The 72,089-nt window shown below is 44.6% G+C and overlaps 2 protein-coding genes across 8 annotated transcripts in view; one reads left to right on the forward strand and one right to left on the reverse strand.

Annotated features, from left to right (window-relative positions):
• The window catches only part of CCDC57 (coiled-coil domain containing 57), a 151,593-nt gene extending 144,372 nt beyond the window's left edge, over positions 1-7,221 (reverse strand). For all 4 annotated transcript variants that reach the window (XM_075071947.1, XM_075071946.1, XM_075071948.1 and 1 more), the window contains exon 1: positions 7,141-7,221. The gene's annotated coding sequence lies outside the window, so the exon portion shown is untranslated. The remainder of the gene's footprint in view (positions 1-7,140) is intronic.
• An 8,427-nt stretch (positions 7,222-15,648) lies between these two features.
• Positions 15,649-56,754, forward strand: SLC16A3 (solute carrier family 16 member 3). Of its 4 annotated transcripts, XM_032791744.2 has the most exons (7): positions 15,649-16,490; positions 17,429-17,568; positions 19,948-20,092; positions 42,288-42,530; positions 42,956-43,099; positions 43,486-44,253; positions 48,182-50,470. In XM_032791744.2, exons 4-7 carry the CDS (start codon positions 42,308-42,310, stop codon positions 48,466-48,468), a joined length of 1,422 nt encoding a protein of 473 aa, XP_032647635.1. In that variant the 5' UTR covers positions 15,649-16,490; positions 17,429-17,568; positions 19,948-20,092; positions 42,288-42,307; the 3' UTR covers positions 48,469-50,470. The 4 variants fall into 4 exon arrangements, with proteins under 4 accessions (XP_032647635.1, XP_032647637.1, XP_032647634.1 ...); XM_032791746.2 differs by lacking the exon at positions 19,948-20,092; XM_032791743.2 differs by lacking the exons at positions 17,429-17,568; positions 19,948-20,092 and having other exon boundaries at positions 48,182-56,754.
• The last annotated feature ends 15,335 nt before the right edge of the window (positions 56,755-72,089 follow it).

A 72,089-nucleotide genomic window follows, 5' to 3' on the forward strand; every position in this document is an offset into this window, starting at 1 on the left:
CTACTGTTATCCTCAATCATTTATGTCATATCTTGTATATTATAAGTTCTTCAGGACAGGGACCATGACTTTCCATTTATTCTGTACAGTGCCATTCACACTTCTGGGTGCTGAAAAAATAATGATACTCTCTGCTCAGCCCCTTTTCCTAAATCTCTGGAGTCAGTACAAATGCTCTCACAGCACAGTATTATTCTGTATCAGTTATTACAGATAATCCGGCCTGTATAAGCATGGGGATACAGAGAATAATAAATCAGACAGGCATGTCTTTCCAATGGTGACTCTAATCTCTTAAAATGGAAGAGAGATTTTCAGATCAGCAAACGTGATACAATATCCCTGCTCTAAAAGGATGCCACATTTTAAATGATTTTTCCCCACAGACCTAACAAATCTCATTCTTCAGGGTTTAAAATTTAGTCTGTGAGGGTCAGGATGGAAAATAAGCAGCATAGTATTCTGAGGAAGCTTTGTTTCTCTGACAAATCACATAGTAACCATTGTTAGAGGAATCAGTGGTCTAGACAGATTTTAAAATTTGCTGTGGCTCAGTTTTGCCATTGTCATTATTGTTTCTATCAATGAAAGAAAAAAATAAATGGAATACTCTCCAACTTAAATTTGATAGTTGTGTATTTTATGGAGAAGGTGTTCACAATACTATAATACAATCTCTTTTTACTTTAGTAGGCAGAGATGGATATTTCCTACCAAAAGCAATATTATTGGGCATTTACGAGCAATGTTTCTTTTGTGCTGCTTGTACTTATCAGACAACATTTAAGGAAGGTCTGTTCTTTTTATACCTCCCTCTTACTCCTTTTAGCTGCTGCTGCTCCAAATGCATTTGGCTGTTAACACAGCCACAAATGTTAAGTAAAATATTTCTAATGCAAACGAACAAATGCCAAAATTTATACACAGAATGTAACAATTTTATCATTAGTTCAAAATCCATTAGTGGGCTGAATCATCTCAAAATATTTCAATCTGTTCTATTAAACAAGAGGCTTTTGTGCCAGCCAGTAAACAGAGTGGTATCAAAACAGTTTCATAAGTGCTTTTAAAATAAAACCTGACACATACTTCATTGGCTAAACTTGGCCACACAATCTTTAGACAAGACCTTTGTAACAGTCAGAAGGGAGCAAAAATTAGCTCTATCACCTCCCATTAAGTATTTATCAAACTGAAGTCACAATTTTTAAGAAGGAGGTTAAAAAGCATGAAGCTTTTACAAGATCTTCCATTTTACATTTAGAAGAAGTGTTAATATTTTGTGTGCATGTGATTTAACTGACAATTTTTTCTCTGTTAATTACTATTTTCATTTCTTTTTGGGTTTGTTCTATTCCCTCAGTATTTCCTTGGTTTTGGCGAGGATGAGGAAAACTTAAAAATACAGAACCTAATAATGGGAAGAAACCATTTGCTTCTGAGAGCAGCAGTATTCACAATAGGGAATTACTTAAAACTATGACAAGTATGTATATAGTATTGTGAAAACTGCTGCATTCTTTTATACAGCAGCTGGAACAACATCCTAGATGTCTCACAATCAAGCTTCAGAGTACAGTAAAGATACAGCCTAAGTGGCACCAAAAATTACTTCCTAATGGTCATGGATACAGGAAAGGATTTCCATGTTAATACTGCAGGATGTATCTGCAACTTTTAGTACAACAAACAAAGTACTGCTAAACTGTGTAACACAGCTGGTGTAAATCATATTACAATGGTTCCAATGACTTCTCTCTAACTGAACCCAAAGAATGATGATAGGTAAGAAAGCCTTTGGGGAAGAGTAATCATGAAGAATCTCACTAGGATCCATACTGAATATTTACATGAGACCACTTAGATCGTGAGATGCTCTAGGCTCAACTGCCAACAATATGCTGATGACATTCAAATGTCTCTCTCATTTTTCACTGATCCAATGACTCCTACTACTAAAAATATTACAATGCCTATAAAAGATCAGATGGCAGCTGGCTCAGACCAACCCAGACAAGACTAAGTGATACTGGCTAAAAGCAGGGAAAAGCACTTTGAAGAACTTGCTAAAACTCTGCACACCTCTACCTTTCTGTCAAAGACATACAGCCTCCTTTTGTCAGAATGGTTCAAAGTCTTGGGGTCTGTTTGAATCATTACTAAAAGTGGGTATTCACCCACAAAAGCTTATGCTCCAATACAGTGGTCCCCAACCTGTTGGTGGCCAGTAGCACATACATATTTTCAGAAGAGTGTGGCGGGCACCAACAATTTTTCAAGGCTTATTTTGTATTTGTACATTAAATAATACGAAAGTCATAATATTTAATATTCTTCCCACTCTGGGTTGAAATAATATGTACATTGTCTCTTATTTGAACCACTCATTTTGGAGCAAAATGTTCAAGTAATAAATTGCAAAGCACAACAAAACAGCAGTATCAGTGCAGGAAGAATACTCACATACAGGGCTGGCTCCAGGCACCAATGGAGCAAGCAGGTGCCTGTGTCAGCACATGCTATGGGGCAGCATTCAGTCCATTCGGCAGAGGTGGAGCATTGTGGGTTTTTGTTTTTTTTTTGTTTTTTTTTGTTTTTTAAGTGTGTGACGTTATTGATATAAACTGGGACAATTTAGAACATGGTTTGCAACCAAGGTTCTGTAGTGGCACCAAATCTTATGTAAAGGGGGTCATATAAGGTGTCTAAGACCAGGTTATGGGTTACTGGTTATAATTATGCTGTCTGTATGTCTGTATCATTTTGTAGTTGAAGTTATGAATATTGGCTGTATGCTGTCTGTATTTCAAACTTGTACTGTGTTACTGGGAAAGATCCCAGACAAGTTGGTGTTAGCTCTGCTTAGCCTGCTTGATGGCCCATTAAGGACCATCAGCTACACAATTGACCCATTGAGAGGAGGCAGATACGCCTTGTGACTCAGGAGGGTGTGCAGAAACTGGCCCATGTGACTGCAGACTCCATTGTGCTGTAACTTTCTACAGCAGGAACCAAAGACGTGTCCTCTACGACCTGGAAAAGCCTATACAAGGCTGACGCCTCATCTCCATCTTGTCTTCATCCTGCTTCTTACCTCTGGAGGACTTTGCTACAAAACTGAGCTCTGCACAAGGGACCTGATGACCCCCGTGGGGATGTATCCAGCGAGCCTCTGATTTTAACCTGCGTTGTCTCCATCCTGCTATAAGCCTAACTCAGAACTGCCAGTACTGTAAAAGCAGGCGAGAATCCTGTGGCACCTTATAGACTAACAGACGTTTTGGAGCGTGAGCTTTCGTGCGTGGAACCCACTTCGTCAGCGCAGGTAGTGGAAATTTCCACTCTGCGTCTGTCGAAGTGGGTATTCACCCACGAAAGCTCCACCTCCAAATCATGTCTGTTAATCTATAAGCTGCCACAGGATTCTCTGCTGCTTTTACAGATCCAGACTAACACAGAGACCCCTCTGATACTTTGCCATTACTGTATGTCATGATTCCATTTAACCAATTCTAGCTCTCATCTCTATCTTTCCTTTTATGAATTAATCCTTTAGACTTCTAAAGGATTGGCAACAGCGTGATTTGTCGGTAAGATCTGATGTGTATATGACCTGGTCTGGGCTTGGTCCTTTGGGATCAAGAGAACCCTTTTTCTTTTACTGGGTGTTGTTGGTTTCAAACCTTTCATCCCCAGGACGGGTGGCACTGGTGGTGATACTGGGAGACTGGAGTGTCTAAGGAAATTGCTTGTGTGACTTGTGGTTAGCCAGTGGGGTGAAACCAAAGTCATTTTTGTCTGGCTGGTTTGGTTTGCCTTAGAGGTGGAAAAACCCCAGCCTAGGGCTGTGACTGCCAATTTTGAGCAATTGGTCCTGAATTGGCACTCTCAGTTGGGTCCCGCCAGAACCACATTGTCACAGGGTGGCAGTGCAGTTCTGGGCAGTGCAGCGAGAAGCATGAGAGAAGCTGCACAGCCTGCAACTCCGGAGTACTCTGTCCCCAGCAGGCGGGGGGCCCTGGCATCTCTCCCCTGCTGGGCACTAGGCAGGTCCTGTGTCTGCTGGGGACAGAGAACACCAGCACCTGCAGCACTGGAGTTCTGTGCCCAGCAGGTGTGGGGCCACGGCTTCTCTGCAGCCCTGGAGTTCTGTGCCTAGCAGGCGCGGGGTCACGGCTTCTCTTCTTCAAGCCGAAGAGAAGCCGCAGCCCCGCGCCTGCCGGGGACAGAGAGCACCGGTGCCCGCAGCCCTGGAGTTCTCTGTCCCCGGCAACCACAGGGCCACGACTTCTTTCCCCTGCTGAGCAGCAGGCGGGCACACATAAATGCCCTGCTTTGGGGACCACTGCTCCAATACAACTGTTTGTCTATAAGGTGCCACAGAACTCTTTGCTGCTTTTTACAGATCCAGACTAACACAGCTACCTCTCTGATACTAGGTAGCACTTGTCACTTAAAACATCTTTTTTCATCTCCAATGCACTAGGATACTTAACCCCTACCTCCAGGATGAGAAGCTGGCCACAGTGATCAATGCATTTGTCACGTCATACACAAGATTACTGTACTTTGGTGTATCTGAAGCAGAATGTGAAAACAATACAAAGCTCTAGCTGATACAAAGAGTGACTGAGTCCTCCATTGTTTAGGCCAGGGGTCTCAAACAAGCAGCCTGTGCCCCACCCTCTCCCAGCGTTTACCTAGAGTGGCTCCAGCCTGACGCGCACTGGGGACAGGGCAGGCTCCCTGTCTGCCTGCCTGCCCGCCCTGCCCCCGCGTCGCTCTGGGAAGCGGATGGAACCTAGGGGAGGAGAGGCACAGGCAACATCAACACACGCACGCTTCAGACACCACCCCCAGCAGCTCCTATTGGGAGCTCCCTGTTCCTGCACCCTACACTCTGACCCTCTGCCACAACCCTCCTGCACCCCAACCCACTGCCCTGAGCCCCCTGCTGCACCCCGACCCCCTGCAGTACTCTGCACCTGACCCCCTGCCCTGAGCCCCCTCCTGCACCCCAACCCCCTTCTCTGAGCCACCTGCCACACCCTGCACCCAACCCCCTGCCCTCAACCCCCTGCCACACCCCTCCTGTACCCCAACCCACTGCCAAGCCCCCTGCTGCACCCTCCTGTACCCTGACCCCCTGCCCTGACCCCTGTCACACCCCTCCTTCACCCCAACCCCCTGCCACACCCCTCATCCCTCCTGTACCCCACATCCCAACTCCCTGCCCTGAGCCCCAGCCACATCCCACACCCCTCCTGCACCCACTGGGGGCATGGGAGGGGGCAGAGTTGGGGTGGGAATGTCAGGGAAGGGGTTGGAATGGGGGAGGGAAAGGGTGGGAAGAGGCAGGACGAGGTGGGGCTTCATGGAAGGGGTGGAGGTGTCAATAATGCACCCCTTGGGCCAATGTACTAGTCCTCATGTGGCCCTCAGTCATTTCAGTTTGAGACCCCTGGTTTAGGCTGTCATGAGCACATCAAGACTGTACTTCAGTCCTCCCCATTCATTTCCACTACCAGTTTAAGGGCTTTGTCTCAATCTCAAAACAATGAGTTAAATCATAGCTACATGCATTTCAAGAATGCATTTCACTCTATGAACTGCTAAAACAAATGTGCTTCTTTGGGTCATCATATACCACAAAGCCCAAAACAAAGCACATGAGAGCCCAGGATGAAGTATTCTCAGTTGAAAAGATTCAGCTATAGAACACAATAAGAGATAGCATTATCCAAAATCTGATCCTTTTTATGAAATACTACAAAAATTAGTAGATTACTTCAGGAAACTCAGCTGAAGAAGACTGTCCAAGGAATCTTCTGAGATTCTTCCTGTACCACAAGTAAAGGAAGACAGAAGGCAGAAGATTCTGGAATGGAATGGCAAGCTAGGTAAGTACTAAGGTAAAGGTTTTGTGGAACACTGCTCCAACTTCTGTGGAGGGAAGGGGCTATGTAGTTTGATTGGTTTCCAACTCAGCAGAAGGGAGAGCAGTCTCCTCCAGGACAAGTTGGCTAGAGTAGTCAGGAAGGGATTAAACTAATTGCAAATGGGGAGGTTAAATGAGGGAAGAAATGAGCACTTAACACTAAATTGAGATGCTGAGACCAAGGTTATCAAGAAACCAAAGAACATTATTTAAAAAAAATGTATTCTTTTAATCTACACACTAATGTTAGGAATTGGAATTGCTGATCTGTGAGCATAAATTCAATCTAGTCGATATTACTGAAACCCGATGGGATGATTCACACAATTGGAATAAGGAGAGAGAGAGAGACTGACACTCTACATCAAAAATGGCATTAGCTATTTCCAAGTCACTGATAACACAGAAGAAAATGATCTTAAATCCTTATGGATCAATGTCCTAAGAGATAAAGCACAAACTGGAGTACTAACTGTTTTGCTACAGGTTTCAGAGTAGCAGCCATGTTAGTCTGTATCAGCAAAAAGAACAGGAGTATTTCTGGCACCCAGACTACCAAACCATACTAGGGAACACAGTGACCACCCTCTTTATATACCTATCTGTAATGCAGAAAAAACTATGCTCATAGAGGTCTTCCATTCAAGTGACATATGATGCAGGTTTCATGCTGCCACTACTAACAGATCCTTGGAATTTCTAAATAGTATAGATGACCATTTCCTAACTCAAAAACTGTTGCAGATAACATGGTTGAATTTTCTGTTAGCCCTTGACCTAACAGATAAGGAGAAACTGATCAGAGAACTAAAAGTTAATGCTAGTAGGTACAAGGCAGACTCTCCATAACTGACAATGTTGAATCAAAATTGGATTTTTTCCCCCTTAAAATGCATGCTTTAGAAATTATTCTGGGTAAGTTCTATGGGCTGCTACACAGGAAATCAAACTAAATCATTAGGGTACCCTGTGACGGTTGTAATGGGATAGCAGGATGCACACCAGTGACAGGGCATCCTGGTAGGATGACAGGGAGCGGCAGATGGAGGACGCGTGGTGACTGAGCAGCCCGGTGGATACCGGGGACGGAAGGGCCACCGAGGCGCGGGTGACTGGGCGCCCCGACTCACTGGACGAGACGCGCGGGTGACGCGCAGGTGACTGGGCGCCCGACTCGATGGGGGCGAGGGGAGGGAACTCACGAGTTGCTTTCTAAGCGGCGGCGGGTCTCTGCCGAGCAGGCCCCGTCTCCATGGGAACCGTAGCTGCTGCTGGTGTTGCAGGAACACGCCTCCCCAGGGAACGTGGGCCCCAACCCCATCGGGACCGCTCCTAGGATCCGCTTCAAACCCCTTCCCTCGCGCCCTCATGAAGGCCCGCCCTTGGCCTCTGTCCGGGTCTGGCATCCTGCCAATGCCTTGAGACGCACCTTGGGTGTTGTGCCAGCTGCTGTGATGTAAACAATGGCAGGAACCGCACTGCTGTACCATCCACACACACCCTAGTCCACATATTCCATATGCCTCTGCAGCCTTACTCTCCTACCGACCTTCGGTAACTATCATCAACCTGAGCCCCTACTAAAACATAAGCCAAAACCTGCCCATTATTCCATGTCTCCATTGACCTGAGCTGTCCCCACTGAGGGAGCTGTACCCTATCACCACCCCACCAATGTACCATCCACCCTATTCAACCCTCTACCCCATAAACCCCTCAACCAAATCCCTAGCCATCCTAACCCAATCAACCCATGTCTGGTCACTCAGACCATTCCAATACTTCTATCAAACAACCCCCACTAGTGTCCCATTCACCTATCAACCTCTCACCAGTGCATTATCCACCAATGTCCCCACTGACAACTCATCCATCTATACCCCCCATTAACACCTATCATCTCACATTCACCATCAACCCATGCTCCAATCAAGTCCTCAAATCCCCAATCAACCTCACCAACCCCCTAGCTACCCATTGCCCCTACCAACCTGTGCTCCCAAAAATTTCCCACCAACGCCCTAGCCACTTATATCCCTCATCAACCCTCAGAATTTATCAGTCCTTTACCAATGTCTCGTTGATCTGTCCCTTATTCACCTACATCACCTAAGCCCCCATGAATATGCTCTGCCATAGGAGAAAGAGATTCATACAATTCTTTTCAGCCACGTTGTCATTATACCTCCCATTTGCCAGTACTGGCTGTCCCGCCCATTATTATCCAGTTTAAGCCCTTTACCTCCTACCAGCCATCTCTCCACACACAACTAGCTAGTATCAGTCCCTTTCCCCAAAATTGCCTAACTCTACCTTCATTGGGAAGTACTAAACATCACCATCACACCTCTGCTCATCTTCCCCAACAAACAGCTGTCAGCCCTGTTCTTTTAGCTTCTCCCCGATTATGCAGCATCATCCCCTTTACCTACATTTTCCACAAATTCTCCCTCCCCCTTGGCAGGTATCAGCCCCTCCACTCCATCATTGGTTCCCAAACTGGTTTAGTAAGGCAATGCACCAACTGCATCCTGTCTTTTTTGGTGACGTAACCAGGGTTCAGATTTGTGGGTGGGGGCCACTTGGCCAGGATTCTTCTCCTCCTTCACCACTGAGAAGTCACAGATCACTCACAACAGCACTCTTCATCCCAGCACCATAATCCTAATCCCAGCCTGGTCCAGAGGGGAAGCCCAGTTGGGGCAGGGTAGGGGTTAGAGTGTGAGCCTGCTCCACATTCATCCCACAGTGGCAACTGCTGTCCTGCAGGGCTGAGCCCAGCTCCCCATTCTGGGAGTTGCGATCTGGCATGAGTGGTCACACCACCACTCACGTTTAGCACAGTCACCCCTCTATCATGACAGTCATGACCCACTGTTGGGAAAACCACACTATATTACATGATCACTCATGTCCCGCTCCTAATATTATTCCTTATATACCCCCATCCCAATATCTAGTATCACCCTCTTCCTCAATTCTACCACTTTCTCCCCCTCACACACATACACTAGTTCAGTGGTTCTCAACCTGGGGTGCATGTACCCCTGGGGGTACACAGAGGTCTTACAGGGGTACTCAACTCTAGAGCAGTGTTACTCAATCTGGAGGTTGAAACCCCTGGGGGGGGGGGGGTCATGGGACAGGTGTGTGTGGGGTTCACAAGTGCAGGGCCAGCATTAGGGGTAGCAAGCAAGGCAATTGCCCAGGGCCTCGTGCAGCTAAGTTACATCCTGGTCTACACTACAAAGTTAGGTTGACATATGCCATGTTAGGTCAAGTTAATAATGTACGTGTCTACACTACTGAGTCTCTTCCACCAACCTAAAGGGCTTGTAAAGTCGACTTCTGTTCTCCACCTCCACGAGAGGCATAGTGCTTCAGTCAACATTCACACATCGACATGGGGATAGCGTTGATACTATGCTGTGTAATTCAAATGAATTAGCCTCTAGGAGGTGTCCCACAGTGCTCCACTGTGAGCGCTCTGGAAACCACTTTCAATTCCACTGAGCTTCAGCTAGTACACAGGAAACAGTCACCCCCCTAGCTAAAGACCTGGGAACTTTTGAATGTTCATTTCCTGTTTGATCAGCATGGAGAGCTCATCAGCACAGCTGATGGTGGATACTCAATGCCACAAATGCATGCCAGCATGGAGAGCACACAGGAGGTACTGGATTTTATTGCTGTGTGGGTAGAAGAGTCTATGCAGGCAGAGCTCCAAACGACCAGAAGAAATGTTAACATCTATGCCAAAATCACGCAGGGCATGGGGGAGAAGGGCTACACCAGGGACACACAGTAGTGCTGTGTGAAAATAAAGGAGCATTGGCAAGTATATCAGAAGACAAGGCAGACGAACAGTTGCTCTAGTTCTGAACCACTTCTATTAGGAGCTGCATTCGGTTCTAGGTGGTCACCCCACCACTTTCCCAAAACACTCCATGGATACCTCCTTCCCTGGGGCGACCTCGGGCAACAAGGATGACATTATTGACGAGGAACAGAAGGACGAGAAAGCGTGGCAGGCAAGTGGAGGATCTATTTTCCCTGACAGCCAAGACCATTTTTTTTAAACTCTGGAGCCCATCGCCTTACAGAGCCAATTATCGAAGGAGCATGAGGCTGGGGAAGGCACCTCTGGTAAGTACACATTTTCAATCAAACTATAGGAGTTACATGCTATTATTTTTAATGTTGAGTCTGAATAAAACAATTAGTATGGTGGTTATCAGCGGCCACTCCAGCTACACAGAGGGTGTTCTCTGAAAAAGACTGTTTTTACGCCCAGAGATGGCCTGGAAATCCTCCATGGAGATCTCTAGGAAGCTTTTATGAAGGTACTCTGCAGAAGGGCTGCCTTATTTCATCCACCACAGTAGGACACTTTCCCATGCCACTCCAACGTTAACTCTTCTGGCATCATTGCAGCACTCAGCATTGCAGGAGAAGGACCAGGCCTGTACCCAGATGCTTGCAGCATCTGCTCCCTTGTGTTTCTGACTGTGTTACCCTCAGGAGAGTGATATTGCATATGGTCACATAGGGGAAATGGGGGAAGTTTTAGATGCTAGCCCTTAAACCACAAGCAATTCAACAGGTAATCCACCCCTTTTGGTGAATTCTGGGTCACACAACCACACTTTCCTGAGCATGCCCTGGTTGTGGCTGAAATTAAAAGGGTGGGGTGGGTGTCACTTCCTGTTCATCTCTTTCCATCTCAACCTGGTGCTACTTTTATAGCAATCAAACTATTTGTTGGGCTTTACACTGGTGACTGTCCTCAAGCACCATCCAAGTTGCTATGGGAAAGGGGGCTGTGCTGAGGTCAGAACCATTGATCCAAGGATGTCTTAACAAGAACTCCAGCACAAGACCTCTTGCTTGTGTCTTGTGGCCTTACTCACCTTGGCTGAAGCAGCAAACAGACTCTTGCAGTAGCCAGCAGTTCTGCTTATGTTGTGACTTGCATGAAAGTGCATTGAGGGGTATTTCTTTTATAAAAAGATTTAACCTTGCACCAGAAACAATGTATGCACTGTCAATGCTACCCTTGTGCTTTGTATTTTTTGCAGCTGAAACCTTATTCATAGGCGCATCTTCTACACCAGAACAGAGACTTTCTCAGATTAAAAGGTGGTGTGGCAGCGCTTCAACCTTGTTTCAGTGGGTCCCACACTTCCAGGCGGATTATGCTAGACTCAGAGACTCACTGTGATCTTCCATGTAGCCCTTCTTTCTCAAAGGGCAACGGTCACAGCCTACTGAGCCATTTTCATCATAAGCCAGCAACAGAAGTGGGAAGAAGCAACGCTCCCTTGCACAGGTTATGTTGCTTCACAGTCTCTGTGAAGAATCAAGGAGAATGGGGTAACCCAGGCCCACCCTCTACTCCAGGTTCCAGCACAGGGACCCTAATAGCAGCAACCCTTGGTAGCTGACTTTGAAACAGGACAGGTACAATTCCCTGGGCCACTTCCCCACAGCAGCCCCCACTTCCTCACCATCTACTTCACCCTTACCTCAGGGCCACCTCCCCTGTGCCAGATAGGGTTTGTACTGCCTAATTTCTCCAGCAGTGTGGCTTGCTCCTGACACATACACCCACATGACTAACTGGGAGGCTTTTAACTAGTTTCAGCCAGCCCTGATTGGCTTCAGGTGTCCCAATCAACCTAGCTGTCTTCACTGGTGTCTGGAAGGATCTTAATTGACTCCAGGTGTCTTAACTGACCTGGAGCAACTGCCATTTGCTTACCCTGCTAACAGGGATCTGTTTAGCCTGGGGCTAATATATCTGTCTCCCACTACTTCCCTATAGGCATCTGGCCTTGCCCTGTCACAGTGGAAAAAGAAGACTTGGGAGGATATGTTCAGTGAATTAATGTGTGCCTCCAAGAATGACAAGACAGAGCTCAGCACATGGAGGAGTGCACTGTTGGAGAGCCTGCACAATGACTGTGAGGACACAAGAGCATGCAGGGAACACAAGTGTGACATGCAAGATGAGATGGTGTGGATTATGAGGAAGCAAACAGACATATTGAGGCATCTGGTTGAGATTCAAGAAAGGCATGTGGACCCTAGAGTCCCACTGCAGCCTATGCTGAACCTGCTGCCATTGTCGCCAGATTCCACACCCTCCTCTCCCAGACGTCCTAGGATGAGGTGTGTGGGTGTGTGTGTCCGGTCCCTTGCACTCAACTCCAGGGGAGGGTACAAGGACCAGAAGGCACCCGATCCCACTCCTTTGATTGTTATTGCAGTGCAATTGTAAGCAAGCTGTCCTTGTTTCCCCCGTCCCCCAGTGTTATCAGCCCTTTAGCCCCAGGTTATCTTACTTTTCTTTGCTGTCTCACAGTGTTTGTGAGCATAATAAAATTTGATGGATTGAGGAAAAAAGGCTCTTTATTCATTCAGCACATTGTGAGTAGTGTGGGTGTAGTTTACAGGGGAGTACATGCAATGAAGGGGACAGCTTGGCAAGGTACACTACACAAGTGTCAAATTACTGTGGGTCATTGATTAAACTAGTTTTCAAAGCCTCACAGAGACACAGCGTGCCTCAATATGCTCTTCTTATTGCCCTGGTGTCTGGCTGCTCAAAATTGGATGTCAGACAATCTGCCTTAAGCCCCCACCCCACCGGAAACTTTTCTCCCTTTGTTTCACAGATATTATGGAGTACACTGCATGCAGCAACAACAATGGGGGTATTGCTTTCACTGACGTCTAACCCAGTAAGCAAACTATTCCAGCCACCTTTTAAACATCCAAAGGGACTTTCCACTGCCATTCTGCACTTGCTCAGCCTATGGTTGAACTACTTCTTACTGCTGTCCAGGATGCCTGTGTACAGCTTCATGAGCCACGGGAGAAAGAGGTAGGCTAGATCTCCCAGGATCATGACTGGCATTTCAACATCATCAGTGGTTATTCTGTAGTCTGGAAAGAAAGTTCCTGCTTGCAGCTTTCTGAACAGATCAGAGTTCTTAAAGATGCGTGTATCATGCACCTTTCCCGACGATCCCACGTTGATGTCAGTGAAATGGCCCCTGTGATCCACTAGTGCTTGCAACACCAATGAGAAATACCCCTTGCAGTTTATGTACTCTTTGGCAAGGTGGTCTGGTGACAAGATAGGGATATGCGTTCCGTCTATCACCCCCTACAGTTAGGGAACCCCATAATGGCAAAACTATCCACTATGTTCTACACATTTCCCAGAGCCATTACCCTTCTTAGCAGAATTCTATTGATTGCCCTGGCAACTTGGATCACAGCATACCCCATGGTAGATTTACACACTCCAAATTGATTCCCCACTGACCGGTAGCAGCCTGACGTTGCAAGATTCCACAGAGGTATCACCACTTGCTTCTTAACTGTCAGAGCAGCTCTCATGTTACTATTGCTGTGCTTCAGGGCTGTGGAAAGCTCTTCACACAGTTCCATGAAAGTAGCCTTATACATCTGAAAGTTCTGCAGCCACTGCTCGTCATCCTATAGCTGCATAACTATGCAGTCCCACCAGTCAATGCTTGTTTCCTGGGCTCAGAAGCAGCACTCCACTGTGTCAAGGTGGTGCATGAGCACAACTGTCACCAGGATCTGCGAATTGCTCCGCTCCATGGCTTCCAGCAGGGCTGCTTATGTGGCATCACATTGTTCCGCTCAGCATCTCCTGCTTCGGCTGAGCAAATACTGCAGGATCAGGTGCAAGGTGTTTGTAATGATAACGACAACAGTGTACCGCTGATCTAGGTCCATGCTTGCCATGCTGTGGTCAGAGGTGGCTCTAGGGATTTTGCAGCCCCAAGCACGGCAGGCAGGCTGCCTCCTGCGGTTTGCCTGTGGAGGGTCCGCTGGTCCCGCAGCTTCGGCGGACCTGCTGCAGGTGTGCCTGCGGGAGGTCCTCCAAAGCCATGGGACCAGTGGACCCTCCGCAGGCACGCCTGCGGGAGGTCCTCCGAAGCCTTGGGACCGGCAGACCCTCCGCAGGGAAACCGCCGGAGGCAGCCTGCTTGCCACCCTTGTGGTGCCGGCAGAGCGCCCCCCGCGGCTGGCCACCCCAAGCACGCGCTTGGCGTGCTGGGGCCTGGAGCCGCCCCTGGCTATGGTGTCTGCATGGCTATGGTGTCTGCAACCCACCCTTAGGAAAAAAATCACAAAAAAGGCTTGGTTTGTTTGCCATTGATTTCAGAGAGGGAGGGAGGTAAGTGCATCATGGGAGGCTAATGCCATGTTTCCATAACCACCCATGCAAATGTTTTGATCCCATGCAAGTGCAACCCAACATTCCACTTGGCTCCATACACTGTGGGATAACTACCCACAGTGCAGCACTCTGTGAGTTGATGCAAGCTCTGGTAATGAGGAGGCCCTCCGCCAGCACAATGAGCGTAATGGGGACATGCAGAATTGACTTGCTTAAATCAGGAGCTTAATGTCGACTTAAATAAAATCAACCTAATTTTGTAGTGTAGACATACCCATAGTGGAAGAATATAGGTACAGTTGCCCTGCATGGCATAGTTCAGTTTTTATCAAACAAACAATAAATCAGCAATCCTCTCTTGCAACAATTTAGAAAGTACTGCATCACTGGTGACATCACTACATGCAGCTACACAGCGATATCTAGAAAGAAACCAAAGAATTTCCTGATTATGTAAGTATAAGAAATCTCTTTTCCTTTTAGTAGTTGTCACAGTTCAGGGCAACTGTGCCTATATTTCTCTACCAGCAAGCACACCCACACTTAGATTTCCAGCTCCCTGGCCATCACCTCTTTCAGGTGGAGACTGATGTCTCTGTCCCACTCCTGATCAGGGTTTTTCTAGGCTGCACAGTTCCCTGCCTACACGGAATTCCCCAGCAAGACAGACTTTCTCAGATGCTATAAACATCAAAATTTCTCACAGTTACGTTACCAGACAGTTCTTTCTAAGCAAGAACATTTATTCTTAAGGTGAAAGCATTGCCCAGACAATATTACAAACAATAAGGGAACATACACACATGCTAATCATGTGATCACCTGAACTCCAACAAGAGATCAAGCAGATAAACAGTCCTTCAAACCCCACCAAGGAGTTTTTCTGCTGCTAGAAATTTGTAACAAGCACACCCATGAATCTGTGAATCACTTCTTTATACAATTTGGGGCTTTAATCTATAATATGTAACAGGTGATCAGCAGACAAAATGTCCTCTCCTCCAGCTAAAGGTTCAAAAGGCTGAGTTCTTGCATAACCAATGGAATTATATTTGTATACACTTCCCCCTAGATATTTCCTGGGAAATCCACTTAACTTTTAAGTTTGTTTCAAGCTATCCTTTGAAGCACATAACCCTTCAAGGTTTATGTTAGTCACGTCTCCTCCACAGACACATTACATACCAAGGCCACCCACAGGATTCAGGGGGGCTGAGGTCTTCGGCAGCGGGGGCCCTTGTCGCCAAATTGCTGCCGAAGACCCGGAGCAGAAGCAGCTCTGGGGGCCCGGGCCCCGTGAGAGTTTTCCGGGGCCCCCTGAGTGAGTGAAGGACCCCACTCCTGGGGTCCCACAAAACTCGTGTGGGGGACCCTTCAGGGCTCGGGGCCTGGGCAAATTGCCCCTCTTGCCCCCCCCGAGTGGCCCTGTTACATACAATCCCACTAAACTACATAAAAATTTGTATTTTTATACAATGAACTCCTAAAATACTTAAACATAATTCAATAAGGTTTATACAGGATATTGCAGGAAGTTTCCATATCTGTATCTGTCACGTAGTAACAGACAGGAGTTAAGTAACAGACAGATTCTCTGTTCTAATTGAGCTATGCTTAGTGCAACAAGAGAGTGTATGGGGTAAAAGTGACTTAAAGCCATATTTCTGGCTCCTGTATTTTGGTCCTAACCCCTGGGGGAGGGGGATAATAGGATCCTATATAAGAAAAAGACACCAAACTCAGGACTGTCCCTATGAAACCAGGACATCTGGTCACCCTAGTGTCAGAGCCAGTCTGCAAACTCAGGAGTCCTGTACCCCAACTACCCAAAGCGGTGTGTCCCTGGAGCTTGGAAACTGTTAGGATGAGGGGGGAGACAGTGCCCTGAAACCCGAGGAGTTTAGGACTTTGACTTCTACATGGGAATTTAGGGTATTAAGACCCAAGGCTCTGGATCTGCTTGTACCCAGACCTTTGGCAGTGATCCTGTTGCCCAGATGGTTCTGGTTAGGTGGCCCGGGACGGGTTGGCTTTGATTCTGTAGGCCTGGATGTTATGATGATCTTTATGGCTAATCTGGCTGTGGGCTGGGTGAGCCCAGGTCCGGGGTTGGTTTGCTCTGAATTAACAAGGCGGTGGGAGGCGTTAGGACCCGCCAGGAGTCCGAACCCGGCTGCTCTGACGTTGGTCGGAAACTAGCGGCTGCCGCCCGCTACTGCTGAGTAACAGGCGCTAAATCGCTCCGGAAGCCGAGACGAAACCAGCTGGTCGGGTCGGTCTCGGAACCGGGATTGAGACCCGCATAAGTGGTCCGGCGCAGGCTCGTCCCAGGTATGTGAATCCCAGGGAGCCGGGCGCAGCCGTGCGGGATGCTGAGATGCTGACTGTCCGCTCCGGTGCGCAGGCGGCGGCTGCTTCCCCGAGCCCCCCTGCGGGTCGAAGCCTCCCCAGGAGGGATCCTGGCGCTGCAGCCTGCGCGTGGAGACGCAGGTGAAATCAGCAGCTCCAGAACCGGGACAGAGATCCCGGCCGACGCAGGCCAGAACCCAGGGGTTGGGGTTTCCAGATTAGCCTGGGCTGGGTCAGGAGGCCGGTGGGGTCCGGGTTGGGAGCGCACCGCGCATCCCCTTTCCCTCGGCGCTCCAGGACACCTGCGCCCGGGAAGGGGCGCGGAGGCTCCTGAGCGGAGCCTGGTAATTGGCAGGACTCGACCAGCCTGTCAGGAAAAGCCTCATCTGAGCTGAACCGGGGGAGACTGGCACCTTTGTGCAGCAGGAGGGGCCGGAGGACGATCGCCAGCTGGAGGCGCATCCTCTCTTCCGTCCTTTGTCCAGGTTCTGCGCTTCGGGTGCTTTGTAGAGCCGCTCAGCGGAGACAGTCTGGGCCTCCTGGGGAGCTCAGAGACACAGGGTGGGAGCTGGGTGTCCGCCTGCGGTGAGTGATGGGAACAGAATGTCTCTGTTGGCAGTGGCACAGACACGAAATGTTCCGGTGCCCAACCTGCGCAGCAGGTGTCCAATGGCCCCGCGCTCTGCGGCTCCCTCTTCTGGAGCTGGGATCATCCTCCCGCTCCTCCCGACGATCTGGTTCTGCCGGCGCCTGGGAAGGGCGCGTTTTCATATCAGCATGCATCGGTCTGAGTCAGAGACAATTAATATGCAAAATTAGCCTCAGAGGTTGATTTGTTCCGTTTTGGGTTGGACAAGGTAAGAAAGAGGCTTTTCTATCTAATTTCTTGTTTTAACTCTTTACATTATTCCTGAGAGTAGAACAATCCGAGGATTTCTCAGTGGTTATAATGTAAGCACCTCACCATGCAGCTGATAAGACTGAGGTCTTGGGAACGTTTATTCCCAGAGTTCTCCTTTTGAGGCTAGGACTATGTCCCTCACCAGCGAGTACTGAGGAGGTGTGTATAATATGATACTCAAATGCCTTTGCCATCGATTCCTTGCTGTTTTCTGCATTTCATGTGATGCCTCTGATAGTTTTATACCTTGATCTAGGAGCTGAGGATTTATTCCATCCAACCATCCCTTCTTAATTCCCTTTATCTCTCCTGTCTCCCCTGGCATTGGCCACTGTGGGAAGGCAGGATACTGGGCTAGATGGACCATTAGTCTGACCTAGTATGGCCATTCTTATGTTCTTATATTTTATTTTAGCATGATTTAAATTCTGAAACCCTCTTAAAATCAATGAAATGTAAAATCTGCAAAATAAGTTTAATAGAAGACTAAACAGAGTAAAGCACAATATGTAGGGCCCTACCACATTCATGGTCCATTTTGCTCAATTTCATGGTCATAAGATTTTAAAAATAAAAAGTTTTGTGATTTTAGATATCTATATGTGAAATGTCACAGTGTTGTGATTGTAGGGGTCCTGACCCAAAAAGGAGTTGTGGGGCGGGGAGAGGGGTTGCAAGGTTATTGTGTGTTTGGAGGGGGGGGTACAGTACTGCTGCTCTTACTTCTGCACTGCTGCTGGCAGCAGCTGCCTTCAGAGCTGCGCAGCTGGACAGCTGTAGCTGCTGTCTGGGAGCCCAGCTCTGAAGGCAGAGCTACTGCCGGCAGCAGCGCAGAAGTAAAGATGGCATGTTATGGTTTTGCCACTCTTACTTCTGTGCTGCTGCCTGCAGAGCTGGGCACTTGGCCAACAACTGACGCTCTCTGACTGCCCAGTTCTGAAGGCCGTGCAGAAGTAAGGATGGCAATACCATGATGCCCCTAGAATAACCTTGCAACACCCCCTCCCCCCAATTCCCTTTTGAGTCAGGACCCCCAGTTTGAGAAAAATGCTGGTCTCTCCCATGAAATCTGTATAGCATAGGGTAAAAGCACACAAAAGACCAGATTTCACGGGGGAAGACCAGATTTCATGGGTAGAGACCAGATTTCAGTCCGTGATGTGTTTTTCATGGCCGAGAATTTAGTAGGGCCCTATCAATATTCCCCTTTATAAAGAAGACAAATTATCTCAGCACAGCACATGAACACTATTAACTACTTAGGCCAACATTTTCAAAAGTAACAAGGAGTCCGGTGGCACCTTAAAGACTAACAGAAATGAGGTTTTTTTTACCCACGAAAGCTCATGCCCAAATAAAGCGGTTAGTTTTTAAGGTGCCACCAGACTCCTTGTTGTTTTTGTGGATACAGACTAACACAGCTACCCCCTGATATTTTCAAAAGTGGCTATTGATATTGGTGTTTAATTTTTTGGTGATCAGTGTGAGACAACTTCAACCTCTTCTGGTTGAGCCAGGATGTGTCTGTAGGTAGGTACACTCTCTCTCTCTCTCTCTCTCCTCCCGCCCCCATATATGTTCTCCTTTTTTGTACAGATTCAGGGCATTTGCTTTGCAACTTTCTTACTACACTGACCTTGCAAACAAATGGATTGGCTGTTCACACACTGAGTTATTGTTTTGCCTTATTTATTTTATTTGTTTTTTAAAAAAATCAAAAGCAAGAAACTGAAATTTTAACAGTTCCATTTCCTCATTTGACAAGATTATTAGCACGGGTACTGGAACACAGACAGACATTGAGTTTGACTGCATGAGTGCTGAATACAGATATCTTTTAATTTATGTTCCTCTTACAATTACATAGTGAGTTGTTTAAAGTTTTGCAATGTCTGTGTCTGATGGAGTGGTAGTTCAATTATTTTGTAATGGCAAGTTAGCAGTTTGAAAGAGAGTTTGGACCAGAAGTCTGTGTGTATGGGTTAGTGCAATATATTGGTGTTGTAATTAAGTTGGAAGTAGTAATTTAGGACAAGGATTCACATCAGTTTTATGCATTCTTAAATTGTGAATGAAGCATATATTCTTGAGGCATAAATTCACATAGACTTTAAATTGTGACACTGTAAAGTAGAGCTTTACTTCTATGCTGAAAAGTGACTGAGTAAAATGACAGTCCTACTCAACAGACCTCTTTCTGCGTATTCAGTCATATCTGCTTTTGATCCTACAAGCACTTATGCAAGCGAACAACTCTTTATACCTGAGTAGTCCCATGATGTTCAATATGACTAATCAAATGTGCAAAAGTGTTTGCAGGATTTGAGCCTTCATTAGTATTTATTTTTTGGCACTGATTTTTTTTTTTTTGTGCTTCAAAAAACACAGAATAAAGGCAGTCCCTGCTATGAAGAAGTTATGACTTTTTTTATATTATTTATTACTCTTAGCATTGCAGAGCCAGCATAGCTGTTAGACATGTACTTTAGTTCTAGTTCTTCTCATATACGATCAACACAATTCTGTACTGAACTCTAGTTTCAGGTCCAGTAATATCTACCTTTACAAACATACTGAAGGCAGTGGAGTTTCAGTGGGGCTATGCAGACATCTCTAATAAGTTAGCCTTCAGCTGATTATGAACAAAGACAGAAAGGGCATGGATTGACTATCAGTTTCCAAGGTGAGTTTGTGATTCTAACAGTAAGGCATTTAGATACAGTGGTGGTGGATGTGATGTAAAAACACAGGCATTAGGGAAAAATTCTGCTTACTTGTACATTAAGCACATTTGACATAAAAATTAGTGAAAGTGAGTAAGCTAAGAGATCCGTGACATTTTATTTACAGAATTACACTTTAAGGGTTCATAGGGTGATATCTGGACTTACGGGTCTTCTTTAACTATAAATGTTAAAGAAAATAATTGACACACTTGCTCTTTCTAGCTCTGTTGATATGAAGAAATTTACGTCAACACTTCTGAGTATATTGAGCCAGATTTATATTTGGGTCTCCAGATAGTTTTGTTTCTGGAGGAGCGTAGGCTGGACGTATTTGGTGGTAACATGCTCAGTGTTTAGAAAGAAGTACTTCCTGTAATTCCCATTAGTATCCCAGAAGATGTAATGATCAGCATTGCCTATCTTCAAAAGAAGCAGCATCCAGGTTCCTCTCTGTAGGGTGGATTTCAATATAGTTTAATATTGTATTGTTCAGATGAGTATCTCCATGTATATTCCTGTAGTTACACCAGTGGAAGTGTCACAATAAGATGGTGTGAAAGTAAATAGACATAGGAAATGGGCTGGTGATAGTAAGTACTGATGTGGAACATGATCAACAGCTAGACAGCATAGCATTGGTGCATGGGGTTTTATTAGATTGAGGGATGTTAAGAGACAGAAGGGGAATGATAGAAACTGGCAAACTGTTTAGAAGAGCAGAAGTGAAGAATTCACCTCTCATGGCGGAAAGGAAGCTAGGATTAGCAGGAAAAAAAGACTCAAGTTGACATGGGGGAGAGACAAAGTCACAGAGGTAGTTAGCAGGGGCTTGTGGATGGGATATCAGTGGTAGCCTTTGAGGATGTTTGTGTGGATGAGAAGACTGCTTTATAGACTGAATAGATTAGAGTTTGGATCTGGATAATTCTGGGAAACTATTGAAGAGTGAGTTATAGTAATTGAGATGTGACATTTAAAAATACATGAAAGTAATTAAGTTAGGTGTCAGAATAGAGGTGTATTCATGCTGTGTTGCGGGGCTGACTGCGCAGACTTGAAAAGTGTATCAGTAGGAGGAGGGCTGCTTTAAAGGGAGAGGTCTAATGAAAATTAATTGGAAATTATGACCCCTATAGAGATCAATGTGATTTTGGAGAAGTTAATATCTCAGTTTCCATTCCCCATCTGTAAACTGAGGATAATAATGCATTCTTTTTCTGTCTTGTCTGTTTAGATTAAGATTTTCAGGGTAGGTACCATCTCTTTTATCCACCTAGGTATTGTATGCCTGCTCCCATCATCATACTATTAAGCAATTTCCAATCTTTAATATACTAAACTTGGGTCTCCTAACTTTCAGGTTTGGACCATCTTTCCTTTGCATTTGTATAGCACCAAGAACCACAATGGGGTCCTGAACTCAACTGCTACTAATCAAAGATCTGCTTTCCTTTTGGTACCCATTGGGAATTGAGACTTAGGCTTTGGAACGCTGAGTGGCCCAATATCTAAATACATTTAAAAATCTGTGCACCATGTGATATTGCTACACAGGCAATAAAAGGTGTCAGGCTGACTCGCAAATCAGAAAACTGCTCTGTTTAAAAAAAATTATATTGCAAAGCTTCTCATTTTGGGTACAGTAAGCCAACACTTCTCATGCATACAGCATCCTGCATATTGCTGTAAACAATCAGCTAATGTTCCATCATATTTATTCCTTCATTGTTTTTTTTTTTTAAGGGAATAGACAAGACATAATTTGGAGAGCAGAAGCATATAAAACCTTCCCATTCTCTTTTGGTTATTTTATATATGATTAAACATGGATAATATTACTAAAGGCGGGAGGGATAGCTCAGTGATTTGAGCATTGGTCTGCTAAACCCAGGGTTGTGAATTCAATCCTTGGCGAGGGCAGGAGTTAGGGATCTGGAGCAAAAATCTGCCTGGGGATTGGTCCTGCTTTGAGCAGCGGGTTGGACTAGATGACCTCCTGAAGTCCCTTCTAACCCTGATATTCTATGATTATAAAGCATGCAGTTCTTTAATAGATGAAATTTTAGTGTAAACATAACACATAGGTATATAGGAATTGGTGGTCTGGATCAGACCAGCTTTCCTTGGAGATGGACATAAGCCTAGTTAGTCTGATATTCCCCGCCTCCCCTCCCCATCTCTGACTACAGCCAGAAGTCAACTGCTTTAGAGAAAGGTGCTTGAACTCCTGTAATGGACAATTTGAGTAACCTGCCAATAGAGGATGTTTCATCTCCAATCTATCAGTTAGTTTAGTTCTTGTCTGTACCAGATTTTTTTTCCCCTTAACATTTCACTGCCATTGCTACCACCAATACAGCTCCTCTGGTGCTAGCAACAATGGAAGAACTAGACAAGGAACCAATTACCATCGAGATCTTAACACTGAGTTGTGACTACTGTTGAAAGGACGTTTTGGGTGAGACTAGTAAATCTCCTTTGTAATACACACTGTCCCTGATGGAAGGTATTCATCTAGTAGGCCGCTCATTATCTGTTTTCTCTATAAGTTTAAAGAGATGGGACTCATAGTTTTTAGACTTCTCTTCTAACATCAATTCATATTTAATATGGAGAATTAGCAATGGGTTAAGATCAGACTGTCTCATAGCTCTATGTGTGAATCCATCATTAGGCCAGTTTTGGAAAAATGTAATCTTTAAAGTTAAGATTGCTTTTATTTTGAACTCTAGGCCTATATACTTTAATAATTTTGGGGCAAAAGAAGAGTAAATTGATTTTGCTCTGTTTCCCTATGGAACCCAAGGGCCTGATTTTTAGACATTCTGGGTATTTGCAGCTCTCTTGACTTCAGTTCAAGTTGTGGGACATCATCAGCACCTATGAAAATTGGACCCTAAGGGACCATCTACAATAGAAAACTAGCCTGTTTTCAAAGACTGCGCCTCTTTGTAAGCACACAAACGTGGTTAGCCAGCCTGCGTAGACCAGACCAAATAGAGTTGAAAAGGCTTTCTGAATAAGGTAGTGAACCTAGTTTGGCCACTCTGCAAAGGCTCCATAACTACACAAGAGGAGGATTGATTGATTGCTCATTTTCTAACATAGACAGGGCCACTCAGAGTTTCTGGAGCATCAGATGTATCTGCAATTGTTGGCATAGGTGCTGGTACTAGGGATGCTGCTGCACCCCTTGGCTTGAAGTGGTTTCCAGTGTGGTTCAATGGCTCTCAGCACCCCCACTATACAAATTGTTCCAGCTCCCCTGCGTCTTTGCTGTTCTTTTGTTGTTGTATAACATAATATGAGATCTGGAAGTGTCATATCAACCCATATGATGAGTCCCTATTACTTTGATAGAGCTACTGTAAGTGTACTTTATTCTTGGGCTGAAAAATCTACTTCCTTGAATGCTCCATTTCAACCCATTTGTAGAGCAGTGTCTTTCTATACTAAGCATGCAGTACAACATAGATTGTAAACAAACCGGATCATATATAGAATAAAGCAAATGTGATAGCTACTGACTGCTATTTGTATGTGTATCCCTTTCACAGTTATGTTTATACACAAACCATTACATATCTTAATTAACCTATAGGTACTAATTTGCCATTAGTGTTGCATATATGAATAATATTAGAAAGTTTGGTTCCTTGTGTGGTGACGGTGACAGGAAAGAGAGGCTGGTATTCTTTTTAACAGGCAGATTTAGGGTATATTGAAATAAAATGGGGGTGAATAATGGAAGCAGAGAGAGCGGTTCTCTGGTAATTACATTAGCTCTGTGCGGTGTGGTGAGACTGTAAATCCTCTGGTCATTGTAGGAGCCCTGTTTTTGTATGAAAGGGGGTAATTACGGTGGCAACAGCTCCCATCTGCCTGAGTCACGTCCTTCACGTCTCAGTGCAGCCGGGCGCTCGAGTGTCAGATGTGCCTTTGCTAAGCGCACTCGCACGAGCGTATGTCGCCCCTGAGCCCGGCATGGAGCCTCCCGCAGCAGCGCTCCGCTCCCTGCGCCAAGCTGCTGGGCCGGCAGCGGATCCCAGGCACCAGCGGGTGGGGAGGGGAGGCCGGGGAAGGTGGGACGCTGCGGCGTGAACCGGCGGCTGTGGAAATGGTTTGATGGGGCTCACGGCTCAAGAGGGAGAAGGCAGCCGGGTCTCCCGCTCCCGCGAATGAAAACTGGGACCTTTTCCAGTCTGGAGTGGGAGAAACTGCACGTCCCTGCTTCCGCCCATTCTCACCCAGTTACAGGCTGCCTGGCCTCCTGCGGCAGGCGCACGTGCTTTGGGTTTCCTCTTTTCCTGATCTTCAGCTCCAGACTGTTCTTTCTCAGATCTGTACTTGTTTTCTGTTCCTTATTTCCTCCCTGTTCACTCCTTTCCCCATTCTTCACGTCTCTCCCTTTCTTCCTGTCCCTCACTGCTACACTCATTCATTTTGTGTTTTGCCACTCCTCTTCCCCCAGAAACAGGGAGACAAAAGGAAGCCTAATATGATGGGTGTGTCCCCCAGGAAATGAGAATTACCCCTGATTTCAGTTATTGTTCCTACAAATTTCAGAAAAATCCATTATTCTGCCCAGCTTTTTCTAACCCAGGCAAACTGGAAGGAGCTACTGTCCCTCGCTGGTTAGTCCAGACAAATGAATAGCACGTTTGCTGGGAACGTAGGCAGCCCCTAGGTAGACATCAGGATTGCCCTACCTCTGCTCTTCCCGCATTGAACCAGACCTTCCCTTGAGCTAGCCATCTGCTCCCAGCAAAGTTAGATCTACATAGGGGCACAGTTCTGGGAACAGTGAGCCTTGCTCAGTCACATCTCCCCCATCTGCTAGAAGCTGCTGTCCCTGCATCAGCAGTGAACACCTGGGCGGCAGGGAGCCTCTGTTGTTGAGAGAGCATGAGGGGGAGACAAAGGACTGACAGTGAATAAGAAAAAAGGAATGAGTTTGACAGAGCAAGGGGAAGATCAGTTTAGGGATGGAAGAGGGAAAAGGAGGGGAGCAACGAACAGAGGGACAGTATGGCAAGGGGAAAAAGTAGTAACAGGATCAAAAAACAAATAGAAAATCTAGGAGAGAGGAGATCAGAGATACAAGGTGAGACCACAGGAAATGTTTCTTTTCTAAAGATGTTGGGCATCCAGCTACAGAGAAGAGAGGGGCTGATACTGGGAGAAAAAGGTAAAAGGAATTGAGTGGTATAAGGATTATTTTCTTCTATGCTGATTTTTACTGTAAACTGTTCAGTTTTATTTTGAAAGGAGAGAAGGTGTGGTGGGGATAGCTCAGCTTAGGAGAGAGTAGTTGAGACTTCTCCCTCTACCCCTTCCCCTATTGCCAAAGCCAGTATAACAGTGCTTGGAGGGCCAGGCAGACTAGTGTTTCGTGCGCTTGACTTTTGGGCACTTGTTTCCTTGGTCAAGGTGCCTCAAGCAGTGGGGGTAGGGAGACCTGGCCCTACCACTCCACCAGGTGCCTGGGGGAATTGACTCCTGAACAAGGGGCATTCTAAGCATGGAGTCTAAATCCACTGCCCTGGGCTACTTCCTACCAGAGTCCTTTCAGTTTGGGGTATGGTCCCATTGTCCAATTTGCTGGGGTGGCTTGCCTCCTGTGGTGCCCTCTCATGGATGTTAGGTGGCACCCTGTCACTGTCCCAGGCTCCTTCAGGCAGGTCATCTATAAGTTTGGTACAGCCAAACTATGATATCTGTGGGGTGTGATCATCCAGTTACCTCATTTGCCAGAGATTCCTAGGTCTCCTTCACAGCATCCCTTTGCTGGTAGACGGAATGTGCTCCCTGGTGGCTGCCAAGCGAGTGGGCCTTCCAATCAGATGGGGCAGTAGCCAGCTCCTACCTCTTCACCAGTCAGCTCTGAACTGGACCATGCTCTCTCCTTTTCTACCCCCTCTAGGCCTGACATTGGCTGCGGGTATAATAGAGTGGGGCTAGCTGGGCCCAAAGGCTGTCCTTAATCTGTACCACGCTGGTGGACAGTTTCTTCACTTCCTCACACCCTGCTACACCCACTTTTCTGACCCACACATAAGAATGGTCATTCTTGGTCAGACCAAAGGTCCATCTAGCTCTATATCCTATCTTCTGACAGTGGCCAATGCCAGCTGCTTCTGAGGGAATGAACAGGTGAATCATCAAGTGCTCCATCCCGTCACCCATTCCTAGCTTCTGGCAAACAGAGGCTAGGGACACCATCCCTACCCATCCTGGCTAATAGCCATTGATGGACCTATCCTCCATGATAATCGCACACAATCTGTTCTCTTCATCATCCTCCCTTACTGCGTCATAAGTGTCCTTTATTTTCCCTTTGAAGAGCTTATCATCCCTTCCTCCCCTGCTCAAGTGTTCTGCCATAATCTGGTGTTCACCTTTGATAAAGGGCAGGTTAGGAGAAGTGCATATAGTGGTCCAGGAAGAGTCTGTAGCTGCTTGCAGGTGGCTCAACTGTCAGACCATCACCTGCATCACTACTTGATTGGATCTTCTCTGACATTCCATGGATCTGATTTTACATGCAGAAGACCAGGCTTGAAGACAGGCGGTCCTCACTAGGAGGCTTCAGTGGGTAAGGGAAGGGCTGGATGGCAACATGTGACAGGCCTGCTTGCAAGTAGTACCTTTGCTCAGTCAAGCTGCTGTTTGTTTCACTGGCTCAACAGCCAGGCAAGCAGGGAAATAAAACTATTTCCAGGACGTGGCCTGTATTTTATTTATTAGTACAGCCTTCTTACGTCACGGTTGGCACACAGAGCAGTAACAAGTCTCTTCCATCCTTCTCTGTCATTAGCAGCTGCTTCCATCCACTCTATGGTCTTGAGAGCGAATATTCTGCACCCCTCCATCTTATAAGGGGCCTTCTTAAGGCTTTTCTTGGCTGTTTTGTTTCCCTACACCAGGTGGTTTTCACTTGCAGGTTCAGGTGGGAGTTTGTCTTCGCATCCAGAGTACATGCCACAATTTGTCCAACGCTTCCTTCTAATTCTAATGAAAACAAGCTGCAGGTTGGTAATTTCTTGGATCTCTTTGCGGTAAAGTCTCTCCATTCAATGCCTAGATTCTTTCAAAGGCAATATTTTCAAAGGCATCTCATTTTCTAACTTTTTAATAGATCTCCAACTCTCATAGCCATATGTTAGCACTGAGATTATATTTTAATTAAAAATTCTTTTATGTTTTGGTACTGTATATATTTGATTTCCATATGTCATTGAGTGTAGTGAATACTATGGATGCCTTTCTTAACCTTGATGTCTCTTCTTTCTTGAGATCTCTGTTGGCTATTATGGTGCTGCCCAGGTAAATGAACTGTTCTACTTTCTTGAAGTTTTTTGCCTTTCAGTATGATGTTGCTGCTTGACATCTAGGTTTCAAGGATGTTCATTTTGGCATAACTGATTTTGAGCCTTGCTTTGGCCTGCTGTTTTTGCCCACGTTTCTGGCTTTGTAGCTTTTTGCGGGTGTTATTGAATTGAATGATATACTTAGCAAAGTCTAAGCCTTCTAAACATTTGCCATCTACCCATGCTATGCCAGTGTTTGTGTTGCTAATACATTTCTTCATCTGCCAGACTATGGCAATGCCAACCAACAGGAGAGCAAGAATGCAACCCTGTTTTATATCTGTGTCCAGCTGAACCATGCTGTTGTCTGAGTGTTCACTTTTGCAGTAGACTTTGTGTCACTGTACATAGGTTGATGACTTTAGAATATTCCACAGTGCATGCCTAATGCAGGTTGTCAGATGCTTTTTGAAAATCAATTAAAATGATAGAGGGAGCTTGCCATTCTAGACACCCTTCTATGAGGTCCTTAACATGAAAATCTGATTTTATACAGATCTCTTCTGCCTGGTCTTCCCCAGCTTTGACTCCACTGCCTCTTTCATCCTGTGTAGTACCACACTACAGAAAACTTTCCCCACAACAGAGACTCCTCTCCAGTTTCAACAGTCATTAGGATTACTGTTTTGGGGTATTCTGACAATTATCCCATGTTTTCTCTGGCCACAAGCGTTCTCTTTTTCCCCCTAAATTTCCTTGAACAGCTTTGTCAGTTTCGTTAGGGTGTTAGTGTGTAGTGCTTTTAGCATTGCTGCTGTGATTTTTATCATTTCTCAACACTTCTGTTGTTTTTCAGCTTTTTGACTCCAGCCTGACATATATGTTGGACCCATGTTTATGTCAAGTTGACCAAATTTGCCTGTTTAACTGAATTCTGATGGTGAGATAGAGCTTGTCTCAGGATTTATTTGAAATGCTCCACTCATCGGTTGTTCTGTTCTACTTCAGTTGTAAGCTTTTCTCCATCTTTATTTTTTTTATTGGCCCATTTCATGTTTTGAAATTTCCACACAGGATTTTACACAATAGAAAACCATGGAGTTGTTTACCAATCACAGCAGCAATTTCACCTTCAGCTGCTAGGTCTTCAACATATCTGCATTTATTTTTCATTGTGTTTTTTCACTGTTTTGTTTGCTTTCTTGTACTCCTCCTTTTACTTTTTGCAATATTTAGTTGGTCTTAGCATTTGGGACTTTTCCCCTTCAGTGCTTTTCTTTCCTCTGTGAGATGCCACATCTCTTGGTTTATCCAATTCTTGCTGTCTATTTTAATATCTAACTGTGATGGTTGCCGCTTGAATCACTTTCTCTGAGGATGTCCCATTTTTCTTCAGTGTTAGTAAATATTAATCTTTTTTTTAATGTTAAACACTCATGATTTCTTGGCTAAACCTCTTGGAATCTTTTCTGCGTTAGCCACAAGTGCTGGCTAAACGACATTAAAGAGTTTTATTTGGGATAAATTAATGTCATTGTCCTACAAGGCTTTTACTTTATTATCCTGAACTTTAGCTGACCCTAGTGTGTTGTTGGTAAGCTGAAAGTTTTCTATAGTGTGTCCATGTGGTGTTAAATAACAGACTGTGTGTCCTTTTAACTCTAAACTTGTGATGCTTCAGGAAATGTCCAGATGTCAAGAAAGGAACCATTTGTAACTGATATGGGGCAGGTGTTTCTGAGGTTAATCAAATTATCTATTGAAGGATGCTTTTATCCAACCTTTTTATGCCCAAGATAACTTTTTGAATTTAAGAGCAACCCAGGATCTACCGCAGCCCTGCCCTGCTCACTCCATTCTCCCCCCCACCATTGGTTGCTGTGATGAAGTGGGACTATTCTTAATGTTTCCTCAGAATACCATGTGGGTGACTCAGTTTCCCCTATGCATTTCTTAAGTCTCCAGTGTGCATATATGGCCAATACTTTGTATCCTGGCAACAAATCGCTGGGGCCCTTCCCCCCTGCAAGGGGATGGCTGAAGGTGAACAAAGAGATCAGGTGACCTCCTAGCCCGGGAAAGAGACAAAGGCCAGAAAGGAGGGGCTGGAGGGGGTTTCAGTTTGGGGCTGGCTGGGGATGGGAAGTGAGTGCAGACGGGGTTGTCTGGCTTGCCGGGTCCCAGAATGGACCCGGCTGAGGGGTCCCATTCACTGCATCTACAAGCATCTGACTGTGGAGTAGGGGTGCAGGACCCTGTGGCTTCCCCAGGACCCTGCCTGGGCGGACTTGCTGTGGGAAGCGCACGGAGGGGCACATGCTGAATGCTCCAAGGTCAGACCCAGGAGGTAAAGCCATGTGAGCTTCTTGCCCTGAAGACAGTCTCCTCCATGGGAGAGGAGGCTCCCCAAAGTCCTGACTGGCTTTGTGGGGAGCAGTTCCAGAGCATCGCCTGGGGATTCCGTTACACGCGCTGTCCCCCACCCTCACTTGCTTTCACTAGGCTGGGGTTGGGATTCATGAGGGGGTGCAGGCTCTGGGCTGGGACCAAGGGGTTTGCAGTGTGGGAGGGGGCACCAGTCTGAGGCCAAGGTGTTTGGGGTGCATAAGCGGGCTCGGGGCAGGGGATTGGGGTTCAGGAGAGGGTGTCACTCTGGCTGGTGTGGGCTCTGGGGTGGGGCTGGAATGGGGTTGAAGTACAGGAGGAGGTTTGGGGTGTGAGCTCCAGGTGGGAGCTTGGGTTTGGGAGAGGGCTCAGGGCTGGGACAGGTTGGGGTGGAGGTGGAGGTGCAGGCTCCAGGAGGGAGTTTGGGTGCAGGAGGGGATTCTGGGCTGGGGTTGGGGTGCAGAAGGGGGTGCGGGGTGTAGGCTCTGTCTGGGAGGTGCTTACCACAGGCGGCTCCCAGTTGGCAGTGCAGCAGGGCTTAGGCAGGCTTCCTGCCTGCCCTGGCTCTGCTGTGCTCCCCAAGGTGATCAGCAGCTCTGGTCCCTAGGTGGAGGGATCTGGCAGCTCTGCATATTGTCTGCTTCTGTAGATGCTGCCCCCACAGCTGCCATTGACCATGGGTTCCCAGCCAATGGGAGCTGCGGAGCCAGTGCTGGGGGCGAGAGCAGTGTGCAGAGCTTCCCTGATCGCCCCTCCGCGTAGGGGCTGCAGGGACGAGCTGGTGCTCGCGGCTGCTACCCCGTGGGGCAGCGCCAAGGCTGGGGTGTCCAGCCTATGGTATGGAGGCTTGCCACAGGCCAGATGAAAAGAAGCAGTGGGCCAGCGGTTCCCCACCTCTGCTCTAGGTGGTAGTAATCCCTCGGGTTCTGCCTGCTAACCTCCTGATCCATACAGAAATTGACTCTTGGAACATAGGTAAGTATTTAACAAATTGTTTGTTAAAGATGTGGGTTTACAGACACCAGACCTTTGTTTAGCATAGTTAGGTGGCATAACCTGACCAGCAGCTAGCTCCAATAAATTGGGAGAGAGTGTATGCTAAAGCAATTGACCAATCAATACATAGCCATGTGAACTGTTGATGGGTTACTTTGTTTACCTAACAACACAGAGCCTGAGCAGTTGTTAGTTTAACCTAATCAACCAGCCAAGAACTATTTACCTAAAACCAGTTATCTTTCACATGAATCATAACCATAAGTAGGATCCTGAGACGTGCATACCTCAAGTCAGGAGTCCCTTCTGCTTATTGCAGACTTACAGAGGTTACACAGCGGACAGCTTGATTGATAGCTCTAGGCTGCATTTACTCTGTTGGCCATATTCCTGGTAGCACAGCCTACATTCCACTGCTTTTCTTTTCTTTCCCAACAACTGGGCCTGCCTTAGGTTGCCCTTGTCTTTCAGGCATCATTCCCATCATTGGCTCACCAGTCCTCAAAGGAAGATATTACTTATGGTTATATTTCATTTCAGGGCCTATTTACAAATTTTTCATCACACTTCTAATTTGCTGAACAAGTTCATTTCAATTCTCTTTTTCTCTTGAACGCTTCACAATCTAAAATACACTATTTTGGTCCAAAAACACGTGAAAAGCATAACTGACAAACAAACAATTTGTAAAAAGAATGAGTACCACCTGTGGCACCTTAGAGACTACCAAATTTATTTGAGCATAAGCTTTCATCGGCTAAAACCCACTTCATCTGATGCATGGAGTGGAAAATACAGTAGGAAGATATATATATTACACACACATAGAGGACATGAAAAAATGGGTGTTGCCATACAAACTATAACAAGAGTAATCAGTTAAGGTGGGCTCTTAGCAGCAGGAGGAAAAAAGAAACTTTTGTAGTGATAATCCGGATGGCTGATTTCCAACAGTTTTGTTGTTTTTGCTGATACAGACTAACATGGCTACCACTCTGAAACCAATTTGTATACTACATAATACAACTATAGGATGTAACATTACGTTCAGAACTCCTTTTGTGGTAGGTGACCATCCCAAACCAATTCACTCCAACTATGCTGTCAAACATCTTCAATAATTTCAGTTTGTTTCACAATTTTTCCATTAACCATATTCAGTTTTACCTCAATACCTTCAATTACACTTGAGGCATTTATAGACCTTATCTTTATCCTCATCACTGTATTCCTCTGTCAGAGCATATCCCTGTATATTTGACATCTTTAGGAATTTGGTTTGAAATCTGACACGTGAGGCATTAGGTGAATTTTTTCCCCCACAGAATCTGTCTTAATGAGTGCTACTCCCTCTGAACTTACAAGTGGCACTACAACCTGAATAGATGAGATGTTTCTTCTCTTGCTTGAAGCATTCTTATTCCCACCTGTCAATCTGTTCTCGCTGATGCCCAGGATTTCAAGGTCATAGTTGTCCATCTCCCTCACAATCTGTGATACCTTTGATGTTAGAACATTGTTCTCTTGTTTCAGTAACTGACTTTGAAGTGTTTTCTTGATGCCAAATTCAAATATTTGGGGGTTCTGGCTTCCAGAGACTGCTTTCGCTAGGAACCTTCATGCAGCACAACTCGGGTCAGCAGCATTCTCTACTGAGCTGCCATTTTTACCAGAATGGTAGCCTGGTTCCATTTCTGTCAATGAGGTTTTTTTAGATAGAGGGCTGGGGGAAAAAAACTACATAGGTTTTATACAAATGAAATACCAAAACACACTGTGACTCACTATGTAGCATTCTTATCCCTCATACAGTGAAACAAAACCAAAGAAGTAAGAATACCTGTATTCCACCTACAATATGAATGCAATGAACAGTTCTGGTAGTTGGGCTTCTGCCCGTGCAACTGTGGATCAGAATAAGTTTACAGGTACATGCTGGTCTTGATGTAAGTGAGCAGCTGGCACAAAGTGTGAACACATGGATGGATGCTCATTTCTGTAGGGAACAGGTATTCTTTCAGCTAAGCATAGAATTCCTGATTTGGGACTGGGAACGTTAAACATATCAGTTGCAGCAATACTGTAACTTTTGTTTGCATAATGGATGTCGAATGCTTCACTCTGATGGGCTTATCCCTGGCAAAGTATCCTGTGGTCTAATTCTGGTCTCAGTGTAACTGACTACAGAATTTGGCCCTTATGTTTTATTCTTGCGTGCACTGGGAGAGCCTGACAGAGTGTTTTGGGCACAAATTTGAGGGTTTTGGCCGCTGGCTTTGGGAATGAATTTGGAGTTATACTGTGTAAAAGCAAGGCACTGATCTGTTGGCAGAGACTTCAATTAGCAGGTGGACTGTATTTGAAGGGAAGTCACTAGCTTCTTCCTACATGCCTTCTTTTACAATGTTTCCCTGGATTGAAAGCAAAACGTTTTCTTAACACAGACGCAGGCACCGACTCTCTAAAGTGCTGGCGGGGAGGTGTGCTTGACCCCTTGACTCTGCCCCAAACCCTGCTCCCACTCCACTCCTTTCCCCCAAAGCCCCACCCTGCTTCTTCCTGCCCTACCTCTTTCCACCAGTTCCGCCCCATCCCCTGCCCCAGAGTCTCCTGCATGCCATGAAACAGCTGATCTGCAGTGCCAGCCAGCAGGCAGAGGCAGTGGGGAGAGCTGATTTGGGGGGGACTTCCAGTGGGTGCTCAGCACCTAAAAATTTTTCCCAGTGAGTGCTCCAGCCACGGAGCACCCACGGAGTCGGTGCCTATACACACAGAAGCTTCTAATAAAGGTTCCTTGTCCTGCTGGACAGAGAGTGGGAATTCTAATTTTAGAGAGAGTCATCTACTCCATTATTCATACTCCCATTGTTTAGCCTTGGAGCAGCTTGACTAACTGGAGACAGAAACAGAATAATGCTTTGACAGAGTTCTTTATTTTTTTCTAGTAAGAGTTAAAGTGTGCTGCCATTTAACAGTGATTAGTTAGTAATCCATCTGCCCCTGTGAGGCTTTGCAGATAGATATTTTAGTGACTAAATGATGTCAGTTTATGGAGAATTACCCTTAAAAAAACTTTACTGTTTCTTTGGTGAATTTACAGCACAGGCACACATGAAACCACATCTACAGGAAGTAGTAGTGAACTGTCTGTGGTAGGAAAAGTTGTTTGTTTTTAAGTTGGATATCTAGATACTACAGCACATGGGGAAGGGAGAAAAGATAGAAAAAGTCTCTTCTGTTACTTTCTGTCATTTGTAAACTTGAGTTCCTGTAAAAATGTCATGATGGAAACAATACTTCTTCCTGCAGTTACTTCACTCTACGTGCACACCAAAGTCCTGAAGACACTCGAATCGGGAAGCTAACTTATCTAGCAGATGTACTGGAAATGCAATCCAACTTTGGCTATTTGTTCAAGAAGACTAGTTTGGTAGAAACCTATATGATGAATGGAACAAATTCCAAATCTCCTAATTTTGCGACAAAATAAATGAATGGCAATATATTTACTGAAACAGAATGGTGTATGGTTTTATTAAGCCAAAGTATTAAACCAACAAGTTTAAATACGTTAATGAATTTTAACTTGCTGTGCAAAATTAATTATCAGTAAAGTCAACAGGAGTGAAGAGACTATATGTACCCCAGTGTTAGGGAGCCAGGCACGTGCTAGAATTTAAATTTCATTGCTTTTGGAGGGGCCCTAAGGCTGGAGGAGCTCGCTCTCCCTGCCTGGTGTTCTGGGCCCCCACTGATTATTGTGGGGGGAGGGGTTTTAGGGTCTAGATACACAACTTCCTGAACACCAGATATCTGTTGCAATTGAATTCCCCCCCACCCACCAAAAAAGGGGATGGGGTGGGGGGGAGTGTGGTACTAGCTTTCCCTTAAAGAACAGACTTGTGAAATAGATCAGTGGTGATTGCTGCCAGGTTTATTTCTGGAACATGGAAGAAATAATTTAACGTTCAAGTAGCAGAGTGCTGGTCTAAATGTCATAGAAAGGATACTAATTTCAGACTAAGAATGATGATGTATTCAGCACGCAGCTGTCTAGACAGCAAGTCTGTGCCAAAAAGATAGCTAGGCTTGCACACTCTGGTTTTGAAGTGCATTTTTCAGGAATAAGGCACGGTGAGCCAAGTACAAAATGCATAATGCATCAGAAATCACTGTTGTCTCATATTTCATAAGAGAACAGAAGTATTGCTTAGTAATAGGTATCTTACCTCTCTGGCATGCAGATTCCTCCACCACTTCAGATTTCCTTTGCGTGGTAGGGTGATTTGGTGGGTGGGCGATTTTTTTGAGTGACATGTCCAAATAAGTGTAGGGCCCCACCCCCAAAGGGAGGTCTGACCAGTCTTTCACTCTCGGAAAATGGAGACGAAACACTACTTCAGTCTTTCTCTGTGGTCTAAGGCTTTCTTTTTTTAAGCTCTCCCACCATGGCTAGAGGCATTTCCACACTTCTTCTGTGTGGTGTATAGGAGAGTCTGCCAGCATTGCTAATCCCTAGCTTTCAAAAATCATTAATTAGGCCCCAAAATAATGAGATTTGGGAGAGAAAACAAAAAAGAAATGTTGGGTCTTATTTGCCTTCTAGGTTTTGAGCCGTTAGCTTTTTTTGTTTTCAAGCTTTTCTCTGCAATTATGACAGCTATAAACATACTCTTTGAAATTAAAAGTTGAGATTCTGACATTCGATTCCCAGAACCGTAGCTTTAAGAAAAACACTATCTATCACATGACTCTCAATAAAATCATGACAGTTGGCAACTCACCCTCTAGGTTAGACTCTATGAAGCTGCTGTCCAGTCCACCTAAAAAATAATTCCTGCTTCACTTTATCTCCGAAGCACTTGCTTGCCATCCTCCTAAGCCTCTCCCCCAACCCTTTCCTCAATCTTCTTCCAGATAGATTCCCTCAAGAGTCTCCTCCATCAGCTCCCGTCAATGGGTTTCTTACCTGGGTCTCCCTCACACTGAGCAGAGCATGATAGCCCTGTACCCCCCCTGAAGCTTTTTTTAAAGACTGCTGTCATATGACTTTTCATGCAACTACAAGTCTCAGAATGCCTGTCCCTAAAGAGACCAGATGAGTGAGGTAATATCATTTATTGGACCAACTTTTGTTCAAAAGCTTTTCTCTCTCTCTCAACAGAAGATTGTGTCTTGCATCAACAGAAGCTGGACCAATGAAAGATGTTTCCTCACCCAGCTCGTCTCTCTAATATACTGCACCTAAAATGGGTACAGATATACTGCATGTCCTTAAAGAGTCAGAATTAGGAGGAAGAATGGGCTGGACCTATGCCTGCCTTTAAAAGAATAACTTGCCCTGAGACATGCATATAAAACAAACTCCTATGGGAAAGCTATTTAGGGCTAGAAAGTTTCAATGTATTGTTTTAGTAAGATACTAAATTCAGGCGTCTGAACGCTTTCTTCTTTATTAATTGGCTCTTTTGCTTTGTTATCTTGAATTTTGTGAAGTGCAGTGATGCTGATAGTATATATTGCAGCTTATCTGACATTTAACTCAAAATTTCTGTCATCATTTGAATGTTAAGAGGGTTATTGTGTCTTCAGGATAATCTGCTGTCATAAACAGATAGCTAAGGGTTAATGTTTCTTTTACCTGTAAAGGGTTAACAAAGGGAACCAAACACCTGACAAGAGGACTGTCATAAATGTTTCTTTTACCTGTAAAGGGTTAACAAAGGGAACCAAACACCTGACAAGAGGACTGTCATAAATAGATAGCTAATGGGTTAATGTTTCTTTTACCTGTAAAGGGGTTAACAAGGGAACCAAACACCTGACCAGAGACCTATCAGGAAACCGGATTTTTCAAAGTGAGGAGGGAACTTCTGGTTTGTTTTTTGTTCTCTCTTTGTTTTCTCTCGGCTAAGAGGGAAGAGCTTTCTTTTTCTATCTGTAATCTTCCATCTTCAGTTCCCCAGTTGTAAGTACAAAGGTAGCAAAGTAATAGGCTGTTATGTTTTGTTTTGTATTTACATGTGTGGAGTTTGCTAGAATGGTTTAAACTGGATATCTTTTTAAATCAGACTGTTTATTCATATTTTCTTATAAGCAATAGCCCTGTACTATGTCATCTTAATGCAGTGATCATGTCATGTTTGTTTCTTTCTTGTTTTATATAAAGCTTTCTTTTTAAAATCTGCTTGAGGTTTTTCTCTGGTTAAGGCTAAGGAACGAAGGGAGGGGGAAAATCTCTTTGTGTTAGCTTGACTAGTTTGAATGCATAGCCTCAGGGGAGAAGGAGGGGGAAGGTAAATTGCCCTCTCTGTTTTGCATCAAGGAGTTTAAGTACAGTATCGCCCAGGATAACCATGGAGGGACAGCTGGGGATGAGATAAAGAGAGACAAGGGGAGGAGGTGTTTTCCCTTGGTGGGAGACTGAGTCTCTGAGTCTTGGGGTCTCTCCAGAGAAGGTTTGGGGAGACCAGAAGGGCCAAAACCCTGGAAATTTTGGATGGTGGCAGCGAGATCAGGTCCAAGCTGGTAATAGCTTGGGGAGTTTCATGCTAAGCACCAGATTTGGACGCTAAGGTCCAGATTTGGGACAGAGGCTTATTACATGAGTGGCTAGCGGTGGGAAGTAGAATCCAGAAGCCAGTAGGATATTATTTTCTTTTTCTCTGCTAAGGGTTTTAGAAGAGAGAAAGTTTGGTTTTAAAAGGACCAAGAGAAATTTTTTTTTTTCTGTTTCTCTCTGCTCAGCTTGGCTTGCATTTTTAGCAAGGAACCATTAAAGACATTAAGGGTCTTTGTTAAACAGTGCACTCCCATTGAGAGTCAAATACCCAGCAAACACACACAGGTAAATAAGGTGGGTTTTGTTTTGGTTACTTTACATATCAAAGAGTACCAAGAAGAAGAAAAACGAGTTGTTAGGCAGACCCAGGAGATAGCCGAGAGCCAGCAGTTCAGACAATAACCACCAGAGGGCACCCAACACAAGAACCAGGAACCACAATGCACGAAACGCCAGAACAGCACAGCTGGAAACAATGGACAAACAAATAGAGCTTCTCAAAACACAAATGGCAGAGACGAGGCCAGCACAACGAGAGATGGAAAAACACAAACAAGAGATGGAAAGCTACAAGAGAAGAAAGCAGCCAAAGATGTAGCCTACCGACGAGAAATGGAAAAACAACAAAAAGAAGTGAAGAGAGGACAAACAGAGAAAGCATGAACTGGAGTTAGCGGCAGGCTAGGCAAAATGCTCCAGCCATCCTAACCTTCACCAATACTTCTTCCACAGCACAAGAATTTTCCCAACTACAAGGCAGGTGAGACACGGAGACCTTCTTAGAAAATTTTGAAAGGGCGTGCATTGGGTACAGCATCGCTGAAGACCGGTACAGCTAGAGCTTAGGTCACACTCAGTGGACCCTTAGCAGACGTGGCGCTGAAATGCCAAAGGACCAAATGAATGATTATAAACTGTTTCAAACCAAGGCCAGATACAGATGGGGTAACCCGGATCATGCCCGTCGGCGGTTCAGAAACCAAAGTGGAAAAGATGGGTCATTCCACAAACATGCCTACTACGTTGGAAGCATTATGACGCCTGGATATCAGGAACCAAGGTTCAAACCATTGACGAACTGCACCTCCTCATGACAATGGAGCAGTTCTTGATGTGTTCCTGAGGACATAACACGGTACATCCTAGATGGAAAACCCAAAACCTCCGAGGCGGGGGAGATTGGAGCCAAATGGATGAGAGTGGCCGAAAGCAAGAAAGCTACTGTAAAGGGGAATGAAAACCCAGGGGGCACACCGACAATAAAACCCCCAACCAAGGGCAACCCAAAACTCCACCTACAATCCAAGGGAAGCCACAGACCACCCTCCTTCTCACCTCACCAGTCTCCATAACTTACCTCAACCCAGTGACCCGTTAGCTGGAAGATGCTATAAGTGTAATGGAATGGACATATAAAAGCCAACTGCCAACGACCCCACCCGGGTGCAAGTCCTTACACCACCATCACACCAAGATCCCCAGCCAGATACCTCTCAAATCCCTTTGAATGTTAAGAGGGTTATTGTGTCTTCAGGATAATCTGCTCATAACAGATAGCTAAGGGTTAATGTTTCTTTACCTGTAAGGGTTAACAAGGAAACAAACACCTGACAGAGGACCAATCAGGAAACCGGATTTTTCAAAGCTTAAGGGAGGGAATTTGGGGGTGTTTTTGGTCTTCTGGGTCTTTGTCCTGTTCTGTGCTCTCTCAGCTATGAGAGGTGTCTATTTCCAGTCCTTCTAATCTTCGTTTCCCAGTTGTAAGTACAAGTTAGCAAAAGTATAGTCTTTTAAATTGTTTGCTGTATTTGCATCTGTGTATCTGGCTGGTGGAGTCTTTATGTGTATTGGCTATAAGTAATTTAAATTGTATTGTTTTTGGGTAAGGCTGTTTATCCCTTTTCTATTTGTTTATTCATTTTCTATAAGTTGAAAACCCTGTATCTTACCATCTAGGTTACAGAGAACTGTTTTCTATTCTTTCTTTCTTTTTATTAAAGTTTTTGCTTTTTAACCATATTGTTTTTGTTTCTAGTTGACCACCAGGAAATTGGTGGGAGAAAGGAAAGTCAGGGGGAGGGGAAGACGCTCTCTCTGGCCTTGGCTACACTGAACTTTACAGCGCTGCAACTGGGTGTGAAAAAACACCCCCCTGAGCGCTGCAAGATGCAGCGCTGTAAAGTGTCAGTGTAATCAGGGCGGCAGCGCTTGGAACGCGGCTCCCAGGCTGCACGCTACGAACCGTAAGGGATGTGTTTACAACAGCGCGGAGAGCTCTCTCCAGCGCTGCAGCTTTGACTACACTCACACTTCAAAGCGCTGCCTCGCGGCAGCGTCCCGCAGCGCTGCCGGGCAGCACTTGAAATGTCTAATGTAGCCAGCCTCTGTGTTTAACTCTCCCTAGTTCCCAGGGTGGGAAGAAGCCTACGGGGAAGAGAGAGAGAATCTGTTTCTGGTTCTTGTCTTGGTTTGTCTCTTGTGAAGAGAGGAGACATCGTCCTTTGGAATTGTGATGTGAAGAGGTTGCATCAAGTAACTCTCATGGTTAAGCCCGAGAGGAAATCTGGGTGGGAGAGAGGTGGGGGGAATGGTTATTTCCCTTTGTTGTGAGACTCAGGGCATCTGAGTCTTGGGGTCCCCCAGGGAAGGTTTTGGGGAGACCAGAGTGAGGCAGGCACTGAAATTCCTGTCTGGTGGCAGCGATATCAGATCTAAGCTGGTAATTAAGCTTGGAGGTTTCATGCTAGCATCTTATTTTCTGAACTCTAAGGTTCAGAAATGAGTAGGAAAGCTATGACATCTGCTGGCATATTTTGAGCACTTGTATGTAAGATAATATGCCACTTACCCCAAGCAGGCCCATATAATGCAATAATACCATACAAGATAAATTATAGTTCTACTGTGACTTTCCCTTGAGAGTGGGCACTCTGACAGTTCACCTGAATGGAAATCTATTTGGTGACAAGGTTTTTTTTTTTTAAGTAGGTACTAATGAATTCAAATTAAATAATGAACCACCGAGGTACCTCAAGTATTCTAACAAGAGGCTCCCACAAAAAGTCTTTCCCCTATCCAGTGATTAAACCCAATGTATGAGGGAGGAGGGCAGAATTCTGCAGAGAGAATGGGCAGCGGGACTGAATTATGTATTTATTTGTTGTGTTTTCCCCCATTTAAACAAAATTCCTTATCATAACCATAACCAAGGAGGAAGACAGTATCACTAGGCAAACTTTTATTAGGTGTCTGTCACTTACAATGGTTGTATTTTATTCCTGAAATACTGTGGATTCTGAAAGTGTTGCGTAATGTTCTCCTTGTGCAGTTTGATTTTTTCCCTAAAGAGATTAGTGAGACTGTCAGGGAAATGGAATAGTGCAAAAAAACCCATGCTGCATGTCCTTAAGGAGCCTAGCCTGAGTGAAAGGATATATTTAAAACAAAACAAAAAAACCCCTTAGCTAAAAATGAATGAAACAAGTGGATGTCATAGCCTTGTATGATGAAGCTGATGTGACAAAAATAAAAATCAGCAGCTTGCTCAGTGCGTACTATGCCCACAGCTGCACTCGCTCTTGTTCCAGCTCTGCTCCAACTTGCTACCAGTCCCTGTTGCAGCCCCTATTCCCCTCTGCTTCTGAATTCTGGTTTCAATCTCCAGCTCTGCCTCTGGTTTATGCTTCTGGTTGACTTTCCAGCTCTGGCATTTGGCTTCTATCCCTGTGGCATTGACCCTTGGCTCATTCCTGGACTCTGCCCACCCTGGACCCAGCTGTAACCAGCAGGAAAAATGCTCATTTCAACCACTAGGCCTGACCACCCCAAGGCCTGGTTGACTACAGTATTATCTGCACTTTACAGATAGAGACTTGAGTCACAAAGAGTTTAAGTGACATGCCCAATGTCACAGAGGCAGTGTCTGGCAGAATTAAGAACTGAATCCAGATCTCCTGAGTCTCAGCCCAGTACTTTACCCACAGTTTCTCTCTCCTTTCAAACTCTCTATGCTGCTCTGTCACAGTTGACAGCATCACTGTTCATCCTGTCACTCACTCTCAGGCCCATAATCTGAGGTCGGTGAGTATGGGGAGGCAGTTTCTTCCTTCAATCCTACTGAAGAATCACAGTTGCTATGATAACTGTTTGTTTTTTCTTCTTTGAAAATTACCTGCAGGTGTGTCATCAATATAGGTATATCTGTCTATCTAATCTATTGTATTTCTCTTCCCTTGCACCCATTACCATTGTATCTGAGTGCCTCAATATAAAGTATTTATCTTAACAACATCCATGTGAGGTACTAGCATGCCCATTTTACAGATGGGGAAGTGAGGCACAGAGTGACTTGTCCAAGATCACACAGGAAGTCTGTGGCAGAGCAGAGGCTTTAACCCTGGTCTCCCAAATGCTAGGCTACTGCCCTACGCACTGAACCATCCTTCCTCGCTAGCATCAAGATCTTGTAAGGTCATTGACAAACAGTCCTTGCAGTATAAGGAAAGCAGAGTTTCCTGTGTAGCAAGTAGGTTTAACATATTTATGATATGCAAAGAGAAACAAAAAAATGCTGAACTTATCTTAGTTCTATATAAAATGCTAGTTTTGGTTGAAATCCTCTCTATTTTAACTTCAGGTGATCTGTGATGTATATCTATTTAAAATTCTACCAAATAATTACATTTCTGCGTAATGGCTACAGATTTTCTGTTTATTAGGAAAAAACAAAAAAAAAAAAAAAAACCCTATTCCCAAATCTTCAGCCACTATATTTAGAATGTTCTCAGGTTTCATGTGTCTGCATATACAACACCTCCTTCCTGTGGAATAAACTTGAGTGGATTATCATTTTGATATGTATCTGTGGATTCTAGTAACTGTATTTTTATTATTTCTTAGGCAACCCATTGAGTTTCACTATGGGAGCTGTGGTGGTTGATGATGCTCCATCTGGTGTCAAAGCCCCTGATGGGGGTTGGGGCTGGGCCGTTCTCTTTGGAGGGTTTGTCATCACTGGATTTTCCTATGCCTTTCCAAAGGCTGTTAGTGTCTTCTTTAAAGAGCTTATCCGGGAGTTTGGTGTAGGATACAGTGACACAGCATGGATCTCCTCCATTCTACTGGCTATGCTCTATGGAACAGGTAAATTATATCTGTTTTTAAAACAGTGTAGTCTGGGACGCAAACAGACAAATAAAATTCACATTAGAAGGAAAGGTCTTAAGTACCTATAGTTAATCTGCATGCAAAACAGGCATTTTGAAAAAATTAACTATGGGGCAACATATGAATTGTCAGTTCCCTGGGTACATCCATCATGTCTATAAAGAGAAAGTCTCTCTGTAACTTCCTTTTCATCATCCTCAGTAGAAAAAGAAATTTTCACAGCATTCTGAAGCTGCAAAGTGCTAAGTATGGAGAGTTAACAGAGAGGAGATGGTGCCATCAGAGTGGCTTGAAGATGTGCACAAAGCGTGGGAAGAAATGCAAATACGTGGATTAAATCAATAGAGAAATTGGATTGTCCTGGTTACTGTATCAAGCATATTCTCCTTCCTCTTGCTCAGGTCCCCTGTGTAGCATGTGTGTCAATTGGTTTGGCTGTCGTCCAGTTATGCTGGTTGGAGGACTCTTTGCTTCGCTGGGAATGGTGACAGCTTCCTTCTGTACCAGCATCATTCAGATCTATCTCACTGCAGGTGTCATTACTGGTAAGTAGATGTGAGTGACTGACAATATGCAGGTTAGCTCCATCTCAGATTCTGATGTTAGCACTGGTATCAATGGCAAACACCTAAAGCATTAGAGCCTCAATAATGGGCCTCTCTGAGGAGCCCAAGTCAATCTGGAAGGAACTAGTCAGACTAGTTCTAACAAATGTTAATTCTTCTGTTATGTTAGCCATTGCGTGCAGGAATAATATTACAATGGAACATTTTTAATCTTTTTTTATTATTCTGGAATCTTTCCTCCAGTTGACAGAAGAGAAGCCTGACCGTTTTTGTTCGTATTTGTGAATCAAAGAATGTTGTAACTGTAGAGATTTTTATATAGACACTGCTGCTGAGGTCTGACTTTTGTGTGCTCTCTGTTTCAGGTTTGGGTCTGGCACTCAACTTCCAGCCATCGCTCATCATGTTAAATCGCTACTTTGACAAACGCCGCCCTTTAGCTAATGGGCTTGCTGCTGCTGGAAGCCCTGTGTTTCTTTGTACCCTCTCTCCTCTGGGGCAAATACTGCAACATGAGTATGGCTGGCGAGGGGGATTCCTTATACTGGGAGGAATGCTGCTCAACTGCTGTGTTTGTGGGGCATTAATGAGGCCGTTGGAGCCTCCTAAGAAATCTGAAGCTGCTAAAGAACTCACTGAGAAGAAAACAAAGAAAAAGCTTCTGGATTTCAGTGTCTTTAAAGATGGTGGTTTTTTAGTCTACACTGTGGCTGCCTCCATCATGGTGCTGGGCCTCTTTGTGCCTCCAGTCTTTGTGGTGAGCTTTGCCAAGGATTTGGGATATCCAGACACTAAATCAGCTTTTCTTCTGAGCATTCTTGGATTCGTTGATATCTTTGCCCGGCCTATTTGTGGAGTGATAGCTGGTCTGAAGTGGGTCAGACCACACTGTGTTTATCTCTTTAGTTTTGCTATGATTTTTAATGGTTTTACAGATCTCATGGGTTCCATGTCTACCAATTATGGTGGCCTGGCAGTCTTCTGCATTTTCTTTGGCATTTCCTATGGAATGGTAGGTGCTCTTCAGTTTGAAGTTCTCATGGCTATTGTTGGTACTCAGAAGTTTTCCAGTGCCATTGGCTTGGTGCTTCTGGCTGAAGCTCTAGCTGTTCTAATCGGTCCACCATCAGCAGGTAAATATTCCATTCCATTAAGAGTTTAACACCATTTGTATTGTTCAACCGGTGGTGCCTACTTATGTGTGTTGTGAGACGAGGTAGAAAGCCAAGTAATATCAGTCACCCAAGAAGTAAACACCATTGATCTAACAATGCACAGAGTCACATAACTTATTGCTATTAGAATCAGAGATGGATCTAAGCCAGAAAGTTAACAACTTTTGTAAAGTTCTGACCTGTTTGGATTTGGGGGTTTATTCAGGCCTATCTCTGAAATCTCTCTCCCTATTTAAAAACCCAATGAAACGGATTCTACCTTCCCATAGAAAATTCGAAGGAGGAGGAAAACTTCACAAAGTGAATAATTAGTGTCATGAAAAAACCTCTTTCATGAAGAGGGATTGAAAAGGTTGTGATTGTTACCTTAGAAAGGAGACAATAAGAGCTGATGTGGTAAAAGATTGAGAGCTTCTGTTCTCCCTATCTCATCATACAAGAACAAAGGGAAATTAAAAGGAGGTGGGAAATTCAAAACTGATCAAAGGAAATTATTTTTTCACACAACACTAAGAATCATAGAATATCAGGGTTGGAAGGGACCTCAGGAGGTCATCTAGTACAACCCCCTGCTCAAAGCAGGACCAATCCCCAACTAAATCATCTCAGCCAGGGCTTTGTCAAGCCTGACCTTAAAAACCTCTAAGGAAGGTGATTCCACCTCCCTGCGTAACCCATTCCAGTGCATTATCCTTTTCTATCTAATGTCATCCACCCGCCCGCCTCTGTGCAAGCCCATGCAGAGTGCTCTGCACAGTCCTGCAAATAAGGTGACAGTGACATATATTAAAAATAATTTTTTTAAACAAATATGGTGGTGACTTGATGCAATATAACTTCAGTCTACAGTTTATTTTATTTGTAAGGTGGGTTTTTTTGGGGGGTGGGGTGGGGGAATGTATTCTTGAATTTAGTCTCTTGTAAAATGAGAGAACCTTTCCAAGCAGCTGAGAGTCCAATCACCAATTCAATAATACTCCTACCCCTGGGTCCACCTGAATTTAATTGAATTAAGAAGCTGAATTGTGAGACAGTTCGGTGCTCCAGATTTCGCTCGCTAAGTAAAAGATAAACGTAAAAGCATATGAAATGCAGCACTTGGGTGGAAGAGAAAATGCTATCAGGAGTGAAAAGAGGCAGGTGTAAGTAGTACAGGCTTTATCTGCCCATGCAAATAGTTTTATTTTGAAATGTATCAATAGCTGCCTTGAGTCATGGTCAGCTCTATCCCATCTTATTGTGATTTTTGTTTTGTGTTTGTTGTTTTGCAAGTTTCAGGACATTTAAACAATACAGTATATTTTAAAGTTGACATTATAACAAGAGAGCATTCCTAAACCCTATTCTACAAGCTGAAAAATGTGTTAAAATACTCCCCTAATAAGTATATTTATGTTTGATGACAAGTTATTGCTGTTAAATGCCTTAAAAATGCATTTACTATAAAAACACAAGCATCTACTAATTTTGAAGCGTATTTTTAAAAGACAGACTTCTCGCTGTTTGTGCCTACATATTGGAGCCACATTATTGTGGGGACAACTTCTGACACATGGTTGTATACGATCATGATTACTTAGACAAGTTAGATGTCTTCAAATGACCAGGGCCTGAAGAAATGCATCCTAGAATACTCAAGGAGCTGACCAAGGAGATATCTGAGCCATTAGCAATTATCTTTGAAAAGTTATGAAAGACGAGAGACATTCCAGAAGATTGGAAGATAGTGCCTATCTATAAAAAGGGAAATAAGGACAACCCGGGGAATTACAGACTAGTCAGTTTATGGAGAAAATAATTAAGCAATCAGTTTGCAAACCCCTAGAAGATAATAAGATAAGTAACAGTCAGCATGGATTTGTCAAGAACAAATCATGTTAAACCAACTTGATAAGTTTCTTTGACAGGGTAGCAAGCCTTGTGGATAGGGGGGAAGCGGTAGATGTGGTGTATCTTGACATTAGTAAGGTTTTTGATATTGTCTCACGTGACCTTCTCATAAACAAACTAGGGAAATACAACCTATATGGAGCTACCATAAGGTGGGTGCATAACTGGTTGGAAACTTGTTTCCAGAGAGTAGTTATCAGTGGTTCAAGGTCATGCTGGAATGGTGTAACGAGTGGGGTCCCGCAGGGATCAGTTCTGGGTCCGGTTCTGTTCAATATCTTCATCAGTGATTTAGATAATGGCAGAGAGAGTACACTTATAAAGTTTGCTGCTGATATCAAGCTGGAAGAGATTGCAAGTGCTTTGGAGGATAGGATTAAAATTCAAAATGATCTGGACAAACTGGAGAAATGGTCTGAAGTAAATAGGATGAAATTCCATAAGGACAAATTCAAAGTACTCCACTTAGGAAGGAACAATCAGTTGCATCAGTTGGGAAATGACTGCCTAGGAAGGAGTACTGCGGAAAGGGATTTTGGGGTCATAGTGGACCACAAGCTAAATATGCTGTTGCAATAAAAGCAAACATCATTCTGGGGTGTATTAGCAGAAGTATTGTAAGCAAGACATGAGAAGTAATTCTTCCACTCTACTCCGTGCTGATTAGGTCTCAACTGGAGTATTGTGTCCAGCTCTGGGTGCCACATTTCTGGAAAGATGTGGACAAATTTCAGAAAGTCTAGAGAAGAGTAACAAAAATGATTATAGGTCTAGAAAACATGACCTATGAAGGAAGATTGAAAAAACTGGGGGGGTTTAGTCTGGAGAAGAGAAGATTGAGAGGGGACATAACAAGGAGGAGGGAGAAAAATTGTTGTTCTTAACCTCTGAGGATAGGACAAGAAGCAATGGGCTTAAACTGCAGCAAGGGTGGTTTAGGTTGAACATTAGGAAACCTTCCTAACTCTCAGGGTGGTTAAGCACTGGAATGAATTGCCTAGGGAGGTTGTGGAATCTCCATCATTGGGGATTTTTAAGAGCAGGTTGGACAAACACCTGTCAGGGATGGTCTAGATAATACTTAGTCCTGCCTTGAGTGCAGGGGACTGGACTAAATGACCTCTCGAGGTCCCTTCCAGTTAGGGTGACCAGATATCCCTATTTTATAGGGACAGTCCCGATATTTGGGGCTTTTTCTTATATAGGCACCTATTACCCTCCACCCCCATCCTGATTTTTCACACTTGCTATCTGGTCAGCCTACTTCAAGTTCTATGATTCGCAAGTGCAATTAGGCACATAGATTTCTAAATGTAAACAATGGGCCTGGAAAATTTCATGTGCAAACAGAGAAACATGGTGAAGGTAAGGATGCAAAATCAAACCCTTTATATGTCACTTAAAAAGAACCCAACATTGATTTTAAAATCACACTTCTTTCTGGTCTTTTGTTATAAATTGTTATGTAAGATTAATAGAATTGAAAGAAATTGGTTATTTTTTTTCAGTTTGCTTACCTTGTCCATTTGACAGCACATTGTATACAGTCAGTTTCACACATACACAACCCCACCTCCCGCCATAGTTAGCTTGGCAGTTATCCCCTTTTGTTAGCGTGTGTCTTTGACACAAAACAGGAGGGGAAAAAAACATCCTAAAAAATAGGAAAGTGCAACTGTAAAACCAGTGACATTAGCCAGGAACCCCAAGGCACATAATGTATGTGAAACTATTTTGGCTCATTTTAAAAATTAATTGGACTTCAAGGGTAAATTTTTCAAAAGCACCTAAGTGATTTGGGAACAGACTTTCAGTGGGACCTATGTTCCCAAATTTTAGGCACGTTTGAAAATCTTACCTCAAAATGCCAGTATTCCTGTAAGATTTTTCACTTCAAGAATCATTTGGAAAATTAATTTTGTTTAAAAAAATTCTTATTAACTTCATTACAAGCAAAGCATTTTTTTGTTAATTACTTGTGAATTTTGTCTTTCAGGCAAACTCTTGGATGCAACAGGCAGGTATATGTTTGTTTTTATTGTTGCTGGTGTTGAAGTTGTTACTTCAGCCCTTGTGATGGCTTTAGGAAATGTCTTCTGTGTTAAGAAGAAATCAGAAGCGCCACAAACAAAAGAGGAGGCAGCAGAAAGAGAAGAGTTAAACAAATCTGAAGACAAAACACCTGAAGATGGCAAGGTGGACTCTATTGAAGTAGAACAATTTCTGAAAGATGAACCTGAAAAAAATGGGGAAGTTGTAACTAACCCAGAAACATGTGTGTGAGTGACACAGGATAAGTGGCAAAGCATTTAGGGAAGAGAGAGAATTTCAACATTATTTTAGAAACGGAACTAGTTTAGGGCTGGGCCATCTGCTTGACCAACTGGGGGCCAATCAGCTAATTAAATTACTGTTTGGAAGCTTTATTAGGAATCCTTTTCACCTAAAACTGGATTTATCAGTGAGACGTGAAGCTCTGCGTTTGTAACATTTTAAGTAAACTAAGCAGCCTTTGTAACCAAATGTAGAAATCCCGCTATGCATCGCCAGAAAATTCTCACTTGGAAGAAAATATATTTGAATTAGAGAGGAATGATATGTACATTTTCATTCAATATGGGTGAAATTGTTTGTTTATGTGTGGTAGAATTAAACATAACTTCCCTTTCTATGTTCTTTCTCAAGGAGAAAGAATGAGATGAGGGAAAAAAAATCTCAGGAACTTACTGGTCTCCAGAAGGTTTTTGAAACATCTCACTTTTACAGTTATTTTTAGATTTTTTTTTTTTTTTCTCAGCCCTAATCTAATTTGGATAATAATAATAATATCTATTACTTTGTTTTAAGTAAGTGTTTCTTAATTGAGATTTTTATTGTAAATATTGTACACTGAAAGACACTCAGAGACCCTGTTCTTAGCAAATCACATAATTGCTATTCCTAAATAACACCTAAAGAAAATGAAACAAGCAGTATTAATCCTTACGTAGGCTTACCTAGTTTTCTTTACAGCCTATGTGCACTGCACATACACTGACTCCTACTGGTAGCTACTGTGCTGACACATGCAGGCATCTGCTACTGAAATTGGTTGAAAAGTCGCACAACGCTAGCAGCTGTTACAGCCTATGCTATTAGATATCAGCATGAGATTATTGACTCATTACTTCTGTACAGCAATATGCTGACTTTACTAGTATTCAGGGTATGTGAAGAAGCAGAGCGCTAAAAATAATTAAAAGTAATTCCCTGAGTTACTCTCTCTCTTTTCATTATGTAATGCCATTAGGGGAAAGGGTGACTAGATAGCAGCTGTGAAAAAACGGGATGGGGGTAATAGGCGCCTATATAAGAAAGTCCCTCAAAACAGGACTGTACCTTTAAAAATGGGACATCTGGTCATCCTATCTATCACTCCTGTATATAGTCTCACTGACTTTGAACTAATTGAATAAGTAAGGTGAGCAGGATTTGGCCCTATGCATGCATTACAACCCTTTTGACCTGATCAGTTAGATAAAAATTTGGAGTCTTGGAATTTTCAGAGGTAAAATTGGTGATGGAGTCAGGTGGTTTATTTGATGCAATCTTTTTTTTTATTTACAAAGAATGTACAAAGTCTTGTTTCCTTGTCTCTTATTGTTTGAGTCCTGCTGCATTCTGTCCCTGCTTACAAGTCCAAGCCCCATTTCCAATCACTTAGCCATGTTGACCTAAATTTTAAGAGTAGACCGTGCCTCAGAGAGCGAGCTTTTGGGCTATGTCACTTGGGGGGCGGGGGGAATATCCACTTCCCTGAGCAACATAGCTATGCCAGCCTAACCTTCTGGTATAGAAGCATCTAGGTTGACAAAACAGTGCTTCTGTCAGCCTAGCTATGGTTGCCCAGGGAGATGGTGCTCCTACAGTGGAGAGAGGAGGACCTTCTGTCACTGTAGCTGTGCTATAGGGTTATGCCAGCATCGTTAATGCACCATAGCAATGTTGATATAGTTCTCATAGTGTACACCTGGCCTTAGCTTTTCTCAGCACTACACTCCCAGTGCTTGTTCTGCCTGTGTCCTTGGCTTTTTTGCCCTGGGACCTGCTGTTTGGTGTTTTCATCTCTTGCACTAAAAACACCTCAAATAGAGACAAACAGCTCCACCAATCAATGCCCTAGTCCCTGCATTTGCTATGAGAGTCCCCAGGCAATCCCTCAGACTGCATGGCATAGCTTCTTCTTAATCAGCCTTACCATGGAGTTCAGTGTTTTGGACAGTGGTCTCTAGTGTTTCAGCTATTATTAGACAAAGAGGCATTTAACTGCTCCCTCATTTAGCCTGAATGGAAAGGCAGCTATTATGCCCACCAATTTCAATGGGATTTAACCCAATGCATAACTGGGGTTCAGTGTCGGTCATGGAAGTAATAGAATCAGTGATCTTCCATGACCTCTGTGACTTCTGCAGTGGCCAGTGTGGCTGACTCCAAGATTGCTCAGGTAGCCCTGGGGACAGCCATACAGGCCACTGCTGAATCAGTTCCACAGCCAGGTGCTCAGGGGGCCCCAGGGCCAGCCGCACCAGCCACTGCTTGGATGGCCCTGGGCAGCTGGCCTTGGGGACCACCCGAGCAGCAGCCAATGTGGCCATGTGAGCAGTGGTCCCAGGGGTGGCAGGAGCAGCCAAGGTCAGCCGCCTCTGGTTCCTGGTGCCTCTGGCACCTGATGCCCCTGGCCCCCTGCTGAGCAGCCGCCCCCTGAGGCGCCGCCCCACAGCAGGCTCTCCCCAGGGTGCCCCCCCCAGAGCACTCCTCCTAGCAGTGCCTGCTCCCTGAGATTAAGTCGTAGGTATAAATCATGGATAGGTCACAGGCTGTGAATTTTTCTTTATTGCCTGTGACCTGTCCATGATTTGTACTAAAAATACCCATGACTAAATCATAGCCTTATGCAGAACCCTTTTTTTTCTTTTAAAAGAATGAAGAGAATCATTTTAAAATATATTATAAAAATGATGTTGGGGAAAGGAAAGGCAGCAGAGGATGTGCCTGTGGCTCATAAGTCTAATTTCTTGTGGGTTGTAACTCTTGGGTCTCATTTCAGTTGCATTTAGTGGGCAGTTGCTGAATGGTGTTGGTGGCCTATGCTATTCAGGAGGATGGCCTAGATCAGTGGCTCCCAACCTTCCTGACTACTGTACCCCTTTCAGGCATCTGATTTGTCTCACATAACCCCAAGTTACACCTCTCTTAAAAACTACTTGCTTACAAAATCAGACATAAAAATACAAAACCGTCACAGTACACTGTTACTGCAAAACTGCTTACTGTCTCATTTTTACCATATAATTATAAAATAAAGCAATTGGAATAGAAATATTGTACTTACATTTTGGTGTATGGTATATTGCCCCCCAGTATAAACATGTCATTGTCTATATGAAATTTTAGTTTGTATTGACTTCACTAGTGCTTTTTATGTAGCCTGTTGTAACACTAGGCAAATATCTAGACCTCTGTGGATCCGCAGGGATACACGTACTCCTGGTTGAGAACCACTGACCTATATGATGTAGTCGTCCCTTCTGGCCTTAAACTCTATAGGCTGGTCTAAACTACAGTTAGGTTGATATAAATTGCCTTATATCAACCTAATTAGGTCAGTGTCTACACTACAGCCTTCCTCTCAATGATGTAAGTGCCTACTACACTGACATAATAATTCCACCTCCACGAGAGGTGTACGGCTTAGGTCACTGTAGTGAGGGTGATGCAATGGGAGCCGGGGGGAAGCTGCACTGGGTCTGCCCCATTCTCAGGGAGTAGATGGAAGCCTGGGACTTCTCAGCCCCCCTGCCACTCCCTGCCCAGAGCCCTGCTGTCTTATCAAGTTCACAGCTCCAGCTGTGAAATTAACTAGGCTGTCTGGCTTCTGGCAGGGAGCAGGCAGGGGGAGGGGGAAGAAGCCCTGAGCAGCTTCCCCCTTCTCCTGACAGGGAATAGGGAGGCCCACCCCTTACCCCAGTGGAGAATGGGGAGCGAAGCGTGAGGGGCAGCCTGCCAGGAACCCAGGAGCCTGTGTGGCAGCTGGTATCCCGGAAGGGAGCTGCCAGTGGAGTTGAGAGACTGGGGTTTCCCAGTTCCCCACACTTGCCCGTCTTAGGTCAGTGGAAGTGCTCCAGCTGGGGACATGCACCAACGACCCAAGGAGTGTAGTATGGACACACACCACTGCAGTAATTACTGCGGTGACTGTAAGTCAAACTAATATAGAGCGACTTATCCTAAGACTCTAAATTATATATTTATTCTTTCTGTATCTTAACCTCTTACCAAGGACAAGTTAACACATTCTCAGAACATATCACTGAGGCAATGAAAATAGGTAAAAGCTTTTCCTACACCAGTTTGTGAGCCATGCAGTTCCCCTGGAGAATTTCAACACTATTTTAGAAACAGAACTAGTTTAGGGCTGGGCCATCTGCTTGACCAACTGGGGGCCAATCAGCTAATCAAATCATTATTGTTTTCTCCTAATGCTGTAAAAATGCCAGTTCTTAGGTTTTCCAGTGCTACCTTAAAAACAGTAACTGGAAAATATATCAGACATGAGACAGGGGAAAATGTTCCCTTAGAGCCATTACATTTTGCAAAACTAACTCAGTATTCTATTTACTATAAATTGACTAGAAATATCTTTACAAAGACAGGCGTACTTGTGACACCTTAGAGACTAAGAAATTTGAGCATAAGCTTTCGTGGGCTACAGCCCACTTCATCGGATGCATGCAGTGGAAAATACAGTAGGAAGAGTTATATATACACACAGAGAGAACATGAAACAATGGGTGTTACCATACACACTCTAACGAGAGCGATCAGTTAAGGTGAGCAATTACTAGCAGGAGAGAAAAAACTTTTTGTAGTGGTAATGAAAATGGTCCATTTACAGCAGTTGACAAGAAGTTGTGCGGAACAGTGGTGGTGGTGGTGGTGGTGGTGGGAAAATAAACATGGGGAAATAGTTTTACTTTGTGTAATGACCTATCCACTCCCAGTCTTTATTCAAGCCTAATTTAATGGTGTCCATTTTGCAAATTAATTCCAATTCAGCAGTTTCTTGTTGGAGTCTGTTTTTGAAGTTTTTTTGTTGTAATATTGTGACTTTTAGGTCTGTAATCGAGTGACCAGGGAGATTGAAGTGTTCTCCAACTGGTTTTTTAATGTTATAATTCTTGACATCTGATTTGTGTCCATTAATTCTTTTACGTAGAAACTGTCCGGTTTGTCCAATGTTCATGGCAGAGGGACATTGCTGGCACATGATGGCATATATCACATTGGTAGATGTGCAGGTGAATGAGCTTCTGATAGTGCGGCTGATGTGATTAGATCCTATGATGGTGTCCCCTGAATAGATATGTGGACAGAGCTGACAATGGGCTTTGTTGCAAAGATACGTTCCTGGGTTAGTGTTTTTGTTGTGTGGTCTGTGGTTGCTGGTGAGTATTTGCTTTAGGTTTGGGCGGTGTCTGTAAGCAAGGACTGGCCTGTCTCCCAAGATCTGTGAGGGTGATGGATGGGTCTGACCCAACAAAGAAAGTAACAGAATGCGACTAGCTGTCACCTTCAGCCCCCAGTTAAAACCTCTCCAGCGCATCATCAAGGATCTACAACCTATCCTGAAGGACGAACCATCACTCTCACAGATCTTGGGAGCCAGGCCAGTCCTTGCCTACAGACAACCCCCTAATCACATCAGCCACACTATCAGAGGCAACATCCAAAAACCAGTTGGAGAACACTTCAATCTCTCACTCAATTACAGACCTAAAAGTCACAATATTACAACAAAAAAAACTTCAAAAGCAGACTCCAATAAGAGACTGCTGAATTGGAATTAATTTGCAAAATGGACACCATTAAAATAGGCTTGAATAAAGACTGGGAGTGGATGGGTCATTACACAAAGTAAAACTATTTCCCCATGTTTATTTTCCCCCTCTACTGTTCCTCACAACTTTCTGTCAACTGCTGCAAATGGACCATTTTGATTACCACTACAAAAAGTTTTTTTCTCTCTCCTGCTGGTAATAGCTCACCTTAAATGATCACTTTCGTTAGAGTGTATATGGTAACACCCATTGTTTCATGTTCCTCTGTGCGTATATCTATCTATCTTCCTACTCTATTTTCCATTGCATGCATCCAAGGAAAGGGGACTGTAGCCCACAAAAGCTTATGCTCAAATAAATTTGTTAGTCTCTAAAGTGCCACGAGTATTCCTGTTCTTTTTGCGGATACAGACGAATACGGCTGCTACTCTGAAACCTGTCTTTATAAAAACACTTACTCTGAAATGCTACTTCTGTTTTAACTTCCACCTGCTATAGGTCCAACTTTGTAAAGTGCAGAGCATGAGGTGTAGCCCGTAACTACTTCACTTGGGGGGCACAGTTCCTCAATACTAGCACCAGATCTCAATGGAGTCAAGTTATGTAACCTTTATGTGACTGAAATCAGTAGCACACCAGATATTCATAATGTATTTTTATAACATTCCATGTTGTTTAGCAAACCTTAAGGGCATAGGAGACAGGGTCTTGCAGACTAGCACATCTTCTTATGCTTTGGGGGAAAAAAATTAACTCTCAAATTGCAGAGAAACCAATACTTCTACTGCATCCCAAAATATTTGAACAATTAAAAATTTTCTGGCTCTATGGTTTGAGAACACATTTAACTGGCTTATGAGGGAAACTATCTGAATATACAGATGCAAAATCTAAGTGCAATATTGTAGAAGTAGTTTGCACTGCTTTCTTTGAAAATAGTGAGGAACAGAAAAAACCTTGCTCTTCTGGTGTACAATATACAGTACATTTTAATTTTTAATTTTTTTCATCTCTGTACTGTCTGTATATTGTTTACAATAGAGATTATGGTTAAATATTCTAGATTGGATTTTGTCTTGAGCTTGGGCCCTTAAATTTCCTTATGCAAGAAATATAGTGTGTGTCTGTATAACATACATATTCAGTGTATCTGCATAGGTCTGTGCACATATATCTATAGATAGATAGATAGATATAGATGTATAGTTATAAAAACATATGCAAACCCAAAGTAAAGTGGAGGAGCAGCAGCCAGTTATATTCTATATTTCCAAGGGAAGTGAGGTGTTACCAAGGTTGCTTTACCACCCCCTACACCCAGGCCTGCACAACTCGTAAAGCGGCGAGGGCCATATTACTCCAAAGAAAACAGCTGAGGGCTGAACCCCACCCCAGTGCCGCCAAGACTCCCCAAACACAACACCCCCGCCCCAGCACCGCCCACCCCATGGAAACAAACCCTCCTTCCCCAGTGCTGCCCCACCAAAACAGCAGTATTGAACCTTGGTAATATGTTATAGCAGGCCCCTAAGGTAGTATAATTAAGGTAGAAGAAAAATGTCTTTTTGCTAGAAGTAGAATAAGATCTTCCACCAACTTTATAATTAGTTGCCCTGTTGAATGAATGAGGTATGAATGAGGAAGGCATGGAAGGCAGGCACCTCCAGACAGCTGTAACCCTTGGAGAGGGGATGGGAGCCAGACCAGATCAGTAGAAGAGGTCAGCCACTGACTCATCGCTCACCTCCTCAGCCCCCCACCTCTCCGACTCACCTCCTCACCCCACAACTGCCTGTCCACCTGCCCGCCTCCTCAGTCCCCTCTCTCTGGCCTCTGGCTCACTTCCTCAGCCCCCCCTCTGCTCACTTTCTCACCCCCATCACTGCCCACCCACCTCTTCAGCCCCCCTCCCTCACCTACCATTTGCCTACTCACCCCTCATGTGCCGCACAGTGAGCCCACCTATTCATCCCCCGCGGGCCATGTTGTGCAGGCCTGCTGTACACAATAGCAAGTATTAATTACTTTTAATTCTAGTTCTAAATAAAAACATAACATAATGTATCCTCTTGGAGGCTATACAAGAAAACATTGAACCAAACATCTTTAAATAATGCAACAGTCCTTTAAAATAGTGAGCAGGAGCCTTGTTTTTCCTCCTCATAAATACTGTAACAACAGAAACAATATTAGCTGCTAGTAAATTATCTAGCTCTTGTAGAGCTGAGAATGAGGGATGTTTAGCATCTAGGATTGGAAAATCTAGCTGTCAGTAATGTTAATATATATTAAGCCCCATCAAGCAAAAAACAAACAAACAAACACCACCCCACCCTTGTAGTGTGTATGCAAATTCTTTCTAAAACAAACAAACCTCCATCACGCTCAAGTATAAGCCTTTGTATTTCCCAAAGAGCAGCTTTAGTTTAAGGCCAGGCTGTGGTGATGGAGGGTTTCCAGAAGAACAAAGCTCTTGTATGCTACAAAATTATAAATGCAGAATTTTTGTGTCTGTTTTGTGTAGCGGAGGGGAGTGTGCATGTCAATTTCATGCAAGTAAGATCACTTTTTGTCCCTGCTTTTTAGTAAATGCACTTGAACTTAAGGTATGTGAATTTATATTTAGATTTGTTTTATGCTTTTATAGTCAACTGTTGCAAATATAGTGAATAAATATTTATTCTGTTGTCAATATTACAGTGTCTAAAAATAAGCTATGGAAAATTAGCTCCCTTGAGTGAGGAGTTTCTTTGATACTCAGGTTTACAACTTGTGGGGCCTGCTGCCTGTTCATTTGCTGCTGGATACTGCCTATAGCATCATAGGAATAGAATGCTGTCTTCATCTGCACTCACCTACTAGGTAGCAACATTTTATTTTGGAAATGGGGACCCCCGCACAGTGATCCAGACCTTTGTCACCTCCCAGTTTAATGACAGAATGCACGTTAGATGGGACTACACCTTAAGACCTTTTGGAATCTGGAGTTAATATAGAATATGGCAATTCTTTCAGAGTAGCTGGTTCCTTAAAGGAAACCGGGCTTCACTCTCCTGTTCCAGTCTAGGTACTCCATGTCTGGGCCAATTAAAAGAACAGGGCAGCAGCTGGGGCACTGTAAGAGGCCTTGAGAGTCAGGAGACGACAAACTGACTCAGGGTAGGTCTACACTGTGAACTTAGGTCAAATTTATAGAAGTCGGTTTTTCAGAAATTGTTTTTTATATAGTTGATTGTGTGTGTCCCCAGAAAAAATGCTCTAAGTGCATTAACTCAGTGGACTGCATCCACAGTAGCGAGGCTAGTGTTGACTTCCGGAGCATTGCAGTGTGGGAAGCTGTGGGTAGCCATCCCACAGTTCCTGCAGGCTCCGCCGCTCATTGGAATTCTGGGTTGAGCTCCCAATGCCTGATGGGGCAAAAATAGCTTCACGGGTAATTCTGGGTACATGTCATCAGTCCCCTCTCCTCTGCTCCATGAAAGCAATGGCAGACAATTGGCTCACACCTTTTTTCCTGGGTTACCTGTGCAGATACCATACCACGGCAAGCATGGAGCTCGCACAGCTGACTGTCATCATAAGTCTCCTGGGTGCTGGCAGATGGGGTACTGCATTGCTACACAGTAGCAGCTCATTGCCTTTTGGCAGCAGATGGTGCGTTACGACTGGTAGCCTTCGTCGTCGTATTCTTGGGTGCTCTTTTAACTGACCTCAGTAAGGCCAGTCAGGGATGCCTGGGCAGACATGGGAGTGATTCAGACAGGTCATTTCTGTCTTCTGCTGAGCACCTAGGAGATGACAATAGCTAGCAGTCGTAATGCAGCATTTTCTGCTGAGCACCCAGGAGCTGATGATGGGTAGTAGTCAAACTGCACCATCTGCTGCCACCCTAAAGATGTAAAAGATAGATGGAGTGGATCAAAACAAGAAATAGACCCCATTTGTTTTGTATTCATCTGCTTCCTCCCTCCCTCCGTTAAATTAACAGCCTGCTAAACCCAGGAGTTTGAGTTCAATCCTTGAGGGGGCCATTCTGGGTGACAGTTGTTTGTGTTTCTCCCTGATGTAAAGCCACCCCCTTTTGTGGACTGTAATTCTCCATAAGCCATGTCATCAGTCACCCCTTCCTCTGTCAGAGCAGACAATTGTTTCACGCCTTTTTTCAGCCCAGACGCCATAGCACTGGGATCATGGAGCCCACTCAGATCACTGTGGCAATTATGAGCACTGTAAACACCACGCGCATTATCCTGGAGTATATGCAGAACCTGCCAAAGCAAAACCAGGTGAGGCGGCAACAGCAGCACAGTGAAGAGAGTGATGAGGCCATAGACATGGACATAGACTTCTCACAAAGTACGGGCCCCAGCAATGTGCACATCATGGTGTTAATGGAGCAGGTTCATGCTGTGGAATGCTGCTTCTGGCAACAGTTGTGCTCATGCACCACCTTGACACGGTGGAGTGCTACTTCTGAGCCCGGAAAACAAGCACAGACTGTTGGGACTGCATAGTGTTGCAGGTTTGGGACGATTCCCAGTGGCCATGAAACTTTCGCTTGCATAAGGGCACTTTCATGGAACTTTGTGACTTGCTTTCCCCTGCCCTGAAGTGCCAGAATATCAAGATGAGAGCAGCCTTCACAGTTCAGAAGCTAGTGGCAATAGCCCTGTGGAAGCTTGCAATGCCAGACAGCTACTAGTCAGTCAGTCAGGCATCAATTTGGAGTGGGCACATCTACTGTGGGGGCAGCTGTGATCCAAGTAGCCAAGGCAATCAAAGAGCTGCTGATATAAAGGGTAGTGATTCTGGGAAATGTGCAGGTCATAGTAGATGGCTTTGCTGCAATGGGATTCCCTAACTGTGGTGGGGCAATAGACAGAACCCATATCCCTATCTTGGCACCGGAGCACCAAGCCAGCGAGTACATAAACCGAAAGGGGTACTTTTCAATGGTGCTGCACGCACTGGTGGATCACAAGAGACGTTTCACCAACATCAATGTGAGATGGCCGGGAAAGGTACATGACGCTTGCATCTTCAGGAACTCTGGTCTGTTTCAAAAGCTGCAGAAGGGACTTTCTTCCCGGACCAGAAAATAACCGTTGGGGATGTTGAAATGCCTATAGTTATCATTGGGGACCTAGCCTGTCCCTTAATGCCATGGCTCATGAAGCCATACATGAACAGCTCCTGGACGGCTGCCTACCTATAGGCTGAGTAGGTGCAGAATGGTGGTGGAATGTGCATTTGAACGTTTAAAAGCGCACTGGCAGAGTTTACTGACTTGGGTAGACCTCAATGAAACTAATATTCCCATTGTTTTTACTGCTTGCTGTGCGCTCCACAATATCTGTGAGAGTAAGGGGGAGACATTTATGGAGGGGTGGGAGGTTGAGGCAAATCACCTGGCTGCTGATTTCACGCAGCCAGATACCAGGGCTTTTAGAAGAATATAGGAGGGTGCAGTGCACATCAGAGAAGCTTTGAAAACCAGTTTCATGACTGGCCAGGCTATGGTGTGAAAGTTCTGTTTGTTTCTCCTTAATGACCTCCCCCACAGTTCACTCTACTTCCCTGTAAACTAACCACCCTCCCCTCCCTCCTTTGATCACCACTTGCAGAGGCAATAAAGTCATTGTTGCTTCACATTCATGCATTCTTTATTAATTCATCACATAAATAGGGAGAAAACTGCCAAGGTAACCCAGGAGGGGTGGGGGAGGAGGGAAGCACCAGGTAGGGTGGAGTGGTGGATGAGGGGAGGAGGGAAGGATAAGGACACACTGCACTTTAAAACTTTAAAACTTATCTATTGAAGGCCAGCCTTCTGTTGCTTGGGCAATCCTTTGGGGTGGAGTGGCTGGGTGGCCGAAGGCCCGCCCCCCCAATCGTGTTCTTGGGCATCTGGGTGAGGAGGCAATGGAACTTGGGGAGGAGGGCGGTTGGTTACACAAGGGCTGTAGCGGTGGTCTGTGCTTCTGCTGCCTTTCCTGCAGCTCAACCATACGCTGGAGCATATGAGTTTGATGCTCCAGCAGCCTGAGCATTGACTCCTGCCTTCTGTCAGCAAGCTGACGCCACCTGTCATCTTCAGCCCGCCACTTACTCTCTTCAGCCTGCCACCTCTCCTCACGTTCATATTGTGCTTGCCTGCACTCTGACATTGTCTGCCTCCACGCATTCTGCTGTGCTCTGTCAGTGTGGGAAGACAGGAGGAGCTCAGAGAACATTTCATCCCAAGTGCATTTTTTTCGCCTTCTAATCTTCACTAGCCTCTGCAAAGGAGAAACATTTGTAGCTGGTGGAGGAAAAGGGAGAGTGGTTAAAAAGACATTTTTAGAGAAACATGGGTACATTCTTTCATGTTAAACCTTGCTGTTCACAGCACGTGCTTTCTTTACAAGGTCGCATTTTGCGTCTTGTATTGAGGGCCTGCCGGTTTGGTGTGAGAGATCACCCACGCTTCACCCCTCCCTACACCGCGTGGCTAACAATGGGGACCATTTTTGTTCAGCCACAGCCAAACAGCCGAGCAGGAACGGGCACCTCTGAATGTCCCCTTAATAAAAGCACCCTATTTCAACCAGGTGACCATGAATGATATCACTCTCCTGAGGCTAACACAGCAAGATAAAGAATTGATGTTGTTTGAATGCCAGCAAACACTGGGATCATACACTCCCATGCTTTGTTATGCAATGTTTCCTGACTACATGCTACTGGCCTGTATAATACTTATGGAGATGTACCTGGAGGATTTCTGCTCCCTCCCCATACACATTAACAGACTTTTCCAGTAGCTATATTGGCTGTGAATGCCAGGGCAAATTGATCATTAAACACGCTTGCTTTTAAACCGTGTCTAATATTTACAAAGGTACACTCACCAGAGGTCCTTTCTCCACCTTCAGGGTCCGGGAGCCTGCCTTGGGTGGGTTCGGGGGTTACTGGCTCCAGGTCCAGGGTAAAAAACATATTGGCTGTTGGGGAAACCGGTTTCTCCACTTCCTTGCTGTGAGCTATTGTCAATCGCTTCATCATCAGCTTCCTTGTCCCCAAAACCCACTTCCATGTTGCGTGATTCTCCATTGATGGAGTCAAAGCACAGGATTGGAGTAGTGGTGGCTGCACCTTCTAGCATGGCATGCAGCTCATCATAAAAGTGGCATGTTCAGGGTTCTGATCCAGAATGGCCGTTTGCCTCTCTGGTTTTGTGGTAGGCATGCCTTAGCTCCTTAATTTTCACATGGCACTGCTGTGCATCCCTGTTATAGCCTCTATCCTTCATGCCCTTTGAGACTTTTTCTAATGTTTTGGCATTTCGTTTACTGGAACGGCATTCAGCTAACATGGCTTTGTCTCCCCATAGGGCAAGCAGATCCCGTACCTCCAATTTGGTCCATGCTGGAGCTCTTTTGCAATCCTGAGACTCCATCATGGTCACCTCTGCTGATGAGATCTGCACTCACCTGCACTTTGCCACACTGGCCAAAAAGGAATTGAGATGCAAAAGTTCATGGACCTTTTCCTGTCTACCTGGCCAGTGCACCTGAATTGAGCGCCCTGTCCAGAGCAGTCACAATGGAGCATTCTGGGATAGCTTCTGGAGGCCAATACCATCAAATTGCGTCCACGCTAATCCAAATTCAACCCAGCAAGGCCGATTTCAGCACTAATCCCTTTGTCGGAGGTGGCGTACAGAAAGCAGTTTAAAGAGCCCTTTAAGTATAAAAAAAAAAAAGAAAAAAAAAAGAAAAGAGCTTTGTCGTGTGGACATGTCTAGGCTTAAATTGAGGTAATGCTGCTAAATTTGAACTAAAATCATAGTGTAGACTAGGCCTCAGAGAAGACAGATCAGGAGATCAGCGTGGAGAACTAAAAACGGGTGGAGCAGCAACAGCAGGAGATGCTGCTGTCTCCAAGCTGGAGACCTGGAGCCGAGGAAGGGAGAGGGCTGATGGTGGTGGTGGGGGGGGGGGTATTCGGGAGGCAGGCATGGACCTTACCTGCTGGTATTTCCTTGCTAGAAAAGCTTTGCCTGAGAGGAATAATGAGGCTTCTAGCAGACGAGGTGCATGATTTCCTGCTAGGAAGAGACAGCATTGTATTCAGGGCCGTGCATAGGACTCTTCGTGCCTATTAGGCGAAACTTCACCTTGCTGCCCTCCCCCCATCCCCAGCCCCTTGCCCTGAGCACATCACCGCCTCCGCAGCAGCTCCCCTTCCTCTGCCCCTGAGCCCCAGCCCACTTGCGGCAGCTCCACACCCTCCACCCTGAGGCACCCCCCCGCCCCAGCTCACCCCTGCTCCGTCTCCACCCCGAGCATGCTTTTGTTGCTTCACTTCTCCCGCCTCCGAGGCTTGCGGCACCAATCAGCTTAGGCACCGCAAGCCTGGGAGGTGGGAGAAGTGAAACAGCCACGGCGTGCTTGGGGAGAAGGCGGGGCAGGGGTGAGCTGGGGCGGGGAATTTCCCTGCGTGCCACCCCCCCTCTAACTTGCTGCAGGCGGCCCTCCCCGCGCTCCCCTGCCCCAGCTTCCTCTGCCTAAATGCTGGCGGTGACTGGGGCGGCCAAAGATCCAGTCGCCGCGGTTGCTGCTGAAGAAAATGCCACCCCGCCAAATCCTAGTGCCCTTGGTGACCGCTTAGGTCACCTAAACGGTTGCACCAACCCTGATTGCCATCCTGAGCCCTTCCTTCTGGAATACGATCTTGGCAGAGGGATAGGGGTGGACTAAAGAAGAGCCCAGGTCTGGTGGAAGACACTGACTGGCATTTGGTATGTGCTTTGTTGATGGACTAGAAAAGACTACATGCACTGGGAGGACATTGATTAGGTTGTGGAACTTTTGGTTATGGACTTTTGCCATCTGTTTAATTATTTTGATAAATCTGAAGACATGCTGGCATAGAGACCCTTAGATTACCCAAAAGGGACACTGTGGACAGGGGGCCATTTGCAGAGCTGTCCTGAAGCTACATGGGTGCACCCAGGAGGAGGCCACACCTTTACAGTGTTTTCTGTAGAGAGGATGTTACACTTGTAAGCTGTAGTCTGCACTGGCTTCCAGTTCGTTTCCATATGATGGAAACCCAGAGTGTTTCGACTCTTGGCTGCCCTAGGGATCTGTTGCTATCCTCATATGATACTCTGATAAACGTAATCATCTTGGTTGCTCAAACAAATAGCTTCTAAATTTAAATGAGAGGGGATAGTACTGGAGAGTCCCAGTGAGGAAGCCTCAGTTCTGAACAGCTACTTATACCTCCTGCTCTAAAGGTGGCCAGATTCATTGAGCTTCAGGGCATGCGCCAAAGCCTAGCTGTTCTCACAAGCTTTTCCTGTGAGGAAATTGGGATAGTAGGTGAGGGGAAAGCATTTTATTTTTGGTAGATTGAGGCATTGTGTCTTCGGTTGAGGTTCTGTGCTGTGCCTTAAAGAGCAGTAGCCTAAGGAGAAGAGGGCAAAGTGGTTTTTAGAGCTACTTTTGTGCCCTCCCAATCCTGGGTTCTGCAAAAGCCACAACAGCTTCTGATGTAACTTAAGCTACTGTGAGGACAGGCTGCTTTAAGTTACAGTACCCACCCCAAGACTGCCTACAGCTGGCAGTGCAAGAAAGAATGACTGCAATGGTGTGAGTTTCAGCCCTGCAACATCCCTGCCATTCCATCCTCTGCCCTCAGGGCCACTCCACGCTCCATCCTATGCCCAGGCTCATCAGGAAACAGCATAAATAAATGATACACAGAGGCTGGAGTGGGCGGAGGTGTGGGGGTGTTAGAAGCAAATTCACTATGTGGCTATGGCCTATAATAAAATTTGTATATATTTTAAGTGAACATGTACTTCCATATAGTTAGCTATTGACTAATTTTTCAGACCACATCCTTAGGTGGCTGCTAAATAACGTGTTCACCAAGAGATAATACAAGCTCTGGACCACGATTTTATATAATAATTTGCTGCAACTCTGAATAAGTTTCCCAAACTTGAAGAAGAGTTTGGTGTAGCATGAACGCTTGTCTCGCTCGTCAACAGAAGTTGGTCCAATAAAAGATATTACCTCACCCACCTTATCTGAGGTCACACAATGTAATTATAAATGGGGAATTCTCATCATCAAGTCAGTGTGTTTCTAGTGGGCTTCCACAAGGTTTGCGTCTTGGCCTTATGCTATTTAATAGATTTATCAGTGACTTGGATGAAAGCTGAAATAACTGATAACACGCCCCCATCTCTGTGTTATCTGCAAATGTTAACTAATGAGGACATGTCACTGAAGCAGTGATCTGGATCACTTGGTAAGCTGGGCACAGATAGACACTGTGTTTTCATACAACCAAAAGTATACAAATAAAAGCAAAGAATGTAGGCCGTGCTTATAGGAAAGAGGAGCTTTATCCTGGGAAGGAGACACACTGAAAAAGATTGAAAATTTTGATGGCTAAGCAGCTGAACAGGAGCACCCAATGTGACACTGTGGCCAAAAAGGCTAATGCGATCTTTGGATCTATAAATGGGGAATCTCATGTAGGAAGAGGAAGATTATATTACCTCTGTATTTAGCACTGGAATGTTGGTAAATTAGAGCTGGTTCAGAGAGAAGCCACAAGATTGACTAAAAGATTGGAAAACACCCCTTATGAAAGGCTCATGCTCAAAGAGATCACTCTATTTAACTTTTTAAAGCAAAGATTAAAGTGTGATTTGATCCTGATTGATAAGTGCCTACGTGGGGAACAAAATTTTGATCTTGGGCTGTCAATCCAACAGACAAAAGATAGAAGATCCACCAAGGCATAAGTGGAGCGTGACAAATTCTGACTAGAAATAAAGTGCAATGTTTTAAGAGTGAGGGTAATGCAAAAAAATGTGTGTGTATGTAGGAGGGAACAACTTACCCATAGTCACATACTCCTGGCTCCCTAGTCTGGTCACCCTGCTGCCTACTGCATTATCTTTCCTTACCAACATGTCAGTTTGATGCCTCACCTTTATCCCTAGAGGCCTGCCAGAGGTGGTGATGGAATGAGAATTGGGAATATTTGTTGCCATTCTGCTTCCCCTCTTCTCTGTTTCCTCTCTCTGAGGTGGGTGGGAAGCTGCTGCCCTTGAAACACTCCTCAGAAAGCCAAAAGAAAATGTTGGCTTTAGGGTTTTGAGAAGTCAACAAACAAACTTACTTTACAAAAGATTTTTCAATAATACAGAAAACACCTCTGCAAAGACAGCCTTGGACTCTGCCATCTGCAGAGTTTTGGAGTCAGAGAATGCTGGAGGTTTTTTTTTTCCCTGAAGGGTGGTCCTAAGTCTAGGCTCAGAGAACAGGCCTGCAGTTATGGACAGTAGGAACACCCCACTGTGAAACCTAACAGTAGGGCACAGAGAGGTAAAGTAAGTGGCTGGTGATATTACAGCTATAAAGTCTATATTAGTGGTTGTAGGTAGAAGGGTCTCCTTGTACAGTGAGAGCACAGAACTTACCATATCAGTTCAGACCATGTGTCTAATTCAGCTTGTTGTCTAAAGGTGACCATTGCTAACATGCTTCAGAGGATGCTATAGGTCCATGGGGAATTTCTTCCTAACCCTGACATTTAGTTGTTGGCATATATGTCCTGCAGAAGGACGACAAAATTAGTCTAAGGATACAGTTGAATTTACAGTGGCCCACCCACACTGATGCAGCCACACCTCTGTAAGCTTGTTAATATAACTGCTCTGTGCCCACGGAAGAGAGCTCTAACCATTGATATAGCACTGTCCACACCAATGCTTATGTCATCGTAAATTATGTCACTCAGGGGAGTGATTTATTTTCCCCTACCCCCACCTTCAAGCAGTATAAGTTATGCTGACTTAAGCTATAGTGTAGACATAGCCCAAGCGTATTTGAGGTATTTGAAAAAACATGTAACATTTAAAGTCTTTCATAATGCTGCATGCTAGAAGGGGCAATGAAAACTGTGAATGCAATTTAACACTAACAGGGCCTAACTTGAATGCTTAACTATGCATCTTTAGGCAAGAGTCCTGCATTGGCATCTGCTAGTGGTGTCAACAGGATTCTACAGAACTAGGGCCTGCACTAATGGAAGCAGATAGAAGCTAAAGTCTTTTAATGTTCTCTTAATATAAGGTTGTGGTATAGATATGGAGTAAGTGCTCATTCAGTATTATTACACAGTGATTGTAATTCCAGTGACTATTTGTTACTACTTTGTAAAAATAGAAATTGAAGTTTTTCTGGTTAATTTAATAATGGGCATACTATGTTTCCTAGCAGCAAAACACTTTGGAGCCTCAATATCAATGTGTCTAACTCAGTAAATTCTGGAACCTAATTTCTGTTGTAGGACTAAGTTTCGTTGGGTTATGCTTCCCTCAAATTAGGCTGAGTAGCTTATCATATGGCTGAACACTATGAAAATTAGATAGCTGCCAATGTTTTCTGTTTCTCTCAGATAATTCAGTACTGAATGAGTGTGAAGCAGATAGCAGTGCCGATGGCAAAGGAAGGATTTGCTATAAAGCTAAGGGTCAGTTTAAAAAAAATGGTGAAAAAAGTTAATGCTCTGTTGTTCAGTCAAAATAATTTTGAATTCTCTAAATTTCAGCTAAAGTTTAAAAATTATTAAATGTGTGGGGGAAAAGTTATTAGAATCACCTTATTTTTACTAGAAAATTATTGTACTGGAGAGGTGGCATCACAAGAAAAAATATAATTTTAAAACATTTAATGTGATTACATAGCAAATAAATGTCAATAAGACAACAAATACAACCATCTATTTCAATATTTGTTCATCCATTAGTAGTTATCAGTATTGGAAAAGTTATTTGATATCTAAATTTTATACTGGGCTTTTCCCCATAGAGGGCTGCTGAATGTGAAATGCACAGCTTGGAGTGACTGTGTGCTGTGACTTCTGGAGCTGCTGAAACCAGAAAACTGGAATTCTACAGTCAGCCTACAGACATGAAATTACATCTATATGATTTTTGTTTTAAATGATTGGTGCAGTTTACTTCTTTCCCTATGCCAATTTAAAATTCATTGTCTTATAGTGAGAGCCCAGCAGCAGCAATATAACTACATAAAAGTGTTAACATATTAAGAAATAGAGGAAGTGAAGTTTAAAGAGAGAGGGCTCACCTTTCTGTAAACAGTACATACACACACATGAAAAGACGACTTAGCCTTGTCTACACCGCACAATTTTGTTGATAAAAGTCAGCTTTTGTTGACAAAAAAGTGGAAGTGTACACACTGAAATACTCCCCCTGCCAATGTAACTCCCCTGCTATGCAGACATGATAAAAATCACCTCAACAAGAGGTGTAGGGGTTATGTTGGTGTATGTAGGGTGACACAGTGTCTGTGTAGACAGGACGTTCCTTACATAAACTGTTAGCTGTCTTCCTTTTCAATTCCCCGAAGTTCCCAGGGAGGAATAGGGAGGCAAAAAGCCCCCAGCAGCTTTTCCCCATGGGGAACAGGCAGGTGAGTGGGGGCAGCCTGCTGGGAGCTCTCAGCGCCACACACTGCTCCTCTTAGGTCGGAGGGAGTGCTCTTGGTGAGGATGTGCACCACCAACCCAGGGAGGGTAGTATGGACATCATCCAACACAAGATTTAATGTGGTGGCTGTAATTCATAGGTAAGGTTTCATTTCTCAAACAAGTCTCTCACCCACTGTACATTCTGCCACTAAAGTGATCGTCATTGTTAGCCTTCCATAGCAAACTTTAATTATTTTAAGTGACCCCCTAAATATTATACTGCCTTAGCATATAATGGTGCTATCACTGTACAGCCTTCTTTACATTAATGGGCAACACACAATAATATTTACAAATTCCCAAATGAACAAATCTATATTAGATATAATCCCTGCCCATTCACAGCTCAATCCTGCCAGGCCCTCCTCAGAGGAAGTACTTAGGATCTTATAGCACATGCTTCAATGCCAGATGGCGCCAATGTATCATGTGTCTCCATCTCTAAGTTTCATATAGCCCAGATGATGTTGTGACAGATAGTGCAATGCCATGCAGTATCTTTGGGGGGGGAGGGGGGGGGAGACGCTATTAAATTTATGAATGTTTTGTTCTACTTCATGAAGGCGATTTATTACAGCTCATGCAGGAACCACAAACCTGAAACATAAAGTCGTGACTAAGGCATGTCATTGAGACTAAAAAGCTCTAGAGCAATACCACCCACTGGAGAGGTTTAGATATACTGGGTCAAACTGGGTTTTCCAGCAATTCAAATAAAGAAAGCGCTTTTGGTGTAAAGGTTAAACAGACACTGGCCTTTCTTGCTACTCCAGCAAACAGAAAGGATGTTCTGTTCAAGGACAGCCATCACCCTTTGTTGAAGGGCTGTAGAGACTTTAGCCCACCGGGGCTATATAAGACTGATGGGTGACTCTTGGTATGTTTAGTTTGTGTTTAAGTCTGTTGACTGTTTGTATGTCTTCTCTAATGCATTTTATCTTAACAAATGTGCTTGCTTAGAATGAGCTGTATAGTAACTGGTGGGAATACATTGTTCATAGCCCTCCAAGAGAAAGCAAAACTCCAGTATTGTCCGTTAGGCAGATAGGTTTATTGGGAACCTCAGAGTGTATGGCATATGGCACCCCAGGTCAGAAAGGAGTGAGACAGGGGCTCTGCCCAGAGACAGATGACAGCTGGAGTTCTGAAACCAGAATGCACACATCTGAGGTGGCCTATGGAGGGGAGAATACAGTGCAGTTCCCCCTGAAACTGACGTATGCTATTAAAGCACTTACATCAAAAAAGCAAAATAGTGTGGCAACAAAAACCCCTACACTATTAACTGGAGACCCATCAAAACTAAACTATAAAACCAGTGCTCAGTGGTATACATTTTGCTATTCTGCCTCATAAGGGACAATAATAAACTGGCATATCTCTTGCTGAAGTGTTGAGTGTCTTGTTTGAGAAGTGCATCCCTAATTTTGCATTTCTGCATCTTTTCAATTTTTTTTTAAATTAACATTCTTGAAAGGTAACACAAACTTCACCATGTCATAGAATATCAAGGTTGGAGGGACCTGAAGGCATCTAGTCCTCAAAGCAGGACCAATCCCCACTTAAATCATCCCAGCTAGGGTTCTGTCAAACCTGACCTTAAAAACATCTAAGGAAGGAGATTCCATCACCTCCTTAGGTAACTCATTCCAGTTCTTCACCACCCTCCTATGAAAAAGTTCTTCCTAATATCCACCCTAAACCACCCCCATTGCAACTTGAGACCATTACTCCTTGTTCTGGCATCTGGTAGCACTGAGAACAGTCTAGATCCATCCTCTTTGGAACCCCCTTTCATGAAAGCAGCTATCAAATCCCCCCTCATCTCTTCCGCAGACTAAATAATCCCAGTTCTCTCAGCTGCTCCTCATAGATCATGTGCTCCAGCCCCCTAATCATTTTTGTTGCCCTCCGCTGGACTCTTTCCAATTTTTCCACATCATTCTTGTAGTGTGGGGCCCAAAACTGGACACAGTACTGCAGATGAGGCATCATCGAATGCCGAATAGCCGGGAATGAATCATGTCCTTCGATCTGCCTGGCCAGCCCAAATGTATACAGCCAAAATGTTGTTAGCCTTCTTGGAACAAGGGGACTCTGTTGACTCAATCCAACTTCTCGTCCAGTAACCTTCGTTCTTTTTCTGCAGAACTGCTGCCTTAGCTGCTTGGTCTTATCTGTAGCTCTGCATGGGATTCTCGATCCTAAGGTGCAGGCCTCTGCCCTGTCCTTGTTGAACCTCTTGCTCATCAGATTTCTTGTAGTCAATCCTCTAATTTGTCTAGGCCCTCTGTATCCATCCCTACCTTCCAATGTATCTACTCACTTCCTCCAGTTTAATGTCATTGTCAAACTTGCTGAGGGTGCATCCAACCATCCTCCAGATCATTAATAAATACCCCCCCCCCCCCCTCATAGACTCTAGGACTTGGAAGGGACTCGCGGAGGTCATAAGTCAAGTCCCGCTGTCTCAATGGCTAGGACCAAATACTGTCCTAGAACATGCTGTACAATTTATCTAACCTACTCTTAAGAATATCTTCAGAGATGGACATTCCACAACTCCCTAGGCAGTTTCTTCCAATGTTTAACACCTGACAGTTGGAACTTTTCCTAATGTCCAACTAAACCTCCATTGCTGCAGTTTACAGCGCATTGCTTCTTGTTCTATCTTAGAGGCTAAGATGAACAGTTTTCTCCCACATCCTTGGACTCCTTTTAGATACTGAAAACTGTATCATGTCTCTCGTCTTCTCTTTTCCAAACTAAACAACCCAATTCTTTCAGCCTTCCTTCAATAGTCATGTTCTCCTAGATTCTTGTTGCTCTTCTCTGGACGCCTCTCCAATTTCTGAATTTCTCCACATCTTTCTTGAAATGCAATGCCCATGAATGGACACAATACTCCAGTGAGGCTGAACCAGTGCAGAGTAGGAGCGGAAGAATGAAGCTTTCGTGTCTTGCGCAAACCAATACTGTTAATGCATCCAGGATCAATGTTTGCTTTTTTTGGCAACGGATCACACTGTGAATCATATTTAGCTTGGTGGTCATTATAAATCATAATAGATCACACTCAAAATATCAGCCCTCACATACATTTACTCAGAGATCCAACTCCACTTCATTCTGTATGTGTGAACTGATTGTTCTTTCCTAGTGGAGACTTGCTTTTGCATCTTGTTCTTTATTTTAAACTTCATCCCTGTCTTTAACTCAGACCATTTCTCCATTTTGTCCGAATCATTTTGAATTTTGAAACTAAATCTCCAAAACAGTTGCAATCCTTCCCATGGTATCACTCTGCAAACTTAATAGCATACTTTCTATGCCATATCGTAAGTCATTGAATCGAGATATTGCCACAGAGCCGGCCCAAAACAGACCCCTGCGGAACTGCACCGTTATACATTTCCAGCAGGACTGGAAACATTAATAACTACTGAGTAGCAGTTATTTATCCCCCCCCCCCCACCCCAACCCCACCCCCCCCCCCCCCCCCCCCCCCCCCCCCCCCCCCCCCCCCCCCCACACCCCCCCCCCCCCACCCCCCCACCACACCCCCCCTACACCCCCACCCCACCCCCACACCACCCCCACCCCCCCCCACCACCCCCCCCCCCAACCCCCCCCCCCACCCCCCCCCCCCCCCCCCCACACCCACCCCCACCAGTTAGCACCCCTTATAGTAGCCACTCTAAGGTTGTATTTGCTTAGTTTATCATAAGAATATATGCGACGTATCAAAATGTCTTACTAAAGTCTAAGGTTACCAATCACCTCTTCTCCCTTCATCACAAGGCTCGTTATCCTATCAAAGAAAACTTATCAGAGTTGGTTTGACACGATTTGTTTTTACAAATCCATCCTGGCTATTCCTATAATTTACCGACTTCCAAGTGTTTGCAGATGATTTCTTAATTTCTTGCTCATTAATTACTGCACAGAAGTTAAACTAACGGTCTGTAGTTTCCGGGTTTTTTATTTCCCTTTTTTGGTAGATGGCACTATGTTTGCTGGCCTTTTCAGTCTTCTGGAATTTCTCCTGTTTTCCATGATTTTCTAAAGGTAATCACAGCTACGCACGGCTCCAGCACACCTCACTTCCTCTGATTCAGCCTCCCTATTCGGGGAGTATTCTAGATGCATTCATACAGGCCTGGTGTTGCACGGCATTAACTTTTCTAAGAGATTTTTACTTGTTCTTTTTTTATTTTCCTCTTCTAAAACCTATCCGCCTCTCATTAACATGCACTGTTAGGCCATTCTTCGACTTCTCGGGTTAAGCCCGAAACAATAAGTCTATAAGCCATCTCTGCATTTCCAGTCCTGTTATACTGTTTCTCCCTCCTCACTGAGCAGTGGGCCTACCCTGTCTTTGGTCTTCCTCTTGCTTCTAATGTATTGATAAAAAGTCTTCTTGTTTCCCTTTTGTTCCCGTAGCTAGTTTGAGCTCTTTTT

Source organism: Chelonoidis abingdonii, chromosome 13, assembly GCF_003597395.2.
Source record: "Chelonoidis abingdonii isolate Lonesome George chromosome 13, CheloAbing_2.0, whole genome shotgun sequence".
Lineage (NCBI taxonomy): Eukaryota > Metazoa > Chordata > Testudines > Testudinidae > Chelonoidis > Chelonoidis abingdonii.

Excerpts from the sequence above, each read along its gene's own strand:
- SLC16A3 (XM_032791743.2), top strand. The coding sequence starts at position 42,308 with ATGGGAGCTGTGGTGGTTGATGATGCTCCATCTGGTGTCAAAGCCCCT. Across the intron at positions 43,100-43,485 it reads CACTGCAGGTGTCATTACTG|GTTTGGGTCTGGCACTCAAC; the intron begins GTAAGTAGATGT and ends TCTCTGTTTCAG. Across the intron at positions 44,254-48,181 it reads AATCGGTCCACCATCAGCAG|GCAAACTCTTGGATGCAACA; the intron begins GTAAATATTCCA and ends TTTGTCTTTCAG.